Raw genomic sequence first — 72089 nt, 5'->3', positions numbered from 1 at the left:
ACTACAGAAGAAAAATATAATAAATGAAAAGGGCAAGTCTCACCTTCCCTGTGTGAAATCTCATAGCCATTTCACAGGACTGCCTCTAATGTCCCCTGGGGAGCCTGAAACAGGGAAGAAGTCCTTGCCCCTACAAAAAAATGTAACTGCCTCCCAGCTATGAAGCTACATTTTCAAAACCAGAATTTAGAACCTACAGGCTTAACTGTTGGGACAGAGTATTTGAAGTTGGAGCTGTTCTGAACCACCAGGACTTTTGACTCACACCTTGTCTGGTGATCAGAGTGCTGCCATGCAGCACTGTATATTGAGAAACCCAGTGGCTGTATTGCTCAAAACTCCTAACATAAATGGACAAAACAGTTTTTAAGTACTACTAAGTATGAGACACTGAGTAACGTGGAGTTTAGGCACCAAAATGCTAGAACTTCCAAACTGTTTTAATCGTTTGGGTGGATGATGAAACAGAGTCTTTGAACCCAGAGCTGTTTAAGGAAATCCTGGCTGAAGAGCTGCGACAGTCACAGCTAGAGCTGCAGTGTCCTGGGCTGTGAGGGGAGCAAGGAACTCAGGAGATGCTTTTTCTTTTTTTTTAATTGAAATATAGTTGATAGTACATATATGTGGGGTACAGGATTAAATATCAATACCTGTGTGCAATATGTGATGCTCAAATCAGGATAATTAGTATATTCAACATTATACAACGTGATCATTTTTCATATCCCTTTACCAATTCATCCCTTATCCCCACACCCCTTTCCCACCTCTAGTAACCTCAGTTCTGTTCTCCAGGAGATTCTCGAAATGCCTCTTTAGGGCTGAATTTCTGAGGCAACATGTATGTTGTAAACAGTATTTGTCCCACAGGCCCCCACATTTCACGTCTAGGGTCTCCCTACAAAAAGAAAAGCTATTCAAAAACAATCCTCTCCAAATCACCGTCTAAGAAGCCAATGTTAGTGTTTACTCCTCTGGCTCAGGCTTTGCTCTTTTTGTGATGTAGATCCTGTGGATAGTGCACTGTCTTAAGCAACCCCTGTGCCTTTATATATAAGTGCTGGAAGCATCCTGATTCAAGTTGTGTGAGAGAAAAAGAGGAGATGGGATGAGGATACTGGCTGCCTGAAAAGGTTGTGGGGAGAGAATCACAGGGCAAACACAAAGGGTCCTCAGGAGGCAGGTCCTGGGTGCTGGACTGAACCTCACCCATCACATTGCCCGCGACTGGCTTTCCCCACCCACCACCCACCACCCACCCCCCATCTCCAGCATAGAAAGGGTGCTGGGGCTGGGGTCAATTGCCCGTCTCCTCCAAGACTCTGTGTTGCTCCCTCAAACTCCAGAACATCTATCTCCAGAGCAAAGTAAATAGTGGACAATTAAGAAAAACTTTAAGACAATGATTCTGGAGTGGGTTGGTGAAAGTTATGAGGATCCCCACTCCCAAAGGACAGAGCAGGATAAGACTAGATGGTGGGACCACAGCCTTTCCTGAGGTCCTACATCATAGGCCCACATGACCTCAGTCAAATATGGGGACATGTGTAAACCATGAGCTCCAAGAGGGCAGGCTCACCTCTGTGCACTCACCACTGTCTCCCCAGCACAAGGCTTGGTATTGATAGGAGCCCTCCACCTACTATTGTATTGGAGAATCAACCCTGTTGATCTTCAGTGTTGACTGAGGCTTCCCTATGGTCCCTGCACATCTCTGGAAGCTGCTGGTGTTGGAGAAAATAAATGATCTTTGCAGAACACCAGGCTGCTTTTTTCCTCCCAAGGAGAGACCAAGTCTTCTTTTTGGGATCACAGAAACTCAGCCACTGGAATGTGGAGTTACAGGGTCAGGCAGGCAGTGCAGACCTCACCCAAAGCCCCAGCCGCAGAACATGTCTCTCTCACTCTGCACTACTCTCATCCAGATGTCTGCAGGATGGGATGCATAGCCTTCAGAAGACAGAAGTGGCCCCACCTCTCAAGGTTGTCCCAGGAATGTCCCCGAGGCTCTGGTCTCCTGCTCTCTCTAGGCTCATCTCTGCAGCCATCGACCAGCACCCTATCGCTCCGCAAAGTTTACTTGACAAAACTTTGCTTTTTCTGTGTTCACAATTTTCTATAATAAGCTTGCACTGGTTTTATAATGGGAAGAGCCCACCCTATTTTAAATTGTTCAGAATAAATTGGAGTTTTCTAAGGTGAAAGAGAAACTTTGCTCCAGCCTTACTGCTCATGGCTTCAAATCCAGGCAGTTTATTTTGGCATCATGAACACCCACTCCAGAGTCCCATATGGCCTGTGCATAAGTAAATGCATTCTCCTTTTTTAAAGGACCATACACAGTTTCACTGCACTTCAAATAGGAATCTAAACTTGTCAGTTTTTTGGAGGAAAAAAAACCTACCTCAGATCCATAGACCTAACCCTTCCTCTCCCCGCCATTCTTCATCCCTGGGGCATGGAAACGATTTTTTAAGGAATTGGCCACTGACTCTCTGAACTACCTCAGTCTTCCCACACAGAGCCACTCTGAACAAATTTTGCCTGAGGTTTGCTCTCAACCTCCCCTTCTACACCCGTCTCCCTTGATGCCCCCTTCATGCTCACGCTCACTCAACCGTGCCTATTTGCCAGGCACTAAGCCAGGCTCTAGGGATACAGCAAGGAATAAACAAACCAAAAACACCCTTGCCCCGATGAAGCCCAAGTCAGAAACAAAGGGAATTCCCCAGGGGTATATCCCCAGAGATAGTCAAATAGGACAGCAAGTAGCTGGGCAAGATCCAGGTCTCGCCAAGGGCGACAATGAGAATCATCATCCGAAATGCTGAGTCCTCAGGGAAGGAATTTCAGGGCCAAGAGCTTCCACCAGGGCAGGTGTTGGGGACAGTGGGCCTTGCACGCAGCACTTGGCCACCCTCCAAGCCAGCCAGGCTTAAGGCTCCTGCAAAGCAAGGGAACCAAAACTTCACTTTTGAAAAAATTCCCAATTCCTATTTCAAAAGAAGCATCAAAGCATTGTGGGAAAAGAACTTTATAACTTAGTTTTTTCCTTTTTAAAAAAATCACACAGGGGTAGAGGAGGAACAATAAACATTTCCGTTCTTAGGGCTCTCAAAACTACTCCTGATGTGGCCTTGGCTTCATATCACCCTGGGTGGGTGTCCCCACTGCTCTTAAATGTACAGTTGATATCCCCAGCCACTGACACCAAACGTGTCACCCTTCCCTCTCACCCCTCAAAGTCCCCTCCCAACTTAAGCTGTGCCCTGCTCCTGGCTTGGGAGGCTGTGTGTCTGCCGGCCTGAAAGAGGACCGTAAACCCTTCTTCCTCTCAAAGTCCCTCCTCTAGGCAGCTCATATCCTGGTTGTTTTCATTTGCATGCAAATCTTAAAGAGCTTGCTTAGAATAAATTTGACCTTTAAAATATAGACATATTCACACACTTTCTCTCAGGCTCCCGGCCTCACTCCCTCTTCCTCCACCAAACACCTTTCTCTGCGTCTCCTCGTCCTCACACGCACAGGTGTCTCCACCCGCTACCACGCTTGCCCCTGAGGCACCGCACTGAGACTCCAAACTGAAGTCAGCTCCCATTCTAAGTCAGACTGGAGCCTTGCTACCTGGCCCATTGCTCTCAGTGGATAAATAGAAGTCACTCTGAACTCTTCCATCTCATTCAGCCCTGACATTCAGCCACCAGGACGCTTTATATCTTTTTTCGTAAAGTCAGTCCCCCTCTGTCTCTCCACCTTGTGGATACACACTGCCCTGGCCATCTTCACCCCCACCTGGACTGTGCCTGGGTCTCCATAGGCCTGTCTCTCCTTAGCCCAAATCCAGCCCCCGCACACTGCCACACAACTAGTCTTAGTAAAACATAAGGTTCTTACCTTGCAGCTTTTCTAGGCCATAACCATTAACTACAGGTTCAAGTTCAAAATCCTCAGCTTGGCCATGAAGTGACTCCAATATGTTGGTCCACCTTACCTTACCTGCCCACCTGGGCCCCCACTACTCCTCAGAATGCCCCCTCTGCCCCTCGTGCTGTCCCTCATTCTCTGCCAGGAAGCCCTCTCCCACCAATACAAGACTGTGCTAGGGAGAGGGTAAGAGCAGGGGCAGAGCCTGACATCCAAAAAATACGTCTACCTCATCCATGAGGACTGCTGTCTACTCTGGACCTCCCTGATCCTCCTGCCCTCTGACCTTGGGGAATGTTTAGTGCCTAAAATCACTCATTTTGCCATTCGGTTTACACAGTCTCACATCATTAATTACCTGGGCCACAGTCACAAGCCTTATCTCTCCAGACAGACTGTGACTCATTGTTTTCTCAACATATTATCAGCATCTTGAACAAAAGAACGACGCAGACAGCAGGTGGTCAATGTCAAATGAAATGAAAATGAAATAGTCCATTCCTAGTCTGTCCCTCACCCTATTCTTTCTCATTTAAGACTGTGAAATAAGTAAGTGGATGCATATGCATCAGGTCCAGGCATGGACAACTGTGTATCTGAAAAATGTATCAAGTGTTTCATTGGAGGTGTTAGGTTGATAATAAAGGATACTTTGGAAAGATGCATAATATAGGGGGGTTTTTTTAACCACTTTATAATATCTAGGGCAAAATAGTTATCACTGTGAACGAAAATTCACCAGCAGGCACAGATAACCATAAATGAGGAAACTTCAGCAAGCTGTGTTGTAGGTAAGAATCCTCAAAGGCAGTTTTGGCCAAATCTCTCATTTCCAGAAGGTTGGTTACCAAGAATTGGCTGAAAGCAACCAGGTGAAAATTAGTAATAGTTTATTCAACAGCAGAAAAGAAATATTTTCCATCTGGTCAGGCCTCCCAGTAAAAGGGACAAGTGAGATTTCAGCTAAAGGCCAGAAAGCCAGAAGAGGAAAGTAACTGGGCTAAAAAAGAAGTTGCTGATATCACACACATCATAGGTGTTCAATAAATGATAAATGGTTAATTGAGTGACTGATTTCCTCTATTGATGGTCCAGAACATAATTTATAAGTAGTGGCTAAGAGGTCCCAAAACAAAGAGTCCTTTCATTAAAAAAAAAAAAAAAAAAAGGTGACCACTGCATGACAAAATGGACTGCGGGACCATTCTGTTCTCAGGATATGAACTTTTAGGTATTTGTGAGAATCCTCTCACCCAAAAGAGAATGGGCCTGTACTTCAAAGTATAGTCATCCGGGCCTGCCAAACAGACTTTATATTTTAAACCATGACTCTCAAATGTGGCTTATTGATATTCGCTTTGCAGTTGGTATGTTATTTCTGAAATACCATCTCTCACAGGACACAGAATACGCAACAAAGATTTTCATCATAGCAACAGACGTAGTTCCTCCAAGCAGACACTGAAAACGAAAGAGTAATAAGAACCTCGTGTCTAGCCAATAAATCCAAGCTTTGGTGCCACCAAATGGGATAATCCAGCAGTTTTCAAAGTGTGGTCCCCAGAGCAGCAGCAGCAGCAACACCCCTTCCCTACAGGGTGGGTCCCAACAATCTATGTTTTAAAAAGCCCTTGAGGTGATTCTGATGTACTCAAAAGTTTGAAAACCACTGGGAAAGCAATGTCACAATAAGTCAGTTATAAACCTACTTGTTCTTTCTAATTATAGGTGGGGTACAGCAAGCAATTCTTCCCCAAGCTCTCAAAACGCCTGGGGAGAAACTCCATTTAACCTTCTCATCAGGAGACCTCTTTCCTTGTGACCTGTGCTGCAGCAACAGGACCTTTGTACAAGCTCTCTTCTGCTTGAAATTCCTCCCCCTTATCACCCCACTCCATCCCTACCTTTGCCTAGCTAACTCCTGCTTAAACATTACGTTTTGTTTCAGACTTTATGTCTTGGTGTTTATCTACAGTTCCTAGCATACTGGGGTGTACTGGAGCTATTTGACATGAGTTTGCATAAGCTCATTTCTAGCATCTCTTCCCAACTTTGTTCACTGTCACAATGTTGATAGCTTGAAATTAGCCATGGTGGGAGTGTTTACACCACAGAAATTGGTAAATGCTCCAAATCATGGCTATTTTATTTGGAAAGCTGGTTTAAACAATTACAAACACAGTGCTGCCAGCTTAATACCTGGCTCATCATGGGTGCTCCATAATAATGACTGAATGAATGATTAGAAAATAGAATGAATGCACAAATGATGAGTGAGGAATGCCCTTCCACAGCAGGGGCAACACCTCCAAGGAGCTTTATTCCCACTAGTGTTTCAGTGCACTTGTTTCTTTTGAAAGCAATTATTTTCATCAAAAGATCAAACTGTCAAAAATCCAAGTCCTCGATTCTATACACAAGTACATGTTAAGTCACAACCCAGTTGAAACACAGTTTCCTGGCATCATTGTGGAATAGGCATTCTAGATTGTTTTGAATAGTCCTTTGGACACTGACAGTGTATCCCTGGGTGAAATACTGCGGGAAGACAGGTGAATAATGCAAATGTGTGGGGTGGCCCGCAGAAAGGTCCCCTGGGCCACACATGGCCTACATACAGATGTTCAAAGTGAGCTTAGTGTTCTTCAATTAATCACTGCACTGGCCAAAAAAAGAAAGTTCATTTTCAAGCCAGTCAACATCCTCTGTAGCCATGGAGACTACCGCAGTCTTTTTGCATAGCCGTCTCATTCTCCTTCAAAGCCCTGTTCTTTCTCAGCCATCTTAGCACTAGGGGCTTGCCACATCTAACCCCAGGGCTTTTCTTCATTCCTCTTTCTTCCACTTTTCTCCCTCTCCTTTTCTCTTTTGTCTCCCTTTGTCCCTCTGACATTCCCCAGAACTCAAGAAACTGAAGGCAGATGGTCATGGCTGGCCACAGAGCTCTCCTCACAGGTTGGAGGCCAACCCATCACAGTGTTGGGTCCACACTGTCGAACCACTGGTTCACCCCTTGCTGCTCTCAGATTCTTCTTCTGCAATTGGATACTTCTTAATATTTACATTCCTTTAGGGTTATCAGAAAACCAGTCCACAGATGGCCAAGGTTTTACATTGCAATTACTTCACCACACATCTTGTTCATGTTATAATGGACTTTTGAATACTTTGCAATAAATTCAATTTCTAGGCCTAGTTAGCAGGGGTTTCAGACTTGAAGAAAAGAGGTTAAATTAAATAATGAAGAGTAGCATGCATGTCACTATCCCCTCTTTAAGCTGTAATACTTTTGTGTTCCCAAAAAGTGAAAAAGCTAGCAGCCAAATAGTTAGCAAAAAATATAGAAGATACAGATGTAGAAATACTATAGCTCATTGGGCTGGCTGGTTAGCTCAGTTGGTTAGAATGTGGTGCTGATAACACCAAAGCCCAGGGTTCAATCCCTACTCTGGCCAGCTGCCAAAAGAAAAAAATTACTACATCCACAGATATAGATATGTAGAAAAGTTGAACAATAATATTTTTTAATTGATCAAATGAATATAGTCCCTACTCACAACACCTAGAGAATACACACTACTTTCCATCTCATGTGCAAATCTTTTAGAAGAGAACATAAATAACTCTATGACTTTGCGATATGAAAAGACATCTTAAATAAGACATTAAAAAGTCAAAACACAAAAGAAAAATTAATATTTATAAGTGACATTAAAATTAAAACTTCTATATATCAAAAAACCCCACAAAGTGAAAAAGATTAAAATATTTGTCCACATAAAAATGTAAAACTTTCATAAAGTCAAAAAATTCTCTATTGATAATAGTTGAAATCGAGTGATATATTCATGAAATTCATTGCATTATTCTATTTTTATGTGGGTTTTTTTAAATTTTCTATAACAAAATGTTTTTTAAATGCCATATAGAAAATTAAAGGGCAAATTACAAATGAAAAATATTGCTACATATGAGAGGTACAAATTACTTATAATGTCTAAGGATTTCTTACATTTCAACTTTAAAAAGATGTCTGTCAATAAAAGATGGACAAAGGGCATGATATAGCAATTAAATGACAATAAACACATGAGAAATCTTCCTATTACTAATAAATAAATTCAAATTAAAATGATAAGATCCCATGTTTTGCTTACCAAATGCATTTTTTTAGAAGATAACATCTTTTCTTCTGAGTCTGGGAACAAGCCATCCACATTTCTATTTATCATTGCACTGGAGATTTTAACTAGCTTAATAAGAGAAACAAATAGAAGGCATAAGTATTAAAAAGAAAGAAAGAAAATTGTCAATGTTCACAAATGATATGATTGCATACATGAAAAATTCAAAATAATCTACAAACTTTAGAATTAATAAATGAATTTAGTAAGATTACTAGATTAAAGATCAATACTCAAAAATTAATTACACTTTTTACTGGAAACAAACAATTAGAAAAAAAAATTTTTAAGATACCATTTTCAATAGCACTAGAAAATATTAGATACCTAGGAATAAATCTAAAGAGATATATGTTAGACCTTTAACAGAATAGTAGAAAACATTATTGAGAGAAATTAACAGAAAGGCTAAATAATTGGATGCATATTCCATGTTCATGGATTGGAAGTTTCAGTACTGTAAAGATCCCAATTTTCCCCAAAATTATCTATGGATCTAGCACAATCCTTATCAAAATCTCAGTGTATGTGTGTGTGTGTGTGCGTGTGTGTGTCTGAAAATTGACAAACTGATTCTAAAATTTATGTGGGTTTGAAACAGACACCATGCTCCAAAATTCATTCTGAGTCCAGCATCATCCTGATACCAAAACCAGACACAGTTACAACAACAAAAAAGAAAAAGACAGGCCAATATCCTTGATGAACATAGATGCAAAAATTTTTGACAAAATGTAAGCAAACAGAATTCAATACCACATCAAAAAGTTTATACATCATAATCAGGTGGGATTCATTCCAGAGATGCAGGGATTGTTCAACATACACAAATCAATAAATGTGATGCACCACATTGAAAACATCAAGGACAAAGATCATATAATCACCTCAACAGATACAGGAAATGCATTTGACAAAATTCAGCATCCCTTAATGATAAAGACTCTCAACAAATTAGTTACAGAAGGAAAATATCTCAACACAATAAAAGCCATATATGACAAACCCACTGCCAACATCATCCTGGCCAGCTATTCCTTTTAGAACAGGAAAAAACCAAGGATGCTCATTATCACCACTCCTATTTAAAATAATATTGGAAGTACTAGCCAGAGCAATCAGGCAAGAGAAATAAATAAAAGCATCCAAGTTGGAAAAGTTAAATTCGGATTGTCCCTGTTTGCAGATGACATGATTCTATATATATGAAAAAACCTAACGACTCAACCAAAAAACTCTTAGAGCTGATAAATGAATTCAGTAAAGTTGCAGGATATAAAATCAATATACAAAAATCAGTAGCATTTTTATACACCAGCAATGAACTAGCAGAAAAAGAAATTAAGAAAACAAGCCCATTTACAATAGCTACCCCCAAAATTAAATACCTACAAATAAATTTAATGAAGGAGGTGAAAGAACTCTACAATGAAAATTACAAATCACTGCTGAAAGAAATTAAAGAGGACATAAAAAGATAGAAAGATATTCCACATTCATGGATTGGAAGAATTAACATTGTAAAAATGTCCATATTACCCAAAGCAATGTACAAGTTCAATGCAATCCTCATCAAAATACCAAAGACATTCTTCACAGAAATAGTGAAAACAATTCTAACATTCATATGGAACAACAGAAGACTTCAAATAGCCAAAGCAATTCTGAGCAAAAAAAATAAATAAAGCCAGGGGCATTACACTACCTGACTTCAAATTATACTACAAAGATATAGTAACCAAAATAGCATGGAACTGCATAATAACAGACACTCAGACCAGTGGAACAGACTAGAGAACCCAAAAATCAATCCATGTACTTATAGCCAACTAATCTACAACAAAGTCACCAAGAACATAAATTGGGGAAAGATCAGCCTCTAAATGATGCTGGGAAACCTGGATATGCATATGTAGAAGAGTGAAACTAGACCCATACCTTTCACCACATACCAAAATCAATTCAAAATGGATTAAAGACTTAAATATAAAATTTGAAACTATAAATCTCCTAGAGGAAAACATAGGAAGAACACTCTAGGATGTAGAACTTTATGAATAAGACCCCAAAAGCACAGACAACAAAAGAAAAAATAAACAAATGGGATTATATCAAACTAAAAAGCTTCTGCACAGCAAAGAAAACAATCAACAGCGTGAAAAGACAGCCTACAGAATGGGAGAAAATATTTGCAAGCTACATATCTGACAAGAGATTAATATACAGAATATACAAGGAACTCAAACAACTTAACACTAAAAAAAAATAATCCAATTTAAAAATGGGAAATGGAGCTGAATAGATATTTCTCAAAGGAGGATATACAATTGGACAACAGGTACAAGAAAAAATTTTCAATGTCACTAAGCATCAGGGAAATGCAAATCAAAACCACATTGAGATCTCATCTCAACGCAGTTGAATTGGCCATTATCAAAAGACAGAGAATAACAAATATTGTCTGAGATGTGGAACCCTTCTACATTGTTGGTGGGACAGTAAATTAGTACAGCCATGATGGAAAACAGTATGGGGGCTTCTCAAATAACTACAAACAGAACTACCATACAGTCCAGCAATCCCACTTATAGGTATACACACGAAGGAATGGAAATCATCATGTTGAAGGGATACCTGCACTCCCATGTTCATCACAGCTCTATTTACAATAGCCAAGATATGGAACCAACCTAAATGTCCATCAGTGGACAACTGGATAATGAAAATGTGGTATATATACACAATGGAATACTACTCATCCATATGAAAGGAATGAAATTCTGCCATTTGCAGCTTGGAGAAAATTACGTTAAGTCCAATAAGCCAAGCACAGAAAGAGAAATACCACGTCCTCCTCGTAAGTGGGAGCTATAAAGAAAGAAAGAAAGAGATAGAAAAAAAGAAAGAAAGAAAGATATTATCGTGATACTATGTTAAACTTTCAAAAGGAGAGAACAGGACTGTGGTTACTAGAGGTGGGAAAGGGATGGAGGGTTAGTGAGAAATTAGTTAATGGGCACAAAGAACGACTACATTTTTGCAGTGATGAATATGCTAACTGTCCTGATTTGATCATCACATATTGTACACAAATACTGATAACCAACTGTGTACCCCACAAATGTGTATAATCAATTATATTTCAATTAAAAAATATTATGTACCATATTTCTTCATTTTAAAGGTCCTTCACCATAATGATGTAATAGAATCGAAAGGTTTGTCCGCCTCTCTAAAAAGCAGCCCCCAACAGTTGTGGGGGTTTTTTGTTGTCGTTGTTGTTTTAATTTGTTCTTTCCTGTACACAAAAGTTACTAGAATTCTCAGGGAACTTGTAGAACAACAAAAAGAATTTGGGAATCATAGTTGTGTATAGTATAACCTCCTACACAGGAACAAAATACACTGGAGTGAAACTAATGATTTCTTCTAGAAGTCACTTAGATATTTCAACCAAGACTACAATGTTCCACCAGGGAACAGTTTTCAAGTTCATATATTTTATGCATGCTTATTAAACATATTTTATTCATGTACATATATATAAGTAACCATATTCAGTACAACAGTACAAACATGTAATCAATATAAAAGCAAAAGGAATAAACAGAAAATCAATCTTTTGTGCTAGACCATAGGCAAAATAACCACTGATAAGATTCTGGAAGAAAGAGGAATGATTGGGTTCAAAATATGCTTTGCTGCTATAGAAATATCATTAAATTTGGCATCCATAAGAAAATACCCATTCCACATAGATGATGTTGGAGAAAATCATATTAAGTGAAATAAGCCAAGCACAGAAAGAGAAATACTACGTGTCCTCACTCTTAAGTAGGAACAAAAGAGAGAGAGAGAGAAAGAGAGGGAGGGAGGGAGGGAGGGAGGGAGGGAGGGAGGGAGGGAGGGAGGGAGGGAGGGAGGGAGAGAGAGAGAGAGAGAGAGAAAGAAAGAAAGAGAGAGAGAGAGAGAGAGAGAGAGAGAAAGAAAGAAAGAAAGAAAGAAAGAAAGAAAGAAAGAAAGAAAGAAAGAAAGAAAGAAAGAAAGAAAGAAAGAAAGAAAGAAAGAAAGAGAGAGAAAGAAAGAAAGAGAGAGAAAGAAATGTTGAAATTTCAGGAGAGAATAGAACTGTTCTCCACAGTTACTAGAGGTGAAAAAGTGGGGAAGGGGAAGGGGAAGGGGTTTTGTGAGAAATTGTGTAAGGGGCACAAGTAATGATTGAGTTTTGTAATGATGAATATGTTAATTATCCTGATTTGATCATCACATATTGTACACAAGTATTGATAGTCAATCTGTACTCCATAAATATACATCATCAATTATGTTTCAATAGAAAGGTAATAGTAATAATTTTTTTAAAAGAAAATACCTATTCCAGTCTCAAGGCTGGAATAATCTTTGTTTTTTGAAGAAATTATGCCTAAAAGTAAGATTAGCAGGCCCAGCACCAGATCAATACAAACATTCTAGAGAAGACTCTTCACTCTTTTTCATCCTGGGTCACACCATCACCATTTTTGATAAATACGCTCTTATTGATGGTAAAAGAAAAAGGCAACGTATGAATTTTAAATCTGAAAAGGATGAGGTCTGCTTAGAGAAGTAGCTGACTTCTGAACGCAAACACTATTAGGAGAATGTTTTCTAGAAGGAAGATAACTGACCCAGAGGCAACAGCAAACAGTAATACTTGCATGCTGACCTCCAACACAATGCCCAAAGAACCCAAAATAAGTTTCTGGGAAAGACTTTAAAGTCACCTACATTACTCAGAACTAAGTACTTGCTTAAATTCCTTGTACTGGCCTCCTGACCCAGAGTGGAGCATTCACTGCCTCCCAGGTCAATCCCTCTTTGCAAGCGTGAATTAAAATGATGGTGTGGTGGGAAATTGCAATAATGGCCCAGGTTGTTCATGTATCTCTCTGTTACTGCCCTCCCAAGCTGGTTCTGGGCTTAGCCTTGTGACCTGCTTCAGCAAATGAGACAGAAGCAAATGCGATGCAAGCAGAGACTTGACAAGCACATGCACACTGGAGCTCGTTCTCTTGCTGCTCTTGGGCTCCTGCCACTGTGAGAGCAAGCCAGGCTCTACTAGAGGATGGAAGACATTCCACCTGGTCAACTCCAGTGCCCCAGCCAATGGCTGGCCATGGCCAGGTATGTGAGTGAAGCCATCTGGAAACAGCCAGGCCTCAGTTGACCCACCAGCTGACCACAAACACATGAGCAAACTCAGCCAAGCCCAGCCTAAGTCAGAAGAACCATCCCCACAAAACTGTGAGCTAAATGAACCACTGTTATTTTAAGCTAATATATGTTGGCGTAGTTTGTTATGCAGCAAAGGGTTACTGATACGGATGATTAAGTTTTGTCATACGCCATCCATGAAGGGACAGCCCTACTCCATTGCCTAGGCAACTGAACAGAGCCAGAATAGAGGTCTGCTCAGGCATGTATTGTGGGTGAAGAGCCCTGGGGTGGTTTCTCCACAAGCCCAGTTGTGTCGGAGCTCACTGCTCTCAGACACAGCTGCTCATCCATGGTCCCTGGAGGAGGAGCTGGACCAAGCAGTCATTTTAACCTTTTTAGCCACACCAAGGATCTCCAGGTGGTATCTTCATGTCCTCCACACTGACTGGAGCTAATAGCAGTCTTTTTTAGTTTCCAGGAGAACTTCATCTTCCAACCATCCCTGGACTACAAGCCCCCAAGAGCTGGAGTGGTTCTGGCTGAATTAATTAGGGTGAAGGTACCAGCTCAGGGTCAAGGGTATTAAGTCAACCACCAAGCAAAGAGAATGATCAGGAGTCAAGGTCAAACTGGGGTCAGGCAGAGGAGCTCAGGGGTAAAGAAAGGGGGCTTGGCAAACAGGACTCAATTCAGGAAGGCTCTGAATTGGGAAAGGATACAATTTAAAGTCTGTGATGAAAGAGGATACTGATTGTGGGTTCTTGGTCAGGACTAATTTTGGAGGATGTCATTCTAACATCTGGTGCACATGACACAGATGGAATCGTGGGAAGAAAGAGTAGTCAGATCAGTGGCAGGAGGATACCTGGGGGACCCACTGCCAGTGAGGAGGCTAAGTTGAGGCCAAAACTTGAGAGGACCATCACAGTTGTAGTGGGCCAGCAAGGGCCAAATACAGTCTGCAAAGAAGCAATCTGAGTCAGAGCCCATCAGACACATGAACAGGAGGACTCCTGTGTGTGCCTGGCGAATGAGACAAACCTGTAGTCACACTTAGTGTGACCACTGAACTTCCTGCAGTGATTGGGGGATGTGCCAGCCGGCCCCACTATGCTCTAACCCCCAGGTCCCCTAAGGATCCCCATGTGAGGCTACTAAAGCCAAAGGCAACTTACTCCAGGCCCTCTATCTGGCTGCCTCAAGGGCATCCTGACACCCATTAAGACACACCCAAACTCCCAGGCAGACCTGCCCTAAACCTCCACTGTGGTGACCTTCTTTGGAGTACCACAGGCCACAGGCCAGATCCTGGCAGCCCTTAGTCTAGTTATTTAACAAGTTATTTAACCTCCGTTTCTTCATTCTGGAGATGGGGTACATGATACCTATCTTGGAGCATTGTCGCAAGAATTATTCATTCAGAGAGGACTTGAGGTGGCAGTTGTGAAGACCAAAGGGGCCTATCGTGTCTGGAGTACTTGTCTGCAGAGTAGACACAAAGGTTGACACGTTCCTTCTTCCCACTTCTCTTAACATGGGAGCTGCAGGATTTAAACTCTTCTGTTAACGTATTGACACTGTTGATTTATCAAATTAGCATAGAGGTTAATGGCATAAACTCTGAGGATAGACAGGTTTAGGTTTCAAATCCTAGCACTGCAAATTAGGTATCTGACCTTGGAAAAATTACTTAATCTCTCTCCTTAGTTTTCTCACTTATAAAATCAACTTGATGACAGTTTCTACGTTTTGAGAAGTTAATGAGTTAAACACCACACAGCAATTTCCACAACACAAGGCATATGGTAAGGATTCATTTTATAGAAGTTTGCTATTTCCTTTTCATTGCTGTTATTATTCTCTTTTATTATTTCAATTATTAGCAGGACCACGAAGAGATAAAGCACAGAATGAGCAATTTAGAAAAGATGAAAGAGGAAGGGGAATCCACATACCCAAGCTATGCCACTTTACCTTTGTCCCCAAGGACTGCTGTGAAGACAACAAAAGCTTCTCAGCAAAGGCCCACACGTTCTTGCTGGACAAAGGGTACAGAAGCAATTTCTGGTAATGGGTATGTCCCCAATATGAATCTGGCCGCCACATCATGGGCAGGAGGGGTGACAATCAGCTTTGTGTCTCATGAATATTCAAAATAAATAAATAAATAAATAAAGATTGAGCAGCAGCCAGAATCTCCCAGAGCAGTGACCTCAAATCCTGCTCTGGGAACAAAGACTAGGTACAGGCTATTCCAATCACATCACTCCCCTGCTTAGAACACTCTGATTGCTGTTCATTGCCATTAGGATAAAATCCAAAGCCCCAACCCTGGCCCATTACCCTGCTTTATTTTCTTCACTGGCCTTAACACTGTCTAAAATTATTAATTTGTTTCCCTATTTAGGATCTGTCCCTCCCCACTAGAATGCAAGTTCTATGAGGGCAGAGATCTTCGTGCCTTATTCATGGCTATATTCCAGCACTGAGAATAGAGTTGACTCAGCAGGTAGTCAATACATAAATGTTGAATGAGTGGATGAATATTAATTAATATAAACAGAAATACATTACAAGCTTTTTAAATTTAGAGTTTACAGGCAATTTTGTGTGGGTTATCTCAAAAGAACTTAGTATTATCCCATTTTACTTAATAAATGTTTGCTGCATGAATTAAATAAATGAATGAATTTGCATTATCTACACATAAAAGGAAATTGTCAAAGCCAATGTCTGAATGGCTTCTTCTGCTAGGTGCTCAGTTTCATCCCCTCTGTAATAAAGGACCCAAGAATTTCTGGCCAGGATGAACAACCCAGTGGTAGTCTGGATCCATGTCCTCAGCAAACAGTACTGAAAGAGAGTCTGAGAGCTGAGTCCTGGTTCAAGATTGGCCCCAGCTAACTTAGAAACCTTGGATAAGTTGCGCCTTTCTGTGATTTCCATTCCTCCTCCAAAAACAAGGGCATTTGAACTAGATTATTTCTAAATTTCTGTCCACCGCTGAAAAGAAGGTGATTCCAACCACTCATAAAATCCCATACCTTGATAGAAAGCTACTCACTGTTTGCTGAAGAAACCCCACACTCAGCAACCTGCCCCTCCCATGGCTGGAGCCTTGGAGCCCCGGCTCATGCCCACCATTGCAGCAGGGGCTCTCCAGGTGTGCAGAGCCCCCCACTCAGAAGTGTAGATCCTGCCATCTGAGCTCCATTGCATCAAAAGACACTTAAGTGTTTGTTTGGCTTTTTATTTCCTTTGTGCGACTCTAAATAGCTAGCACTTAAAAGAAAAAAACCAAACTCAGTGACAAAGTTTTCTTTCTCTCTAGTGGAGTAAGCTGTCTCCCTGTTTTTCAGCTGACCCAGAATTGCTAATTTTGCTGATTTCCTCCTGTAACTGCCTCCTCATTTACCACACAGTGGAGGTCTGATTCCTTCCTACTGAGACAAGTAGTTTTGCCTACTCCTTTGGGCTTTTAGTATTCTTCCAAATTATTCTGATTGATATAGACCTCCATCCATGCTAATTATGCATAGCTTCTCTTATAAAGTGTGGTTTCCATGGCAACAGCGAGGGGGGAACAGGTGTGTGGAAAGCTGTGATATATTAAATGACAGTTACCCTCTGCCTCTTCTATGCAGATTGCTTTTCTCTGCGTTTATTTATAGCAGGCAGTAATTAATCTGTGTGAATCTCATCGCTGGGGGGTGGGAATAGAGAGAGGGATGCAGAATGATTAACAAGAGTCCTAATTATCCTCATACCTTTGAATCTGAGAATTTCGTCACCAACAAATAATTCCAAAGTAGAATTGTTGAACTTTCACTTGTACAGAGATACCATTGCATAAAATTCAAGGCTACCATTTGTAAAAGGAAGCATTCTTCTGGCTGCTGCAGTGCTGATGTGGGCACCTGTGTCACCCCATTTTGTGGAGGACTCCGAAAGTTTGCCCCAGGGCTCTCTCAAATGACCTGTCAAGATATAAAATTAGAGCAGGCCAATGACCCAAACTCCAGGGACAGCCCAGCCCCATACACGCTATAGCAGAAATGCTACCACAAAGCATAGAGGAAAAGCAGAGCAGCATCACTCCAGGAAGCCTCATGTAGAGCCCGGGACACTATTGAACAGAGAAAAGTGTTGTTAAAAATTATAGGAGGGGCCGAGCCTGTGGCGCACTCGGGAGGGTGCTGCGCTGGGAGCGCGGTGACGCTCCCAGCGGCCGCGGGTTCGGCTCCTATATAGGAATGGCCGGTACACTCACTGGCTGAGTGCCGGTCACGAAAAAGAAAAAAATAAAAAATAAATAAAAAATAAAAATAAATAAAAAATTATAGGAGGCCATTGTTTTGGACTAAACTCCTGCACTAGGTCCCAAGAGACCAGACTAATTATCAAAATGGAGTCACCCATGCTAAAGTTACACATCACCAAACCCAAACTAAGTTGTTGTCTGAGCTTCTGAGAAATCAGGAGAGAGAGATAACAGCCAATTTCCCAAACAGGTCAGTTTAAATCTTTAATGGCGTGATAATGAAGTTCCTTCTCCTTCAATCCTTACACAAACAAGGTAGCCTGAAGTTACCTGATGTTGACCAGTTATTTTTCTATTGTTCTGTCTCCCTGTCCCTGTCTTACAAGAAAAAGTAACTCTGAAAGATAACTAATGCATTCTTTGTTCCTTGCTTCTGCTCTCTTGAGCCCTTCTCTGTCTATAAAGCCAACCTCTTCTGCTCAGCTCATTGGAACATTTATTCTATTTTATGGAATGAAGTGTTGCCCAATTCTAGAATTGATAAAGCCAATTGAGATCTTTAAACTATACCTGTTGTAAATTTCTCCTCTGACAGTGCTCAAGGAGACAACAAACCTGGGCTCCAGCCCAGTGCCAATAATGACCCTCTGCATGACTTGGAAGGGCCATTTTGCCTCTCTGAGCCTCAGTTTCTCTATCTGTAAAATGATGGTGTTAAAACAGAAAATCTCTCTGGTTTTCTTTAGCTCCCAGAAGGTGCAAACTATATGTCAGACTGAGCAAAGGTTTGTTGCTGTAACAGATAAACCCAAAATTTCAATGGCTTAAAATAACAAAAGTTTTGTTTTTTTCTCATTCCCACTTCATGTCCATCATGGGTCACCTGGGGGCTCCTCTGTGTCATTATCTCACTCAAGGGCCAAGGTTGATGAAATAGCCACTTTCTGAAAGAGTGCTCTGGGGGATCTCAAACCAGCAATTAACTGATCATCAGCCAGAACTGGTCACATAGCCTCGCTTAAATAGGGGCTAAGAGGTACAATCCTGCCATGTGCCAGGGAGGCAGAGAGCTAGAAATATGTGGTGAGCAACATTAATGACTATGATGTAGCCCTTTGCATCAGTGCTGAGAAACTGTGCTGTGTGGACCACTGGGGTGACAATGACAACTTTGTAAGCCACCCACAAAAATGTGAGTGGGGAAACTAATGAGAGAACACACCAAAGTCATTGGAACACTGTGCTGGAGTGGTGGATTTATGAGTGATTTTTTTTCTTCGTTGTTTTCTAAATTCATGACAATGCTTTCAGAGTATGCCTGTAATTCAAAAGATTAATTTAGTTTGACTCAACATATATATATAGAAGGCCTATTTAATGTGGTGCTGTGCTAGTCACTATGGGAAATATGGAAATGATTAAGTCCGGTTCCCCAATGGCTATGGCCAGTGGCATGAGTGTGTGGTGCTGGTGGAAGGTTGGACAGAAGTTAGAACACTGACAGCAGCAGTCAGGGTGAAAGTTAGTGGGAAAAGAACTAACTAGGCTGAGGCAGACCGAGAGCAAAAGCATAAAAGATGACCATTTGAGAAGGAAATAACAGAAATAAAACCTTCCAGAAGGAGAAGGTGATTCAAGAAAGATGGCAGCCTTGGTTTGGGTCATACTGATGCATAAAGGCCAAAGGGAAATTCCAGGCCTGGAGAGGCTGTCAGAGTGGGACATGTAGACGTGTGAATCACCTGTTCATGGATGGTGGGCAATCCCACGGACGGGAGGGCGTAAGGTCCCCAGGGGAGAGGGCAGGACTTACAGCAATATGAATATTTCGCAGCAGGGCAGGGAGAATAGGCAGTTAAGGGGCCAGGAGAGTTTTCTGTCATGAAATCAAGGAAGGTGCAGGTTTCCAAAAGGGGTCACCACAGTGTTTTCATGATGTGGGAAGGTCAATGACAATGAAGAACAGGGACAGCCTTTAGCTGCTTAAAACCAACAGAAGTGGCTTCAGGAGAGTGGAGAGAGGATGGTCAGACGGTAAAGGACCGAAGCATGAGCGGGGTGTGGACATGGAAGCAGTGAGTGTAGACAACGTTTTCAAGAAGTTTAGGCCTCAAAGGAGGCAGAGCCAGAATAAGGGAAGGATGTGTTTAAGAGAGGCCCTTGGTGTGTGTGTATAAGCAGAAGGGAAGCAGGAGAGGAACAGAATGAAAATGCGCCCAGGAAACAAAAAAATATGCATTTGAGATGCTGGAATTGAAGCGATTTGGTCTTATAAAAACAGCAGTTTTGTATCATTCAGTCTAATAATAAAGCAATGAAAGCTATTTGCTGGGGGAAGCACACATAGTACAGGTTTGTTTTGGGCTGGTGACATGCCAAACATCTATCAAAGATCTTCTCTATGCTGGGCTCTGGAGGTGCTAGAAGAATTGTATCCTGTCCTTGTTCTAGAGACGTTTAGGAAACACACATGGATTCACCACAGTAAATGCCCACCCACTGTGTGTCACTTTAGTCTGAGAGTAAGGACTTCCAGGGAACCAAGAAAACCCTAGGAGAATGTCAAGAGAGTGCCCGTCTGGTCCAGGCAGGAGGGACAGAGAACATCACCATATGAAAGGTGGTGAAGGAAGCCAACACCCCAGACAGCAGGAGAGCATGGTGTATGGAGGGAAGCACAAATTTTTGATGTTGCTGAAATAAGAAGTGCAAGGGGCAGGTGTTAAGAAATTAAGCTGGAGATCAGACAGCGTCAGAACCTGGAGTTCCTACTGATAAAGCAAAGGAATGCTGCCTATTCACCCTCCAATACAGTACCCTCGGCAAGGCGCACAGATGCTACTGTCAAATCTCCGGTGGCATTCATGACCCACCGCAATTGCAGCTCTGATCAAACCACCTGAAAGGGGCTAAAACTAGGAGCAGGAATGTGGACTAGCTGGAAGTGTTTTTATCCCTGTGATCTGGGTCAGACACGACGGCCACATGTGTTTGTGGAGATAGCACAGCACAGTGTTGAAGAGACTCTGGAGTCTAGCAGGATCACTTTAAATCACATGCCTACCACTTACCATCTGGGTAAGGAAGGGAAAAAGAAGCCTATTGCCTCAATTTCCCCATTGGCCAAATGAGGGTAACAACCACCTACAGCAAAGGGTTGTTTTTAACACGGAGTGAAATGGTAATGGAGGGGTACATTGCCTGGCACCTAGTGGTACTTAATAAATGTTGGTTACCAGTGATAGGCAAGGAGTAGCAGTAGCAAGGGCAAGAGCACATGGCATTATGCCTCCTGCACTTTTGGCACAAGTGCTGACTTCCCTTCATAACAGTAACACCTGGACAAGCCAAGACACTGCAGGCATCAATTATGTGAGGAGGGTGTGAGGTCCAGTCACAGAAAGCATGTCCTGCCCACACTCATCTTTCAGAATTCTCCCAATGTCTGTGTCAGTGGTGCTGCTCCTTCTCCAAACAACTAAAAGAAACTATAATTCATTGCTTGATTCCCCCATTCCATACCTCTTAGACTCCATTTGCCACTCATGTTTTAGATGGGGACAAAAAAGGAGACTAAAGTGTGAAGAGTTGTTCCACTCCAAAATGCACAGAAAACACCCCTAGATGGGGTGACGCCACTGTGCCTCTAATACACAAGTCAGAGAATTCGGACCTGAAGAGAAATTACTTACTACTACATCCGACAAGCGCACTCAGACCCACCTAACAGGGAAAGACCAGAATTTAAAGGCTGCCAAGATTGAAAAACTACTTTGACCTCTGCTCTCTCACCTCTCTCCACCCTGGATCTCCTGCTGGTTCCGTAAGATCAGATTCTATCAGTCATCACAGCCATGCTTTGTAACTAAAAATCATGATAAGCAAAAGCTGGGCAAGACCTCAACAGTTCCCAGTCTGGGATCCTAATACCTAAAGGTTCATCAAAGGAATCAGTGAGGCTGGTGGAGGAGAGGGCATGGGTTATTTTCAATTTTTCTATAATTTTCCACTCCACCACACTGCTTCCCTTGGAGATGAAGTTGGAGCTCACATGGCACAATAGCAGAACTGCTTGCAATTCTTCTGTTACTCTCAAGCTTCTGGGAGTCAACGCAATAGAATTGGAAAGGTTTTGATGACCCAGTAATCAAATAACAGGTAAAAAACACAAACAACTTGCTACAGCCACAAGAGCAATTCTCAAGGGGAGACAACACTCAGATTGTTTGAATCTCTGACTCTGGTGGTTTTCTTCCGCCACATCTTTTTTATTTCTAAAATGACTTGGAAAAAAATAATGAAGAACACTGTAACAATAAAATACAGAAGGAGAAAAGAAAGAACCAACATACGCACCCCCCCAAAAAGGAAGTTAGTCTGCTTTGTTCTTAAAAAAGAGAGAGAAAATAAAATCCATGTATAGTCTTAATACAAGAGTTTTAGCTCAGAATGGGGAAACAGTGAAAAAATATATATCATTCTCAGTGGATTTCTCAAGCACCACAAGAAACATCAAAAAATTATTAAATTCCCAATTACTGCCATCTGTACATATGTTTTTCACAGCTGGAAAACAAAGTTGAAAATCAACCAGGACAAGCGAGCAGAATATAGATGCTCTTGGAGCCTTTACCAGCCCCCACAGGGGTCGAGCAATTCAAAAGTTGAGCTAACAAGAGAAGATTTCCCACGGGGAAGTGCCTGCCTGGGAGTTCAAGAAACATTGTTTGTCTGCCATTACTCAGAGCTCCCTCAGTGAAACAGTGGTCCAGGGAGCCGGGCTCCAGGCTGACCTGAACAGCAAGCAAAAGCCAGGGTATTTTAAACAAGATGACCCTTTATTGCCAAAAGTGGCTGGCACTGACATCTCTCGCTCCCCAAATCACTGATACGTGCAGCTACAGAAACACAGGGATCACCCTTTTTTCTATCTGTGGCTCTTGTGCCCAGAATAGAACAGGCTTAATAAAGGTTTTTGGAATCTTAGTACAAAAAACTGACCTTCCAACAGGTTAAGTATTATGTCCAAGGCCACACAGCTGGTAAGTTTTGACTCCTTGTCCAGTGTTCTCGCTACTGCTCAGGATTGCCTCTCCTCCTGGCTAACGTCACAAATGGGCAGATCATACCCAAATCACCACATTACGTTAATTGCTTATTTTCCTTGAAAATCCCCAAATGAAAACCAGCCCAGTGTAGATTGCTTATCATAAGTCTCCTTCCTCTTTCCTTGTCCCCTCATATTGCTATTTTGTAGCTCCTCCCATCGTGCTGGCCCTGTGACTTGTTTTGGTCATGGAATGTTGCAGAAGAGCAATTGAGACTGGGCCTCGAGAGACCTAGGCTGCTTCCACACCCTGTCCTGATATCCTGTGCCCACTGTGTGAACAAGCCCAGGTGAGCCTCAATGCCTACCACTTCCACCAAACTCATAGTCATTCCAGAGTCAGAGAGGTTAGGTGACTTGCCCAAAGGCACACCGCAAGGATAAAGGCAAAATTCAGCACAGAAAGGTTGGTTTGACTACACTTCAGTGCTTCTTCCACCACAACCTGTAAAAATTGCCATTTAATGAGGTCAAACAAAGGGTGTCAGATAAATGAAGGAAGCCCCTGAATGGGAGACTCTCACGATTAAATCTCTACTCCACATTTGTCACCCGAGTGCCAGGCCCACATCTTCAGGAGTTTACTGAATACAACTGCTGTAATCTCCATTCCTCAAATCCAAGTCAAATATTAAATCCAAAATCAAGCACCAGACTACTTGGTTTGTTTCTGTTGTTGTGTTGCTGTTGTTGTTTTTCATTTTATTTTTATTCTCTATCATGTATGGTGACAGAAAGACCAGGGTTTAAATCCCAACTCAGGCACTTAATAGACTGTTGTAACATTCTTAAACCAAGGGCAGAGTTTACTGCAAAGACATACAAATCTCTTTGACCTGAACTTCCCTACAATTAATTTGCTGCCTAAAAATACTTTTCCACTAAAGAAGAAAAAAAAAGAGGAGGAGGTGTTAGCCTAACCAGCATCTCTGGAGAAACAGCCAAGGAAACTTCAGGGAGACAGTTCCTAAAAATGTATCTGCAAGTTACAGGATGTGGCTTTTTCGGATGTGACATGCCACAGGAAAAGCACTGAGAGCCGTTGTGTTTCTGCAACTTATTATACTTGTTTAATTAGAATTTGTCTGTCAAAGAAGCAGCTTAAGCAGCAGTTATCAAAAGTGCATAAATATCTCAGCATCAACACTTCTGCCCCAGAATTTAAATAGAACCAAAAAAAAAAAAGGCACAAGAGAATGCCGTGGTGCCGTGGCTACCTTATCATATGAGCTGTGATGTGCATGAACAGCCACCAAGCTCACAAACCAGCCCATATTGGGGGCATGTTGGCAGGTGTCTGTCTGGGAAGCTTCACCTCCTCTCAATAGCTGGTTAGTTTACTGTTTCACTCTATTGTTCCCTACTTTTCCTTAAAATGCACTACCTATTATATTCAAATTTGCTGTATCTTCTCTGGCCAAGAAAATTCACAGGGGACAATAACAGATGAACTTTTGCCTATGACAACTTTTTACCTTTAGTAACTATAGCAACAATTAAACAACAGAGCCAGATATGATTTGTTGATGCTGTATTGTCATTGCTGCTGCTTAATCGGAGAAGTGGGTCTTCTTTGTTTCACAGTGCATCACTGCAGGGGCTGTCTAACAACACCTTGTTTTTTAGTAACTTCTCAAAAGCTGCCACTTTTCTGAGTTTGCATATAGCTGGACCACGAGACCAAGTTTAAATAAAAAGCCTGGGACATTCTAGGTAGGAAGCAGCCAAGACCCCCAACCCTGGATCCTCCAGATTCAGAGATAGGGCAATTCATTAGGATGTCTTCAGGGGCTCTAACCAAGGCCCCTAGCAGAGCAAGTCAATGAGACCTGAGATAAAATTTCCCGTGAAAAGAGAGAGGCCAGGCCAATGTAGCACAAGAGCCAGAATGCTCCTGGGGACACACCAGTCCCAGCACAGGTTGACCCAATAAAGGTCCTCCCCACACAGAGCCACGCTCATTCATTTGTGTGTTGTAGATGGATGCTTTTGTACTACCAAGGCAGAGTTGGATAGTCACAACAGAGACCATATGGTGAAAACTAAAATATTTACTACCTGGTCCTTTCCAGGAAAAGTGTGTTGACTCCTGTCATAGGGAACAGTGGTTAAGCCTATGATATGATTGGGAAAGCTGTAACTTTGGAGGCTAATCCTGGAGCATCACTGGGCACACACTGGTGTCTGACCTCACAGCTGGTCAATGGCTAAGCTGAGATTCAAATCCATATCCTTGTGATTCCACAGCTGTAAACCAAATGGATATAAACCACCTTTCAGCAGGAAGGAGTAAGATCGAATGACTGCTACCACCTTAAGCTTGCACTTCAGGTCTTCTTCCTGAGAAACCAAATGTTTTACTTCTTTGAATATGGAGCTACACCTTATCAAAAGCTATTTGTTGAGGGATGAATGAATGAATGAACAAATAAACTCAACTATGACAGAAATAAAATGCAATAAAGAATTAAATGGGCAACTTAAAAAACAGGCCAGTCTGACACAGAAACTCAAGAAATTTTGTTGACATAACAAAACAATCGATGCAATATTAAGGCCATTTCTAAAAATCAGTGTTTTTTCTAAGTGCATATAAGCTATGCCTGTCCATACTAGAATATCTATTTCAATTCTCTTCAAATCTATTCCCTCATGTCACCAAGCAACCCATACACCATAATAAATAATGGAGGTTTTATTAAAAGACTTATAAAAAGAAAGCTTATGATGTTTTTCTTCAATACCCATATTTTCCATTATGAAAATCTGGCATTTCATAATGTACAACTCCATGAATTAGGCCACATGAGTTCTAGATGCATCCAAGAGTCCAATGTTTTGGTTCTGGAATATGCAACTTTAATTCAATTGCTACTTCCCCCAACATCGAGCAACTGTAAATCCAAAGACTCAACTACAAGAAGGCTACATAGCAAATAAGGGGTAGAAAGGAAGGCATCTTGCGTTTGCCATGACCTAATTACAACCCTCAGGGGCTACTATTATACCCTACTCCTTCCAGGTTTTACATGTCAAGACATAGAGCTGTCATCAGCTAACCAGCCAAATTTCCCATTTGCATTAAGATCACATTGGTAACAGGTATTTTAATTTTCTCCCCTTGCAGTGAAGCAATGAGTAATCAGAAAGACAGAGAATAATAAATGCTGGAGAGGATGTGGAGAGGATGTGGAGAACTCTCCTACACTGTTGGTGGAATGGTAATTCAGTACAGCCACTGTCGAAAACAGTATGGAGATTTCTCAAATAACTACAGATAGAACTACCACATGATCCACACTCCCACTCCTAGGTATATACCCAAAGGAATGGAAATCATCATGTCAAAGGGATACCTGCACTCCTATGCTCATAATAGCCAAGATATGGAACCAACCTAAATGTCCATTGATGGACAACTGGATAAGGAAAATATGATATATATACACAATGGAATACTACTCAACCACGAAAAAGAATGAAATTCTGCCTTTCACAGCAACATGGATGAGCTTGGAGAAAATTGTGCTGAGTGAAATAAGCCAGGCACAGAGGGAAAAACACTGCATGTCTTCACTCATAAGTGGGAGCTAAGAAAGAAAGAAGGAAGGAAACAAAGACCACAGCGGTGTGCTGGACTTGCAGAGGGAGAGAACAGAACTAAGGTTGCTGGGTGGGGCAGGGGGGAGGGAAAGAAAGGAGAGAAGGAGAGAGGTTTGTTAAGGGACACGGGGAATAATTGCAATTTGAGGTGGTGGGCAGGCTGATAGTGTTGAGCTGAGCATCACATCTTGGGCACAGGTGCTGATGGTCAGCTTGGTACCCCATGAGTACGTATAATCAATGTAAATAAATAAATAAATAAACGAAGCAATGAAGACATTGGTTGGCCTCTTACTTGATCTTAGGAACTATACTTGGTATTTTACATGATTACTTCTAATCTTCACAATAGTTCTTCAAAATAGGTGTCACTATCTCCATCACACAAGTGGGAAAACAGAGACTAAGAGAGGTTAAATAACCTTCCTGTTGGGAGACAAATCTAGAGAGCTCAGAAGGCTTGTTTTCCCTCCCATTTTCGGTAGCTTAGCAAACAGCAAGGTCAGCAGGTCTGAGTTATCTCAACAGAAGAATAGGTGGATACCAGCCCAATTCCTGGGCTCCATAGGTCCCTCCTTCCTAATGATGCCAAGGAGTTCCCGTTGCCATGTAGCTGCATAGACAGTCTTCCTTCCCCAAACCTATGCAAGGAGGAGCCTCAGGGAGGTGGAGCCACTCTCTTCTGTAACTTTGGCCATGGGGTGCATACCACTAGACCTGGCCCAAGCTTCAGGAATATGAGAGTTCAGAGGGTTGCTTGCACTCTATCACTCTGCCTATCAATTTTCGCCCGATAAACCCTGGTGGTGCTAGTGGTGTGTGAGACATTTACCTGACATTTCCCAAAATCCCAGGATTAGAATGCAGTTTTACTGTCCTTTGAGCTCATCTTCTTTCCACAGTGCTGTGTGCGTGTGTGAGAGATCCCTACCACTTGCATGTCTTTGTTCTAAATAAGGCAAGTAATGGCATTCTTAAAGGTCTCTGCTTAGCCATGGGCTAGAAACATGGTAGAAGGTAACACCTGTACCCAACGTTTTCACTGCTGCTCTTGATGACACTCTTACTCAATGCTTTTTCTATCTACATTCTGCAATCCATCCCCTAGTCACTATTTTTATTAATCCATTCTACCAACAAAATCTAATCTTCTAAATGCGCAAAATATTTACACACTTCACAAAAATAAAAGATATGTAAATGTAAAAAAGTAAAGTGCTCAGCATCATTATTTATCAGGAAAACGAAAGTTAAAACTAAATTGATATATCACTAGACACCCTCCAGAAGGGCTGAAATTTAAAAAGACTAAAAATATTAAGTGTTGGAATTGTTTGACAGTTTCTGATCCAAGCTGAACATGTACCTATTCTGTGACTCTACAATCTCATTTCTAGATATTTACTCAAGAAATGACAACATAGGTCTACAAAAAGATGTATACAAGAACAGGTATAGCAGCTTTATTCATAATAGCCAAAGTCTGGAAACATCCCAGGTGTCCGTCAACAGGAGAAAGAATAAACACATTGTGGTACAGTCACACAACGAGACACTACTCAGCAATAAACTGACACAGACAACACCGTGGATTAAACTTGAAGGCATTTTGCTGAGCAGGAGATTCAGACTCAAAAGAGTCCATGCCATTTCCTGATTCCTCTTGCATGAATTCCTAGAACAGAAGAAACGAATCCATGGTGTCAGAAGTCAGAATAGCGAGTACTTGGAGGCATTATTGACTGGGAAGGGGACAAGGAAACCTTCTGAGATGCTGAAAATGTTCCACGTCATAATCTGCATGGTGCTCACTTGAAGTATGTATTTGTAAAATTTCATCCAGCTGGACATTTAAAATAATATATTTTACTTTAAAAATTATACCTCAATAAAAATAAAAACAAAAAAGTATAAATAAATGTATAAGCACAAATTATGGAAAGGTTTATGAAAAGCAGGTAAAAAAAAAATAAAGCCCACAGCAAGAGATGAGACAGAAGCCCAAGTCTTCTGAAACACTCTCTCCCTCTGTGCCAAACTTCTTCTGCAACAGAAGGTAGGGCCTTCTCACCACACAAAGCAAGGCAAGGTTTTCTCCTTACTGGAGTCCAGAGCCCCTGCTCAACAAGCTATGTGGAACTTGGGGTGTTCATTTGGACAGTGAATCACAGCTCTTGGGAATGAGAGTCCTTCAGCAGCTCAGGATTTAAATAATGATGTGTCAACATCTGCCTCCAATGACTCAGATTTAATCTTAACAGTGACCTTGTAAGCTTGCAGGATTATTAGAGCCAGCCACACAGACACAAAGAATATTAAAGTTGTTTGTCAAAAACCTCTCTGCTTCTGTCAAGAAAAACTTCCAGAACAGAAGAACACACATGCTCAAAACAGAAGAACCTCCAACTGGAATCAGAAGGAATAAGGTGCCATTTAAGTCTATTTTTGCCAAGAATGATCAGTTAGAAGGAGTAAACTTCTGGTGTTTGCAGCCTTAAAGGAATTTGAAATTTCTCATGTTGTTCAAGTCATCATGTTGCAATGCTTTCAGGTTAAAATTATATGTCTGGATACTTTTCATATTTTCTCTACCTTGTGCTGATGTCAAAAATCCTAAGTGATTGCTTCAAATCTTATTGAACTTGATGACCAGGAACCTGATTTCTTATCCTAGTTCCGTCATTACTAGCGTAGGTCCTTCAGCAAGACACATCAGCTTCTCCAAGGCTCAGTTTTCTCATCTGTGAAATGGAGATAAGCATTAAGGTAGTAATATTAGAAGTTACAGAGAGGCTCGGCACGTGTAATGAGTACTCAGCAGTCATGAGCTACACATCCAAAGCCTCCATACTATGCAGACCTACGCAGGCCTCTCCCCTTCTCATCCCAAAAGCAGGCATCAGAATGTATCAAGCTCAAGTGCTGCTGGCAACTAACCTCACCAGGGCTGTGGAGTTGACCAGTAGATGTCCCACAGAGCCTCAGAGGGTTCTTTTATTCACAGCTTATACCTGCCACTGAACTGACGGCCAGACATGCCGCAAGTCACTTTTAATTGGATTGGCTTCTTGCAGCCTCACCTCCCCACTAGGAAGCCTTATAAGGCCCTGTAGTAGATTTAAAAAGCTGCGGTTCAAAGTGCTATGTGAACACACAGCTGATAGGTGACTGAATCGAGATTTGAACACCAGACCATCCAGGCTGGTAAAGTCTGCTTCTCTCTATTCAACACAGTTAGCAAGGCCTTGGAAAAAAGACACACGGACATGGAAGAGGAGAAAAGGATGGTTTAGTTTTCTATTGCTGTGTAACCAGCTACCCCCAAAACTTAGTGTATTAACACAATCTTTTTTTCTTTTTTTTTTTTTTTTTTGGTAACAATTCGATGGGGATGGGTTGGGAGTTCAGGATTTCAGTTAGGAATTCAGGAAGCTGGGGCTGGAAAATCTACTTCCAAGCTGGCTCTTTCACTCAAGGTCTAATGAATCATTTTGCTCCTTGGCCTTTCTTTCTCTCCACGTGGCATATCATCTGGTAGTCTCAGGAGAGTCACACTTCTCCCATGGCAGCTATCTCCAAGAAGCAGGAAGCAGAAATTGCCAGGCTGGCTAAGGGCTACACCCCAGAACTGGCACAGGGTCACTCTGTCATATTCTGTTGGTCAAAGCAGTCACAAGGTTAACCCAGAGTCAGAAGATGAAGTAAGAGAATACTTCAAAAAGTTGGCAGAAAAAATAGTTAAATGATAATATGAACCCATCCATGAACTTTTTGAAGTATGCTCATCAACTACACCTCTTAAGAAGGGAGTGGCAAGGTCACACTGAAGAAACACACGTGAGACCGAAGATGCAATTGTAGCCATCTTTAGAAAATATAATCTGCCACAACTTTCCTAAGGGTTCTATATTTGCAGAAGTGAGAACCACGGACCTTGTTACTGCTATAATCCAATAATAATAAATTCAGCTGCTTAGTGATCATAAAATACTCTTTATGATGTGCATGTCATTAAATGCTCATAAAACCCTGTGAGATCAGCATAGTTTACAAAGGAAGAGAGAAGGGGCTTGTCTAAAGACCTACAGACAGAAAGTGCTCACTGGCCAGCCACCAAAAGAAAGAAAGAAAGAAAGAGGTCAAAGTCCTTGGGGCTCCCTTTCCTGCTCAGTCTGGTGTGATGGGACTGTGGGGAGTAGACATGAGAATGGGATTTTAGAGGCCTTCCATTTGATATTACAGGGTCTTTGGGAAGAGCTGTGTCAGTCTCCTGTATGTACAGGGTAAATCATTATGCCACAGACACTGAAGAATCAATAATGTTTGTGGCTCTTTCTACCTTACCTCTGACATAAAGTATCAGAATCCTATCCCAGCTGGTGTCAGACTCAGGTTTCTAGGTAAGGACTGGAGCCATTGGGCATATAAAAAAACCACTAAAATCCATGAGAATAAGAGTCCCAACTGTGGCTGCAATTCACTGTACTCCCCCCATCTGGTCTTTGGTTTTCCAACACAGTCTTGAGGGGTTTTCTTGGTGATAAGAAAGACTTATCAATGAGAGTAAGATTAACTTGAGATCTTATGTTTCCCACAGTAAGCCGCCTCCTCTTGAGAATGAATGAAGAAAGAAAGACACATTCCCCTGGTTATACACACACATGCACAGTTATTCTAATACCTAAATGTGCATTTCCACAGCTCAAGGTTGAACACATTCATGAAACTTAAGCCAGTGAGGAAAGATATCCATGTGGACTACACCACTAAGAATCCTTCTGTATCATCATATTTTTATTTTATTAACTTCTTTGCTTAATATCTCTCCCCACTCGGATTACAACCTGCACAAAAACAATTTGTTATTCTCTGTAGTTCATCCCTGTATTACCAGTGCTTAGCACAGAGACGATGAAATATCAGGCACTCTATCAATGTTTATTGAACAAATGAATGAATGCAACTTCTCAGCTCCTACCATATCTGTACTGGATAGATATGGACGATATTTGTCATGTTTATCTCTAATCCCAGCTGATACATAATAGATGCTCAATAAATGCGTGATGAACAAATGAGGAATAGAGGAAGAGAGAGACTGAGGGAAGGAGGAGGGGGAGAGGAGCGAAAGAACCTGGACTAAGAAGCAAGCATTGCTGCCACCTGTGCAGCAATAAGGTCTTGCTGAAGTCATTCACTCCCACTCTTGAATTTCCTAGATTTTGAGGAACCCAACAGCCACTACCACCCCTCTGAGCAAGCTGCCAATTTGTTACCTTGAGTGAAAATATGATCACAGCAACTGAGAAATAATCATTATTGGAGAATTTAATCTCATTTGCAAAATCTCACAGCAAGGACAAATATAACCAATGAAAGAAATTAGAACCAGAAGTTTGCGGGTTTCAAATAAAATGTGGTTTTAAGAAAAAGCCACAAAACTATTTGTGTGTTTAGACTTTAATAATTACATCTCTGCCTCTCTGTCCCTCCCCAGGGTTTCATCTCACTCCTCTCTCTTCTCTGTCCTCCTCCAGTGCCACCCCAACAAGTCCAGGGAAATCTGGGGATTTTCCCATCATAATTCATCTAGGAGCTTCCCTCCTTGCCATTTCTATAGAATCAGGGCAGCCCGTCCATGTCACTCACCTCCCACCCTTGTCAGCTGGGGAACATGCAGTGATGCAGCTACAGCTTCCTGCTCTGCTTAGCACAGGGTCAGGGCATTCTGTGCAGTGAAGCCTGTTCTGAGTCACACCGTTCCCCGAGACCCTCCCCCATGCCTGAGAAAGCCGATGCTGCCCTAGCACTGAGCATCTAGCTCACCCACCTCCCGACACGGAGATGGAGCCACCAGGCCAGCACACAGTGGGCATTCACTGCCCGGGTGCTGATGGACATCAGGGTGGATAGGTCCACGTGAAGCAGCCCAGTGGGGACACCACCCAGAACTTGGAGAGCTTCGGGTAGACTTGCAATTCTAGATACTGAACCTCTGTCTTGGTGAATACATTTTACATCTACTAAGGTCACTCTCCAAGTTCAGGGGGAAACGGGGCAGATCAGAGAAGCTATGAGTCTCCACTAACTTAGGTCAGAAGCCATTAGAGTTCCTGTCACCATTGCCCAGACCGGTGCCTTCCCAGGAGGTTAGGAAGTCATCTCTGGGTGAGGGGGGGTGCCCCATGGAGTCACACTAAAGCTGGGGCACCAAATGCCAGGGGGAAACAAAGCAGAATGAACCCAGCTGACCTAGTCATTTGCCCACAGTTATTGGGACGTACAAAGTACCGGGGCATACAGAAGGCCCTGGACACACAACAGGGAATGAGGGGGTCCAGATCACACCTTCATAGTCTAGCACAGGGGGTGCAAAAATAAACATACGAACTCTGCACAGGAATCCCAGGAGAGCCAGCAGGGCCACCTGCTTTGATATTAGGAGGCCAGGAAACCTTCCTGGCATGAGAAGAATGCTGAGCTACTTAGTTTAAAAATAGACCATTGCCCTCCATGTAACAGAAGACTTTATGGGGTAAGGAGTGAGGTCCCGACTGTACCCCCTGGAGCCAGGAGTTACTTCACAAGCACATGCTCTGCTCTCGTGAAAGGTGGCAGCTGGGCCAATGCAGGAACACAGAACAGAGAGCTGACCTCCAGCACTGCCACTCACGGGCTGTGTGTTCCTGGGCAAGTCACTTCAGCTCTCTGGGTCTCCTTTGCCCTGTCTGTTCAACAGCATGGGCCCTGTAGGTCCCTCCCGCCAGAGAATTCAGGCATCTAGGACCACTGAAAATTACCAAAAGGAGGCTGGCTTTTCCACAACTAGGTCTCCCTGACCCCAGATCCCAGGTTGTGGCTGCTCTAGAAAAGAAGCGGGTCATTCTCACCTCTCTTTTCAAACCCCACAGCATTCCACCCGTGCGATGGACAATCATGGAGCCTCTATCATGTCCCAGGCGCTTTACCCACATGATATCTCATTTAATCTTCACCACAATCCAGTAAGGCAGGCATAGCTGCCCCCATTTTATAAACAAGGAAACTGAGGCTGAGAGGCTAACAGACATGTCCAGAAACACAGAACTTGAAAGTAGCAGAGCCTGAGTTGAAATCAGCACTTTGAGTCTCCAAAGCATACACCACCCACCCCCTGCAATTATGAGGCACAGCCCAAAGCCCTAAAGCAGGGGCTCAGAGTCAGCTCTAGACAAGAACAGAGAACTGTGGCTGCCTACTGGTAGGTCGCTAAGGGTCACCTTGCTGCAGAGGATCCAAACCTGCAGGTTCCCCTGGGCAATGGATTGCATACCTCTCAAAGCCCCCACAAGTCTCTCTCCTACCCCACTTTTAAACTCCAGCACTGGTGGAGGAAACTTGCTTCCTCTTGGGGTGGTGTGGTGTCTTCCTCTCCTCTCTCTGCACTCTTCAACTTATAGGAGCCCGACAGGCGGGGAGGGCTGTGCTGACGGATCCTCTAATTTCCTTTCTGATGAAACATACGGACTCCTCTGTGACTGCTCTGTAAGGACACTGGGTCTTTCTTCTTTTAACATCTTGACCTCAAAGGAAGAAAAATTTCAAAACCAGAAGACCCTACTTCTCCCACTCAGTCATTCAGAAGATTTTGGAGGAGCACCCATTGAAAAAGTGAGAAATCTAAAAGTCTCAGGCTCTGCCATAGGTTCAAAGAGTTTCCTGCCAGGTTGGTTAGTCAGAGCTGGTTAACTGAGAGGAAGGTGACATCTCCTTCTCCTGTCACCTGAGAGCCCCTAGACATCAGGCACCGGTTCTGATTCTTCCCGCTTCCCCAGGGCCCAGCACACAGCCAGAACTCCATGCACACCTGTGGACTCAACCAAACATCCTTCCTACAGAAGGTCACACAAAATAAGTGTCACAGCATGTAAGAAACAGAAGTTTACCCTAAGAGGTGGCAGAACATCTGCAGAGTTTTTAAAGGAGATGTCCCCACCCCTCAAAAAATTAAAAGACCCTTAAATACATATAAAATGGCTGGGAATTAACTACAGCAAGAATATTTTTGAGGATACCTTCAGAGAAAACTGTGCTATGACTTACTGAGGTGTGCCCTCCACAGCTGGGGGTCACAGTGGGCTGCTGTCTGACTCCTCCTTGAACAATCCCAAGACAAGGAATAGGCTCTCTAACCACTGATAGCCAAGCCAGAAGAGAGGGGGCTGGGTAGTGTGGACTGCACTCCCAGAGATGCCAGGATAGAGAAGCTGTGGTATGTCCTGGGACCTAGTGGAAACCTTGCAAGAAAGAGAGAACAAGCATAAGGTCATTTGATCTTGTCCAGGAGAGACAATTGAAAGGAGAAAGTAGATCTCAGCAGAGAGAAGCTGGAGGTTGTCAGATGCCTGGGTGTGGAGGGTACTGACATTAATAAATCACATGTAATTTACAGGGCCTAACTTTTTAGAATTACACATAGAAATGTTAAGCTTGCAAAAGACAGAAAACTTTCACCAGGCTAAAGTCTCTGTTGTAGCTAAAGAATTGTAACACACCAAAATTGCTGGCTCTAAAGGCAGATGTCCTTGGTGCAGCTAAACCTAATGATTGTTGCCATGACAGTTATCTTACTGTTCTTTTTGTAACAACCTATAGTCCTTTTCTGTAACTTTCTGGCCTGGAGAATAAATATTGAGAGAGAGCCCTAGTTCGGTATTATTTTCCAAGAAGGAATGCCTCTCTCTTGAGGGTTCCTGGAAATTAACCCCTTCAGGGCTTCTCACTGCTCAGAAGAAATGGGCTTTGAGTAATCCTTTGCGTCTCCATCACCCTGGGAGAGGTGACATCTGGGGGCTGAGGAAGGAGATCACTAAGAGTTGGGTAAGTGTCTATCGCCTGCATCAAGGGAATACAAGTGAGAGGGCCTCAGAGATGGGGGAGGGTATGGGAGACACCATCAGCACACCACAGTATTCCTTGGTTCCCTTTCACCACTTTTGTCCACTCCTTTCCCAGCTTCTGTGTACTTTTGCTTCTAACAATCTGCACCTGCAACTCTCTTGGGAGGCCTTCCCTGCACTGGAGATGCTTTGCCTGCAACTGCTGCAAGTCCCTGGGAGTCTATGTCCCTGCACACCCTACTGCCATGATGGCTCCTAGCCAATGTCTGATGTGACAGATGGAGGCATATGAAAGCCCAGACTTCCTGCCTTATGTCAGGACAAAGTCAGGTGTAATTTACACTCCAGACTGCCCCTTCATAATCAACTCGAGTGACTGTCCATGGCATTTTGCCTGAAATCACACCCTCGCTTGGTTGCCTCTCTTTGCCCATCCAGCTTCCCCTACTACTTTGCACTCAGCCTAAGACAGAGTGTCTCTGCAGAATCTCGAAAGAGTCAGAAAGAACACTAGTTACCATCAAGTAAAAATGTTCCTGTGTCCACTACCTCTTCCCCTTCTTTAAACCCTAGACATGCAGAGACTGTGATTAACAAGTTGGCGGGTAGGAGGGGCAGACACTGAAGTCTCAGGAAGTGAAAACACGTTCCTTTTCCTGACTGCAGGCTTGCTTTTCTGAAGCAGCCCTGAGCTGGAAAACGCAAAATGGGAACTACATCACATTAAATCAAGTTCAAAGTTTTGACTCCTACATAGGAAATGGACATTGAATTACTAACCAGAGGACCTTGTACTACCCAAGTGACCAGAGAAGTTATGGAGGAAGTCCCACCAAATGTGTCAACCAAGTGTGGAGGAAGTCCCACCAAATATACTTAACAAAACAGTGAGAGATTTAAAAATAATTTAATTTCTTTATGATTATACCCCACAGGACATGCTGATTCAACACAGCAGTTTTGTAAGGAAGATCCTCATGGACATGAGGCACGACTTTGGAAGGGGAAGCCCTATTTTAGAACACGGCACTATTGTTTCCACCTTCTACACTGTTTCCATTATCAGACATCCCCAAAAGAAGACTACATGTTAGCTCACCAATGACTTCCCACATCCCAGCTACCAACAGCACACCGCAATCTGGGCTTAGTTTACCATTCCAGACTTTTCTCCCATACACCCTCCTCCAGCCAGACCACACTATACTCCAACACCCCTTTAGTTCTCCTGCCTCTCAGTCTTTGCTGCCGCAATCTCCGCCACCTCCTCTCCTGAAGATTCCTCAAGAATCCTGCCAGATTCTTGACCAAGTTCCACAGGGCCTTCTTGGAGGTCCTGGTCTGCATGGAGTCACAATACACATGACATCATTGACAATTGAAGAGGCTCAACTCGGTTCTTCTGGACACTAGGAAATGAAAAGCTAGTAGGAAAGGAACATTTGGGGCAAGGCCAACCCAGGCTGCTGGTAATCTCATGTCTTCTCCACGCTCCTACTGTTCTGCTGCTCTTGGCTTATGTCTAGTTGTTTTCAAACATCACTGAACATCAGAATAACCTAGGGAACTGGTTAAAGATGCAAATATCCCGACCTCAGAGACTTAGAAAGGCTAGAGCTAAGGCACGTCGTGGTAGGTGGATTGCATTAATAGCCCCAGTTCCTCACCCCTTCCTGCTCCCCTTCCCCTCCCAAATGTGAGCTCAGCCATATGTCTTTCTTTGGCCAATCAAATGGACAAAAGAGAGGATGTGCTACTTCTGAACCTAGGCCTTGGGAGACTTTGCAGATGTCCCTCTCATTCTTGCACCTGTGCAATATCTGAAGAATGGCACACCAAAGTTAGCCACCTGGAGGACGAGAGAGTGGGGCAGAGCTCAGTCCCTCCAGCCATCCCTTCCAAGGACAGCCTACGTCTGCCAAAAGCCACTGAACCCCAAACGTGTGAGCACACCCAGCTGAGGGCAGAGAAATGACCCAGCTGAGCCAGGTCTGAATCACCAACCTGCAGCCACTTAGACTAAATACATTCTTATTGTTTTAAGCCATTGAGTTTTAGGTTGTTTTATCACATGGCATTATCATGGCAATAAACATCTGATGCACAGAAGAATCTATATTTATATGAATGACCCCATAACTTTCTTTGTGGCTCATGGCGAACATCACAGCCTTGCCCTCACCAAGCTTTTCACATTCTCCTGTGGTGGGAAAGGGAACTGGTCTCTACCCTTCCCACACAGATAGGGAGCCCCTGGAGGGTAGAGATCCACCTGGTGTATTTACTTGTGAATCCTCCACAGCTTTGCCCAGTGAGTGCTGAGGTGCCATTTGCTAGCTTGTGGGGAGAGCGTTGGTCTCTCACAGCCTGCAATGAGTGTGGAGAGAGAACAGAAGTGCTTACTTTTACTGACCCCTGAGTAGTTAGCAACTCTGAACAAGCCACTAGAGAAAAGGGAAGAAGGGGCCATAGACAGAGAGAAATTAAAATGGAAATTTAAAAGGGAAAATTTTTTCCCTTTTATTGGCAGCGTAATTAGCCAGAGGAGCCCCAACTGATGCTGTTATGACTACTGTAATATGAAACTGAAATAAGATGGGGGAGAATCAGATGGAAAACAATAACACTTAGCATTTATATGACTTTTTACATGCAGCTCTTTTTGCTCCTTTCGTATCTCACAAACATTAACTAATTAATTGCCATAGCACCCCAGAGTAGACAGTAGGTTTTCCTCTCTATATTTTACAAGGAACAAAAATAAGCATTTTCTAAGCAAGATATAAATAAGTTCAAAACTTTAGGAATTTTTTTTTCAGGTCTTTCACATCCTGCCACATCCCTCAGGGCTCACACTTTTTTACAACATTGAACCCAGAGTTCTAGAAATTCCCACTAATAGACTTAAAATATTAGTATATTTGAGCTGGAAGAGATATTAGAGAAGCGCTGATCCAAATCTCTCATTTTACAGATATTGAAAAGAGGCTTATTTCAACCAAAGACTGTCTAAACAATTAAGGGAAGAAGCAAGATTAGACCTATTTTGCTCAGCCTAGGACAACCCTCACATCTCCAAATTCCAGAAAATACAGTCATTAATGTTAGACCCCCAAAATGACTTGCCCCCAGCCTGTGTTCTCAAACGATTTTGTGAGTACTGGTCATTCACTTATCAAACCTTTATTCAGCATGTGCCATTGAATTCCTGGAGCACTAGGGATTGAGGAATGAACAAGGCTTGTGTCAAGCCAAGTGTGCTGGGGAGTTAGTCCTGTCAATGATCAGAACACAGTGAAGCTCTGTCCCGACACAGCAAAGAGCACACTCCTCCCTGATATCATGGTGTCCCATGCCCACATCTACTCTTAACATGTCTGTCTCCCCTATAAAACTGTGATCTCTAAATTTCCAGCAATTAGACAAGAGCCTTGCACATGGAGATGCTTAAAACATTTGAATTTCATTTTTAAATTGAACCCTATTATAAAAAACTCCTTAAGATGGATACACCGAGTATAGACAGAAGACACCTGTAGGCATTGACAAAGGAAGGAAAAGGACACAGGGAAATCCAGAAGCTCCTGGAAAACTCACTTTACCTCCTTAACTTACCCCAAAGTATCAGTTACATAAGACGAATGACACATGGCCCCCTAGATTCCCCAGACCCTCATTTGGCCGTCTGATGGGTGTGCTCTCTCACTGACCACTTTGCAGCTGCAAAGCCTTAAGAGGCAGCCAGGAAGAGTTAATGTGGCTCCCTAAGTTGCTTTTCTTACAGGCAAAGAGAGATCTTCACCTGAGGAGGCTGTGACTCAATCGCCCACTCATTCCAGGAAGTGATACAGTGTGTCACCAAAAGACTGAAGCATTTTGGGTCTTGCCAGCTTCTCAATAGCTCAGAAGCCTAGTAGGAGGACAAGGGTGTCAGGCTGTGAGTGTCCCTGGGCTCCCAAGCAGTTGCCAGTAAACACCAAAATCTCTCTCTTAAATATCACTCATTCACCAGCCTCCTGAGTCTGTCACTTCTTTCCTTTCTCTCCATTGACTTCTATTTCATTCCCTAACTTCAGAATGATTCTCTCAGCACTGAATACATGGAAATAGCATTTAAAGGAAATTAAACAGTCAGGCTCTCCCAGTACCTATTCAGTTTAGGCACAGAGTTCTGATTTCCTGCTGATGTAAATAATTACTCAGCTTTAAAATCTCCTCGTTTTTTCTCTCTCCAAGAGGGACACAGCAAATTTGTCTTCCACTATGCCATTTGGGAGGTAGAGAGAAGAAACTTAACATACAATTTGTTTTAAATAACTTTTTAAAGGCATATATAACCAAAAAACAAGATTTAAGCCTCTCAATTCAACTCATATAACCAAAAAACAATGTTGAAGATTCCCAATTCAGCTGCTTGTTGCCTGATTTTCAAATATGGCTCCTCAAAGTCTCCCATGGTCAAGATTTAGTCAATGGCCTTGACTTGGGTCTGAGGGATGAGCAAAGGGCAGTGGGGAGGGCATAGAGAACAGGGATCACAGAGGCAGGGGACCTATGACATGAGGAATGTTGTGTTTGTCTGCTCTGTGTCAAGGATGATGCTAGCCTCTGGGGCTGAGAGGAGCAAAGAGGTGGGCAAGGCCAGCTTCTGCCCTCAAGGAGCTCTGCCGGAGGGAGACAGGCAAGTAGAGTTGATGACAATAGGATGACAATGGGATGGCCAAGGGAGGAGTGGGGCGGGATAGAGAATGGGAGTGGCCAGCTCAAGCTGGCAAAATTGATTTTGAGGGACATCCCTTGCAGGGACAGGAGCTCTCATGGACGTGTTGGTGCTTGCCCTGATCCTTCTTTCCATAACAGTATACTCACACCCCTGATGCTGTGAGTATTGGCTGCTAACAGCTCACAGCTGCCTCTTCTCCAGCGAATTGCTCTGGGCCAAAGGCAGAGGGTCACACTCCTTACCTCCCATACCAGAGACTACAGACAGCCAGTGACTGATGACGGAGGGGTACAAAATGCTGCCCCCTTGCCTCAAGATTGAAATCAACTCTGCAGTGCAATTCAGAGCTCCCCGTAGGATCTAGTTGAAGCAGACTTTAGCTGAGACCCCATCCATGTTCAGTTCCTCCCAATGCCCCGTCCTGCTTCCCTCACTCCCCTCCTCCTACAAGAATCCCCCTCCCCACCTCCACTCCCACTAAAATAAGTGGACAAGTATCCCTGTCTCTAGGAAATCACACATAAGACAGGGACTTTTACATGACCTGCATTCCTGATGACCGGCTTTCCTGATGACCAGCAAACTCTTGCTCCTAGGCTCTGGCCTTTTGGCTGTAGAATAAGCTGGCCTTTCCTGGCAGGGAGTGGGTAAGAGTGGCCCCACAACGTATGAGTCCTGGACCCTCCCTGCCTGTTCTCATGGCAACCACTTGGCCCTCTGCCCCTATCGGCTCTCTCTGGGACTCAATCTCCCCCCTTGCAGTTTCTGCTCACAACAATCCATGACACATTCATCTACCAGAGTAACCTCCTGACAGGCCTGACAATGTGACTCAGAAGCCCTCAAAGTCCCCCATTGCCAATGGTAGCAAGTCCAAACTGCTCATCCGGGCACTCAAGTCCTTTCATGAGTTGCCCCACCCCTGTGTTTTAGTTATCCTAACACATGCCCCTGGGCATGGTGGCCTAGTCAAACAGAGCTCTTTGGCTCTCCCCAGACACAGCCTGAACTCTTTCCACTTCCACGCTTTGCTTTCTTGCCTTGCTGTCACCTGTTTGGAATGTCCCTCCTCCTCCACACACTTCCTACATCCACCCCACAGCAACGAATCTTTCTCTACCCATGTCCACATGGGGTTTGCTTGCTGTGGTGTCCCAGATTTCCACATGTGGCCCTGTCTCTCCTGAGCTGTGGGATATCCTCATGTCCCCTCAATGGAGAAACGTGTGTTTGTGGATGGAACTCTGCTAAGTCACATCTTACACTTTTCTACAGGAGACAGCAAGACAAGGAAGGTTCTGATGTTTGTTGAGCATTTACCACATACTAGATAAATTATCTCTTAACATTTGGTGTATGCCATATGACTTACATACAATAATGTCCACAATTTTATATGTGTAACTACAGTGAATTTTTACACGTACCCCATATGGCCATGACTCAGATCAAGACAAAGAACATTTCAACATCTCAACAAGTTCCTTGTGCTTTGCCCAGTTTGTATGCTTTCCCTAGAGTCACCACTGCTCTGACTTCTCGCACCAAAGATTGGTATTGCCTATTCTTGAGTTTCATCTAAATGGAATACAAATAGAATCATATAAATGGAATTCCACATAAACGGGATCATATAATACATACACTTTTTGGCCTAGCTCCTTTCATTCATAATATATGTGAAATTCATCTATACATATCGGTAGTTTGTTGCTGAATAGTATTCCATTGTATAATATTCCACCACAATATATTTATTCAGTCTCCTTTTGATGAACATATAGGCTGTTTCTAATGTCTTGGCATTATAAATAGTGCTATGAATATTCTTTTATGTGTTTTCGTGAACATAAACTGTCATTTCTCTTGGGTATATGCTCAGGAGTGAAATTGCTGAGTCACAGGTATGCATATTTTCAGCTTTAGTAGATCCCGCCGAACAATTTTCCAAAGGCTTTCTACCACTTTACACTCCCAACAAGCAGCACAAGAGAGTTGTAGTTACTTTACTTCCTCGTCAACACTTGATATTGTCTTTTTTTTTTTATCTATTCTGGTAATAAGAAGTGATATTTCATTGTGGTTTTGATTTGCACTTCACTCATGACTAGTGAACTTGAGCATTTTTTCACATGCTTCCTGTCCATCTGAAGGTCTTCCTTTGCCAAGTTATGCCAGACACTTTCATACAAGGGGATATTATTTAATCTTGATGCTAGCCCTGAAAGGCAGATGTTGTTTTCCCAATTTTACAGAAGTTGAAGCTCTAAAAAACTAAGTAACTTGCCCAAGGTCATACAGCCTGTAAATGACAGAGTGGGAACTTGCACACATGGCTGTCTGGCTCCAAAACCTAGGTTCTTTCTATCATAAGGTTAAGTTCTTTCAGAATAATGTGGGTCTTATGAGTATGGGCTCTTGCATCAGTTACCAGGGTTCAAATCGTGCCACTGTGAGACCCTGGGCAAGTCCCAGGTCTTCCTTGAGCCCCCATTTCTTCATGTGTAATATGGGGGTAGTAATAGTACCTCATGCAGTCACTGTGAAGATTAACTGAAATAAAGCAAGTGCCCAGCACACAGTAAGAGCTCAGTATATAACACACCACACTTCTTTCCTATCACCTCCTCCTGGCTTGGCAGCTCCAAGGACATTTTCTCTTCTTCCCTAGGAAGATTAGCAAAATTTTCCTATGAAGAGGAAGTAAGAAAGTTTAGGAATCCCCTGCTGCTTGCTTTTGGCTTTGTTTTTCATGACGCCCCAACACAAAGTTGCCCCTAGAGCTATATCTTCCAAAATCCTGTTGGAGACAAAGCATGCACACTGTACTGTTAAAATGCCAGAAGAGGAAGCGTATGCCCTGGGTCCAGATACACTCTGAGTGTGCAGATCAACTCTCTGGAGATCAGCTCAGCCTCTCAACCACTGACCTGACCAGTTTCTAGCAAAAGTTGCCAGTTGAGCCAGAAATGTGCTCAAGTGCTCAAGTTCATTTGTCACCAGGGAAGTGTAAATTAAAACCACAATGAGATACCACTTATACCCACCAGAACAGATAAAATTTAAAAGATTGACAAAATCAGTGATTGGGTCCCTGTTTTTCCCCCCTTTGAGGGCTCTTCAGATACATTTTAACTGCAAACTTCAAAGAATGAGTACAAGTTATCAGTTTCCTGTTATTAAAAATCAGACTGAGAAATCACAAGACATTTGGTTCCATAACATGCCCAGTAAATCTGAGACAAAATACTGAATCTTTGAAGGGATCTAACATTATTAAATAAATCTCTAATGGGTTCAGTTGGAAAAGTTCAAAAATAGTTATTCTGGAGTTCTGAGAGTCAACATGATCTCTGATGTTCTGCCTGCTATTTCTCCCCTGAGTTACTAAGACTTACTAAACTCTTCTAAGAAATAAGTCCCCAGCCCTTTATAAGGCAGCCAAGGCCCTGATGAAAACTACTTTGTCACCTGAAAGCAATTGAGCAAATATGAGACTCTTTCTACTGTGCAGCCAAATACAAAATATCTAGGAATGGTTTTATATAATAACTCCAAATTTCTATATGTTATTAAACAAAAAAATTTAATTTACTTTTAAAAATTAAACAAAACAGAGAGCTGAGCAGAAGAAAATCACATGGGAAACTGACATTAAACTGGATGGAAATGCCTTGCTGAAGAAATTACATTTAAGCTGAGATTTTTTTTAAGTTACCATAATAAGCTGAGATTTAAAAGAACAGAAGTAGCTATCCAAGTAGTGAGGGATGGGGAAAGGTATCCAAAATAAGCAGTCTGCTCAAGAAACTAAAAGACCAGTACAGCTAGATGGAGGCAAGCAAGGACGAGGGGCATATACAATTAGGCCGATGAAAATGGCAGGGACCAGATCATGCATGTTCTTATTGGTCATGGAAAGGGGTCTGGGTTTTATTATAAAGACAAGAAGCAATTGAAGGATTTAAAACAGGGAGAGCAACACAATCAAAATTGTGATTGTTTTAGAGGAACATTCTGACTGCTGGAAGAGAGCAACAGCAGAAATAGAGCAAGTTCAATGGAAGCAGGACCGGCTGGGAGGCTGTTGCAATAATGCAGGCAGGAAATGTTAGTGACATGGGTCAAAACGATGATATTGCACAAGAAGAGAAGAGTAAATTCCAGTTATATTTTGCAGATTGAATCAATAAAACTTCCTAGTGGATTAGAAACAGGAAGTGAGGGCAAGAGGGGAAATCAAGGGTGATGCTTGGGTGACTGGCTTGAGCAATTGGGTGGAGGGTGGTTCTGTGAACTCATACAGAGAAAGCTGAGGGAAGGGAGCAGGGCAGGTAGAGAGCAGGTCAAGACATCTGCTTTGAGCAGGTTAAATTTGACGTGTCTAGGAAATCTTCAGCTGGAGATGTCAGATGAGCAGCTGGATATGTGAATGTGGGGAGAGAGAGAGAGAGATCTAGGCTGGAAATACAAATCTGGAGCAATATTAGTATTAAAATGACATTTTGATACATAGGAATGGATGACATGAAGGAAAATAATATAGAGAGGAGAAGAAAGCCCGGACTAACCTGAGAAGAACCCCAACAATTGTGGTTTGGTACAGAAGGAAGATAAAGGAAACTAAAGAAAAGACAAAGAGGAACAACAGCAAGAGAAGTGGAATGCCAGAAGACACTCCAATCTAGTTTCTGCCACCACCAACCACGGAAAATGACCTGTCAAAGCCACCTATGTCCTCCATGTAGCCAAATCCTGGGACAACCATCAGTCATCAAAATCTACAAAGGAAGTCTTCACTCCTGGCTTTTTGAAACACTATCCTCTCTTGGCTTCCATAATGTTTTCAGCCACAATTAACAACCATCTCAACCAAACAAGAAAAATGTATTATCTCATATAACAGGAAGAATCTCCAGCCCCTTCAGGGCTGGTTGGCTCATCACTTTAACAATGTCTTCAGGGACACAGGCTCTGTTTGTCTCTCAGCTTTGCTACCTATGGTATCAGGAACCTCTGAAAGGAAGAGATAAAACAGAAAAGAAAAGCAAAGGAATTTCATGATCAAAAAGAAGTTAAACCCTTGGATCCCTCCCCAACTTTATCTAGCCATGTGACAATCGTCCGCCCTCATAGAACACTGGAGGTTTATTTTCTATTGCATCAGTTCTCAAACTTTTAGACTCAGACTGACTTCATGGCCTTCAAAATTATTGAGGACCCAGAGAGCTTTTGTATATGAGGATTACATATATTGATATTTGTCACGTGAGAAAGTAAAACTGTCATTTTTATTTATTCATTCATTTCAAAAATAACTGTAATAAACCCATTCTACATTAACATAAATAACATATTTCATAAAAGATAACTATATCTTCCAAGTCAAAAAAACTTTGATAAGAAGAGTAACACTGTTTTATATTTTTCAAATCTCTTTAATATCTGGCTTAATAGAAGACAGATGATCTACTATCTGCTTCTGCATTTATTCTCTTACAATATCACATATCATGAAGCCTCTGAAAAACTTCACGGCACACTCATGAAAGAATGAGAGCAAGGGACGGCCCGTGGCTCACTCGGGAGAGTGCGGTGCTGATAACACCAAGGCCATGGGTTCGGATCCCATATAGGGATGGCCGGTTAGCTCACTGGCTGAGTGTGGTGCTGACAACACCAAGCCAAGGGTTAAGATCCCCTTACTGATCATCGAGAGAGAGAGAGAGAAAGAGAGCAAAATAGACAATAAAGTCTTGGTATATTATGAAAACAGTTTTGATCTTGTTGAGTCCCCCAAAAAAGGGTCTCAAAGTATGGGGAGCCTAGGGGTCCACAGACCATACTTTGAGAACCAATGCTCTAAAGATGATAAAAGTGGGAATCTCTTGATCGGGGCACACTTGGGACAACTGAGGGACAAACTTACCATATCAGAAACATAGGTATCAACTAAAAGATCCACAATGAATGTTGAAACTCCACTCTTCTCTGGACTTCCCAGCCCACCTCAGATTCCCAGGACACTGTCAGTCAAGCTGAATCCTCCAACCAGGAAACCTAAACACCTTCCCTAAGAAATCTATCTAGCCTAACATGAAGAGAACACCTAAAGGTACCCATATCAGAAGTTCCCCAGTGAAATGGCACAATTTTCACCCATGGTAACAACCATGAATGGAAACACAGAGCTTCAGATGAACTTTTTGGTGTTCTTCTTAGTTAGCAGCAGACAAGCAAGGGTAACAGACATTTGGGGAGAGTTTCCGTAACATGAATAATAAAAGGGACAACAAACATACGGGGGGGGGGGGGAGAGAAAGCAGAGACTATTAAAGAATGTAAAAACTTTTTTTAAAAAAATACTATCATGAGGCGGCAATGTGGGGAGGGAAAGCAGGGGACGTTCTGTAATGTTAAGAGTTGGGATCCCGGGATAGAGTTTCAAGATGGCAGCGGCTGCGGCGGCTGGCGCGGAGTAGCTGAGGTGGAAAAGGCAGCCACTGGGCCTCAGGCAGCCGGGAAACTTGTGGACCTTCCTCTCGCCATCTCTTAAGGGAGGACTGCAGCTGCTGGCCGGTCGTGGGGGCTGAACGCCACTTTGCCCCCGGCAGGAGAGGCTGCCTCATTTACAGGCAACAGCTTTGAAGTGTGGAGCAGGAAAAGAACTGTTTCTTAGCTGCAAAAGTGAGTCTCGAAACAGGGAACACGGTGCCAGGGCTGCTGTGGATGCAGACAGGATCCCGGAGGCCGGGGCCGCGCTGAAGGCGGCCAGCTGCCCTATTCAGGATTCGAGGTTTCAGGCCGGCATTAAAGAAGATTCCTGGGAGCGCCCGAGCCGCGCTGCGACTGAACAGCCCAAGGCGGCAGCGGCCGAGAACACGGAAGGCGACAAACCAGAGACAGAGAGCGAGCACCCGACCTGGCACAACCCTGTGAGTGACCCTTGGCCCAGTTCTGTTCGGGGGGCGGATGCCCACCTGGCTCCCGCCTGCATCACCAGGCCACTCACCGCCCCGGTGCTGCCTCCATTTTCCCAGGTGCGGGCAGCTCCGCCCTGCTCGGCCATCACTGAGCCCTCCCACTTGCTTGGCCCGGCGCGGGGCTTTCCGGAGCCTGCGGGCCGACCTCCCCTCCCACTCCCTCTGTGGTTCTCTGGTGGGTTGGTGGCGGGGGGCATCCCCGGCCAGTGTTGAGAGGGCAAGGAAGTACGGGCGGGCCGACTGTCACTCCACCACACCCTGGACTCCGGCCCCCGGTAAACTTCCTGTTACTGGGAGACAGATACCATCTCTGCAGCCACCAGTTCAGAAAAAAGCCTAACGAATTTCTGGTTGGGAATAGTGTGGTAGGAGAGTTCCTAGGTCCGCTTGAACCTGCCGGAGAGCAGGCTGCAGGCGGGCGCTAGACTCAGTTTATACCGGGGAGATACAAAGGTGAACAAGACCCGAGAAAGATCTACACAGTGCTACAAAGGCACCCAGAGAGACCGGTCGTCTGTGCCTAGCAGAAACCTGGTACACTTCCTGGGCGAGGCGGTGCCGAGCAGGGTCTTGAAGGCCCAGCTGATAGACGAGGGGTGCAGAAGACACACCCCAGCCCAGTACAGTGCGCACAGAGGGGGGAGACGTGCGGCCAGGGAGGCGGAGACTCGACAGAAACCACACATCCGGTGGGGTCGCCACTGCATGATCTAACAGCCTGGGCCAGAGCACACGGAACGGGAAAAGTCCTGCACAGGAAGTCAAAGCTCAACAGAGATCACACACCCTGTGGTACGTGATCCACCAGCCCAACAGAGTCCAAGCTGACCAGAAAGGTGGCTCCCCGGAGAAGACCAAGACCCGAGGTAACCACACACACAAGGCACTAGAGGCCAACTGAGCAGTCACGGAGGGAGCCATACCAAATTGGCAACCACTGCAACATCCTAGTTAGTCATTAGGCTCAAACCGGTGGACTGTGAAACCCCCTGCCACAATGAATGAACACCAAAAAAAAGATACCAGAAATACAAAAAATCAAGAAAGTACACCACCAAAAGTTAATAAATCTCAAACTCTAGATCCTATAGAACAAGAAGCCCTTGAAATAACTGACAAGGAATTTCGAGTGATAATTCTAAGGAAACTGAATGAGATACAAGAAAACTCAGCTAGACATCATGATGAAAAGAGGAAAAGTATGCAGGATCTGAAAGAGGAAATGTACAAGGAAATCAATGTCCTGAAAAAAAATGTAGCAGAACTTGCTGAACTGAAGAAGTTATTCAGCGAAATAAAAAACACAACGGAGAGTTTAACCAGCAGGCTTGTCGAAGTTGAAGAGAGAACCTCTGAACTTGAAGATGGGCTGTTTGAAATAACACAAGCAGACAAGAAGAAAGAAAAAAGAATCAAGGACATGGAAGAAAATCTGAGAGAGATATCAGACAACCTCAAGCGCTCAAATATCCGAGTCATGGGTATTCCAGAAGGGGAGGAAAATGGAGATTCCATTGAAAACATATTCAACAAAATAGTGGCAGAAAACTTCCCAGGTATAGGAAAAATCACAGATCTTCAGATCCAGGAAGCTCAACGATCTCCAAACGTATTCAACCCAAAAAGGCCTTCTCCAAGACATGTCATAGTCAAATTGGCAAAACTCAGAGATAAAGAGAGAATCTTAAAAGCTGCAAGAGAGAAGTGTCAAATCACCTATAAGGGAGCCCCAATCAGGTTAACATCAGACTTTTCATCACAAACCCTAAAAACTAGAAAGGAATGGGATGATATTTTCAAAATACTAAAAGACAAAGATTGCCAGCCAAGAATACTCTACCCTGCAAGGCTATCCTTCCGAAATGAGGGGCAAATAGTATATTTCTCAGACAAACAAAAACTGCGGGAGTTGACTACCACACGACCACCCTTACAAGAAATCCTCAAGGGAGTACTGGGTTTGGTTCCTGAAAAATAACTACCACTGCCATAAAAACCCAAGAAAAATCTAAACCCGCTAGTACAATAAAAATGGCATTCATGAAGAGAAAACAAGCTAACAAAAACACTATCTACAACCTAAGGAACCAACAAACACAGAAACCAAACAGTAAATCAGAAAGCAAGGAACAAAAGACACCTAAGACAACCAAACAACCAATAAAATGCTAGGAATAAATCAACACCTTTCAATAACAACTCTTAACGTAAAAGGCTTAAATTCCCCAATTAAAAGACACAGACTGGCTGACTGGATCAAAAAGCAGAACCCAACTATATGCTGCCTACAAGAGACCCACCTCACCCATTAAGATTCACACAGACTAAGAGTGAAAGGATGGAAAAAGATTTACCATGCAAACAGAAAAGAAAAACGAGCTGGAGTAGCTATTCTTATATCTGACAAAATAGACTTTAAACTAAAAACCATAAAAAGAGACAATGAGGGACACTACTTAATGATAAAAGGACTGATCCATCAAGAAGACATAACAATCATAAATATGTACACACCCAATGTTGGAGCAGCCAGATTTATAAAACAAACTCTATTAGACCTAAAGAAGGAAATAGACACTAATACCATAATAGCAGGGGACCTGAACACCCCACTGTCAATATTAGACAGATCATCTAGGCAAAGAATCAGTAGAGAAACACAAGATCTAAACAAGACTCTAGACCAATTGGAATTGGCAGATATCTACAGAACATTCCACCCAACCATCTCAGAATATTCATTCTTCTCATCAGCACATGGATCATTCTCCAGGATAGATCACATATTAGGTCACAAATCAAGTCTCAATAAATTCAAAAAAATTGGAATTATCCCATGTATCTTCTCAGACCACAATGGATTAACACTAGAAATTAATAACAAACGAAACTCTGGAAACTATACAAACGCATGGAAATTAAACAGCATTCTACTGAATGACATATGGGTCCAAGAAGAAATCAAGCAGGAAATCAAAAAATTTATTGAAACTAATGAAAACAATGATACATCATACCAAAACCTGTGGGATACTGCAAAAGCAGTATTGAGGGGAAAATTTATTGCATTAAACGCTCACTTCAGAAGAATAGAAAGATGGCAAGTGAAAAACCTAACACTTCACCTTAAAGAACTAGAAAAACAAGAACAATCCAAACCTAAAGTTAGCAGACGGAAAGAAATCATTAAGATCAGAGCAGAACTGAATGAAATTGAAAACCAAAAAACAATTCAAAAGATCAACGAATCAAAAAGTTGGTTTTTTGAAAAGATAAATAAAATTGACAAACCATTAGCATGGCTAACAAAAAAAAGAAGAGAGAAGACTCAAATAACAAAAATTAGAAATGAAAAAGGCGATATTACAACTGATTCATCTGAAATACAAGGAATCATTCGAGACTACTATAAACAACTATACGCCAACAAATTTGAAAATCTGGAGGAAATGGATAAATTTCTGGACACACAAAAGCTCCCAAAACTGAACTGTGAAGACGTAGAAAATTTGAACAGACCAATAACAATAAAGGAGATTGAAGCTGTTATCAGAAGGCTCCCAACAAAGAAAAGCCCAGGCCCAGATGGATTCACAGCAGAATTTTACCAAACATTCAAACAGGAATTGACACCGATTCTTTACAAACTATTCCAAAAGATTGAAATGGACGCAAATCTCCCAAACTCATTCTATGAAGCAAACATCATCCTGATACCAAAACCAGGTAAAGATATAACCAAAAAAGAAAACTACAGGCCAATATCCTTGATGAATATGGATGCAAAAATCCTCACTAAAATACTAGCAAACAGAATACAGCAACACATACGAAAAATTATTCATCACGATCAAATGGGATTCATCCCAGGGATGCAAGGTTGGTTCAACATACGCAAATCAATAAATGTGATACACCATATTAATAAACTCAAACACAAGGACCATATGATCATCTCTATAGATGCTGAAAAAGCATTTGATAAAGTTCAGCACTCATTCATGACAAAGACCCTCTATAAGTTAGGTATAGAGGGAAAGTATCTCAACATAATTAAAGCCATATATGACAAACCCACTGCCAATATCATCCTGAATGGGGAAAAGCTGAAAGCTTTTCCTTTAAGAACAGGAACTAGACAAGGATGCCCACTCTCACCACTCCTATTCAACATAGTGTTGGAAGTACTAGCCAGAACAATCAGAGAAGAGAAGGAAATAAAGGGCATTCAGATTGGAAAAGATGAAGTCAAAGTGTCCCTGTTTGCAGATGACATGATCCTATATATCGAACAGCCTAAAACCTCTACAAAAAAACTGCTGGAATTGATAAATGATTTCAGCACAGTAGCAGGATACAAAATCAACACACAAAAATCAGTAGCATTTCTTTTCTCCAATAGTGAACATGCAGAACGAGAAATCAAGAAAGCCTGCCCATTTACAATAGCCACCAAAAAAATAAAATACTTAGGAATTGAGTTAACCAAGGAGGTGAAAAATCTCTATAATGAGAACTACAAACCACTGCTGAGAGAAATTAGAAACGATACAATAAGATGGAAAGATATTCCATGCTCTTGGATTGGAAGAATCAACATAGTGAAAATGTCCATACTACCCAAAGTGATATACAAATTCAATGCAATCCCCATCAAAATTCCAAAGACATTTTTCTCAGAAATGGAAAAAACTATTCAGACATTTATATGGAACAATAAAAGACCATGCATAGCCAAAGCAATGCTCAGCAAAAAAAATAAAGCTGGAGGCATAACACTACCTGACTTTAAGCTATACTACAAAGCTATAATAACCAAAACAGTATGGTACTGGCATAAAAACAGACACACTGACCAATGGAATAGAATAGAGAATCCAGAAATCAACCCACACACTTACTGCCAGCTGATCTTTGACAAAGGCACCAAGCCTATTCACTGGGGAAGGGACTGCCTCTTCAGCAAATGGTGCTGGGATAACTGGATATCCATATGCAGGAGAATGAAACTAGATCCATACCTCTCACCGTATACTAAAATCAACTCAAAATGGATTAAGGATTTAAATATACACCCTGAAACAATAAAACTTCTTAAAGAAAACATAGGAGAAACACTTCAGGAAATAGGACTGGACAAAGACTTCATGAATACGACCCCAAAAGCACGGGCAACCAAAGGAAAAATAAACAAATGGGATTATATCAAACTAAAAAGCTTCTGCACAGCAAAAGAAACAATTAAAAGAGTTAAAAGACAACCAACAGAGTGGGAGAAAATATTTGCAAAATATACATCTGACAAAGGATTAATATCCAGAATATATAAGGAACTCAAACAACTGTACAAGAAGAAAACAAGCAACCCAATTAAAAAATGGGCAAAAGAGCTAAGTAGGCATTTCTCTAAGGAAGATATACAAATGGCCAACAGACATATGAAAAAATGCTCAACATCACTCAGCATCCGGGAAATGCAAATCAAAACCACATTAAGATACCATCTAACCCCAGTTAGGATGGCTAAAATCCAAAAGACTATGAACAATAAATGCTGGCGAGGCTGCGGAGAAAAAGAAACTCTCATACATTGTTGGTGGGACTGCAAAATGGTGCAGCCTCTTTGGAAAATGGTATGGAGGTTCCTCAAACAATTGCAGATAGATCTACCATACGACCCAGCCATCCCACTGTTGGGAATATACCCAGAGGAATGGAAATCATCAAGTCGAAGGTATACCTGTTCCCCAATGTTCATCGCAGCACTCTTTACAATAGCCAAGAGTTGGAACCAGCCCAAATGCCCATCATCAGATGAGTGGATACGGAAAATGTGGTACATCTACACAATGGAATACTACTCAGCTATAAAAACGAATGAAATACTGCCATTTGCAACAACATGGATGGACCTTGAGAGAATTATATTAAGTGAAACAAGTCAGGCACAGAAAGAGAAATACCACATGTTCTCACTTATTGGTGGGAGCTAAAAATTAATATATAAATTCACACACACACACACACACACACACACACACACACACACAAACCGGGGGGGTGGGGGAAGAAGATATAACAACCACAATTATTTGAAGTTGATACGACAAGCAAACAGAAAGGACATTGTTGGGGGGAGGGGGGGGAGGGAGAAGGGAGGGAGGTTTTGGTGATGGGGAGCATTAATCAGCTACAATGTATATCGACAAAATAAAATTTAAAAAAAAAGAAAAAAATATACTATCATTAATACCTTCAGAGAAAACACTATATAAAACAAGACCAGAATGTATTTTAAAATATTCATAGAACACAAAAAAAGAGCCCTTTGGAAATTAAGAATATGACAACAGAAATGAAAACCAACAAAAGTATTGGCAAACGAATTTGAAGGAAGCTCCCAGAAAGTAGAGCAACAGACAAAGAGATACGAAAGATAAGAGGTCCAGCTCCAAAAGGCAGGCACTCTTTAAAGAAAGGATAGAGAGCATGGACTGGAAGAAATTATCAATAAAATAGCTCAAGAAAATGTTCCAGCACTGAAAGATCTGAGTTTCCACAAACCGAAAGTTTCACAAAGCAAACTACTAAAAGAAAAAAAATAGACTCAAACTACGACCTATCATTTTAAAATTTCACAACACAGGGGATAAAGAGAAGCTATAAATGCCTGACCAGAAAACAAAAAAAATTGTTTTTCATATACAAAGAATCAAACATCAGAATAGCACCAAACTTCTCAAAAGCAATCCTGGACACCACAATTCAGTAAACATGTGATCTGGATTGTGAGGGAAAATAATTTCCAGCCAAGAATTTTATATCCAAAGTTATAATTAAGTATGAAGGTAAAATAAAGACATTTTCAGACATGGGACACTCTCAGTAAAATATCTATCATTTCCCAGCAAGCTACAGAGGATGTCCCTCCCCAAAACAAAAGAGTATGCCAAGAAAGCAGAAGACTTAAACCTAGAAATGAAGAAATCCCCAGGGTGATGGTGAAGGGAGACCCCAAGATGGCAGCTGTGCAGCAATCCTAGGCAGCAATGAGCTCAGTTGAGAGCAGGTCAAAATTACTCAAGATACTTCTTCAGGAAGAGAGAATCGTTAGTATGACTGATGTGGTTGAACAGTCTGAGAATAAAGTTACACAACTGTGGGAGAGTTTTAAGTTGAGTTGGTTATAAATACACAGAAAACAATGCATGGCTAATGAAAGCATATACCAGTGTAGAACTCTGGAGATAAAATCTGCAGTATTTAGTAAAATTAGACAATGCTCATATTTTATTTTATGACCCAACATTCCCACTTTGGGGAACACATCCAGAGAAGATCTCACTGGGGAGCACATGTACAGTGTTGTTTATGGTGGTAAATAACTGGAAATAACTTAGGTAGCCATAAATGAGAAATGGGTAATTGAAAGGTGTGGGTACATTTGATGAAATATTATGCAGCAAGCAGGAGAAATAAACTAGGTACATATAGAAGTATGGAGAGATCTCAAAAACCTAAGTTGAATGAAAAACATAAAGAACAGAGCAAGATATATTGCACGATACCATTAATTCAAACACTTTAAAATATATCACACATGGACACTTGTAAATGAACATATGAAAGTAGAATGGAAGAACATATATTTTAAAAATACACAAAAATGAAAGCATATGTGAGGTAGGGGGATTGGACTGGAAATTGGGGAAAAAGAGAGAAATATATTTTAATTTTTTTAAAAAAACAAATACAGACCGACAATAATAGGATATCATAAACTGAGGAGAATAATCAACTCAATTTTGCACACAAGATACAAACAACCAAATAGACAAAGGCACACATATGCACCTCACAAATTCATCACCTCTAGTAGCACCCTCTCTCACTCAATATTCCCCAGACACTCAGACTGACTTTCTATTCCTTGAATTCCTTGTTTATTACCACCCCCAAAGCCTCCCAGAATCATGCCTTGCATGTGCACACACACTAAATACTGGATGGATGATGGACAGATGTGTGGATGGATGGGTGGGTGGATGGATGGATGGATGGATGGATGGATGGATGGATGGATGGATGGACGGACGGACAGATGATGGATGGATGGATGGATGGATGGGTGGATGGATGGATGGATGGATGGATGGAGACACAAATGATGGACAAAGCACCTATGTAATTTATTTACATTTTTCTTTCTTCCTTATCCCCTAGTTGTGGTTTTTTCTTTACTCTGCTTTGTTTTGGCTCTTTTTTAAAAAAAAATATGATCAACTTCTGATTACCCGTGATAATAGAAAGAACAGTTAATAGAAATAACTGAAAACAGAATACAATAGAGAATTAATTTCTATGGTCTGGGGATTTTGTTCATGCCCTTTTAGAAAGCAGATTTACCAAACTAATCATATTTTACCTCGACAAATATTAAAATTATTTTTCATTCTTTAAACACACTCCAACTAGTGGTGAGTGAGGTAAAGCTAGACACAAACTAAATGGCAGAAAAGGGAAAACTGGGACATAATATTTCAGAGCAGAAAAAATCACAAGTTTTATTACCTTCAAGTGAGTGATGAAGAGTTTATTTATTTTTTTTAAAAAAGAGTCCTTTAAATGTAATAAGAAATAATAAGTCATTTCTCTCTGGATGTTTTTCTATAGCATGATCTGTGAAGAGATATTATTCAGAATTTCTTTAGAAAGATTTTGAGTTGCCCAGTTTGTTAATAGTAAGTCCCATTCAATCTTTGAGCAAGCAAAATGGGATTATGAAAGAAGTCAAGTTGGTTCAAGCTGCCCCACAGGACCTCTGGTCATCCTAATTCAAGATAATCCCCCTGGTGACTCTTTCCATTCCTTCCCCCGTCAAAGTGTGGGTCAGAAGCCTACCAGCTTTCCTAATTGATTGGCCGGCAGATGCGGTAAGATCCCAGGAAGTAAAGACTAGAATAGCTTCCTCCTTGTGGATGAACTCTAGGTGGCTATGCAGGGGCTCTCAGGAATACTTAAGCAACGCTATAAATGAGGTGCAGTCATGGAACTGAAATACTGGACCATGGAAAATTTAACCTCTGAGAGCTGAGGAGTTATGGCTCCCTGGGAAAGCAGCAGGCGCGTTTTGTAGAGAAAGGTGGAAAAGGATCATCTGGGTTCTGACGGCTGTTATGAAGTCCCATGGGCAGTGTGATAGTTCTCCCATTGCCCACACTGCCCCAGGGAACTTCCACCGTTCCTTTCCCAGCACCTCTACTCAGGACACTGACAATCTCCACATCATTTCCCCACCGGTAGGCATGCATCCATGAATTTTCCTCAGATTCAGGGAGGAAGGGGAGGAGCTGGCCCCATTTGGAGCTTGCTTAGGTCTGGGTGCAGTGCTTGAGTGCTTGACTTCATACTTCTATACCCCTGGTACCTGCCCAGCCCAAGAGCCTCACCATGGTATAGGTTCAGTGAAGGTTTGCTAAATGTCTGTTATAAATCTGGGTCTTGGCCTTGCAGAGTTCATTTCTCCCTCTGTGGCAGTTGCTTTGAACATGCTGCACAGCAGGAATGAGCTGGCCAGGCCCAGAGCAAATATGGGATGATCCTTGTCTCTCCCTGCTCCTTGGAGGTGAGATGCCACCTGAGACACTCACTAACCCCCTTGCTCTCCTGCTAATGGGAGAGGAGGAGACCTTGCCGGGACCAAGGCAGACAAAGAGAAACACATTCTGATATAACTGTAGGCTTTGGGGGCCCAAAAAGGCCATCTGCAGAGGGTTGAGGACTCCAAAAAAGCCTGGGGTGTGAATGGGAGGTGGAAAGAGACAAGAGTGTGCCAAAGGATGCTCTGTCTGAAAGGACATACGCACCCATCCTATATACATTTTTAGTCTGTTATTCAGACTTTATTTTGGGTTCAAAAATGAATCACACCATTGTAGGGGCTTCTCCTGCTGCATTTCAGACCTCTAGGGGCAGCAACTGCCTCCTGCCAAGCCCCTCACCTGCAACTGTTCTTGACAGCAGGACAACAGCCTCCGTCACCCAAGAACACATCCATCCATTGGCGGGAGAGATGCTCCAGTGAAGGAAAAGATGATGGACAACAATGTGTCCAGCCTAGCCTGGGAACGGAGCCAGAGTGCAGGGCCTGGTCATGGAACCATCCATTTTTGCCTTGTGTTTCAAGTCCCCTGTGTCACTAACTCACTCATTTTTTCCCAAAATGGGAAAAGGGACACAACAGCTCCACATGCCCACTTTGTTTGGTTCCTTTTTCCTTTAAGTTTACCTCTATTCTGTCCAGACTTCTCTCAAGCTTCCTTTTTCACCGTCGTCCAACCTCATCTCACAGCATACAGCAGCCCAGATGTGACCACAAGAAAGAGGGCAGCACCATGGAGTCTTCTCGCTGTAACTGTGGGGACCAGGTGTAGGTGCAAGGAACTCAGAATTTGGAGTCAGAAAGCTTGCATTAGAATCTCCCATTTACTGGCCATGTGGCCCTGAAAAATCCCTTGTACTGACCTCTCTAAGCCTCATTTCCTTATTTGCATACTGGAGATAATAATGCCCATGAGCAAGCAGGTGACATCCCATGGGCATCTGAAAGGCTGAGATAAATTATAAAACCAATAAATAATGGATGGGGTCAATTGTGCAAATGGCACCTCAGAGACAAAATGTTTTCTGTGACAGATGCAAAGAGAACAAGGAACTGGCTTTACTTGCTGTGTCCATGGTATTGATCAGAACAGCAACATCAACAAAAAAGGAAGCATGCACTAAACGGGGGAGGGAGCTCTACTTATTACATAAAAAAGAGACTCAGAGAACCAGCATTTGACAGCGCATATCCCAAGAAGGGGAGATCCTGGCCCTGAGAGTCTACCAACCCAGTGTGCTGCCCAACTATTAGCCTAATGTCATTAGACACTGGAATTTTGGTCTGTGCTTGCCAGGACATCTTACGATGATTTGATTACCACTTGGTTTCCTCATAGGGAAAAAAGGAGCTGGTCAAGTGGTAGCTCTGTTCAGTCTTCTTGACAATATCACTTCAGAGCTTCATTGCAAGGCACAAATATGACCCCATGAGAAAGCACTTTATAAACTGCCCAGGGCAGTACACTGCACTAACATCCTCAAATGCAAGTTTTACTGGGCCACTGTAAGGACAGTTTATCAGCTGTAGACATCTGGGTTTACCTGATCTATCCCCATAGGAGCCCAATCACCTCTGTGGGTCCTGAAAGTGGAGAAATGCAAAAGGAGCTATTAGTAAAGACCAGCTGGGTACAAAAAGAGCCCTCTCTTGGTCCATAGTCTCTGCTTGCCCATTCTTTCTTAGTCCATTCTGCCGCAAACACACATCAGTTTATCTCCAGGTCAGCTAGTAATCTGCCAACTGGCTTTAATCCTTGCTATTGTCTGAATGCTTATGTCCCCCCAAAATGTCTACACTGAAATTCTTACCCCCAAGTTGATGGCATTAGAATGTGGGGACTTTGAAAGGTGATTAGGTCATGGGGGCAGAGCCTTCATGATTGGAATTAGTGCCCTTACAAATGAGGCCCAAGAGAGACCCCTTGCCCCTTCCACCATACAAGAACACAGTGAGAAGGTACTGTCTATGAACCAGAAAGTAGGCCCTCACCAGACACCAAATCTGCCTTGATCTTGGACTTGCCAGTCTCCAGAACTATGAGAAATCAACTTCTGTCGTTCATAAACTACCCAGTTTATGGTATTTTGTTACAGCAGCCCAAATTAACTAAGACCATGCCATTGTCTTTAAGAAAAAGAAGTCTTATTAAATATCCTGCCAAGAGTTATCTACTAATTCTACCTTCCAAATACTATTGTAATATTTCTCTCAAATTTGTGGCAGTCTCTCCTACAACTCCATAATCTCTCATCCTTGATTCTGGCATTCTAATTTCTTGGCTATCCTTTTGTAGTTCTCAGTCATAATGAAGTCTGCTTCGTACCACATAAGAATATTCTACAAAACGACGCCTCCTATCTTGAGTCATGCAAATGAAATTCAGAGCTCTTTTTGCTGATTAACAATAATTCAGCTTTACATAACTACATGGTAATATATTTATTATCTAGACAAGTCAAGGTCCAGGACCAGATTTTGGGTAAAAGCAGGTAAATTATAACCCAGTTCTGCATTTATTTATTCATTCATTCATTCATTTAGCATTTACTCAGTACCTAGTGGGTTCCTGTGTCACAGAGCATGTGCTAAACTCTGAGAATGGAGAAATGAGGACCTTGTCTCCTGTCCCAAGGCTTTGGAGAGCGACAACTCAGGGATCAAATCCTGCCTCTGCCACTTGCTAGTTATTTAACCTTTCCATGCCTCTCGTTCATTATCCCTAAAATGGAGATGAAAACACTATCTATTCACTAGAATTTTTGTGAGAATTGAGTGAAATACTACATGGAAAAAAGTCTTAGCAGATTGCCTATTACATAGTACGTACTCAATAGATGTTAACCATGAATACCATTTGTGATTGGCAGCTTCTGACAAGACTCCGAGTGATCTCCACCTCCTGGTGTTCCTGCCCTCAGGTAGGTAGCTCCCTCCCCTTTGGGGTGTGCTGATCCTTGTGACTTACTTCTAACCAATAGAAACAGCAAAGGTGATGGAAGTCACATCCGTGATTAGGTTACAGAAGATTGATTCCAACTTACTGGTTCTCCCCCCCCCCATGCCCCACACCCCCCCTTGCATGTTTGCTTTGATGAGAGGGCCACTTGGCAAGGAATTGAAGAGCCCTCCAGCCAACAGCCAACAAGGAGCTGAGGCCCTCAGCTCAACAGTCCAAGAGGAACTGAATTCTACCAACAACCACAATTCTACCACATGAGTAAGCCTGGAAGCAGATCTTGCTCCAGTTGAACCTTGAGATGACACCTTGTTTGCAGCCCTGTAAGAGGACAGACCCTAAAGCAGAAAACCCAGCTAAGCCATGCCGAGATTCCTGACTGACAGAAACCAAGAAATAATACCTAAAGTTTGGGAGTAACTTGTTATGCAGCAAGAGATAATTACTATACTATTGTTACTAAAGTTTATGATGTATTTGAAGGACAAGGAGCAAACAGTGTGTGGCAGAAGTGATAAGAAGGAGTAAAAAGGAAGTACATCGGCAGCCCGACCATCAACAGCTGAGAATGTTTTGCTAAATATTTGCGGCTTTTCATGGGGACAATGAGAAGTCACCAAATAAATGTTCTTTAAGCAGAGTAGGGACTCAATTTCTTATTAATATAGAAAATATTAATAAATATTTAGAGAAATATTAAAGAAACATCATTTAACAGAAGACTTAAAGAAAACATCATTTAAGAGAAGGAGCCAAAATGACTTCTTGAACCAGTTTATCATCCAGAATATAAAACTGGAAAACTTCCACAGAACTGCGATCTCTTATTTTTCACCCCTTCAGCTGTTAGCATATCAGTTTGGGATTTATACCACCAAGTTTAATGGTGAAGAAAATAAACTAAAGTGAAGTTACTGAGATAAACAATTTCATTAAGCTCAAAATCAATGAGTTCAAAAATCAATTAAATTTGTGATACCCGTACTGGGGACACAAGTAGTAAATTAATAACAGTGAAAAATGAGTTTTTAGGAATCCAAAAGGAGTGAGACTTTTGTAAATAACTTTTGACATTACAGTTTCCTAAAACAACAAAGATACCTTTTTTATTTACTTGCACACCTCTTTTTAAATCCTGAATCAAGACTTTACATATACCTGCCCTTGGACACGTCCCATAAATCAGTTTGAATGTGATCCAGTTTTTGCACATGAGCCGTAATAGCCATGTATCTTTTCATTACAATACAAGAATGTGGTCTATCAAATAAATAAAATGAAAATATCTGTGAAGTATTTACAGCAAGATTCAGGTCCAAAGGAGAAGGCACTAGGGGATGAGGAGTTTGGCATGTGAGAAAGGCTACCAACTTAGAATCACATGGCAAATCCTAGACCTCACTACTGGAAGAGCCTGTAACAGTTATCTCATAGAACTTCACATATTTGTTTCTTTGACCAGTATTTACTGAGCACATACTAGGGACAGGCACTATGCTAGTCCCCAGACATCTGCCTACCTAACACTGGCATTACAAATCTGCAGAACTCCTTGAAGGCAGGAGTAGGCCTAGTACAGGAGGAAACTTTCCATTAGAAGTGAACAGAGTGCTAGGCTGAGCCTAACCATTAGTTTGCTAAGTTGTTGTGCATTTCACCTCTGTCGAGCTCAGAGTTCCTCATGAAAAGAATGAATATGCAATACTTAAATATCTATAAGATTGCCTCCAATTCTAAAAAAATCAGAATCAACAGCCCTCTAAATGCCCAGATTTGGTTTATTCTCAAACTGCAGGAGAGTACTACAGCAAAAGCTTATGACTGAAAAGGAAGAAGCTCTATCTCAAACTCTTGACAGCCCACTTCAGTTCCCAGCATCCCTGGGACATGCTGAGTATGTTATATCACCAATACTTGGCACTGCCCATGAAATCCCATAGGATCCTCACTCAGTATAGCTGCTGATGAAGGAAACATTTAGAAGCAGACATATAGCTAGAATTGCAGCCACCTGCTCTTTATTCTACAGATGGGTTAAGTGTGGTTCAGAGAGAGTCTGTGACCTACCTCAGGTTACAAAAGGCATCTACGTCCAGAATGTGCCATCACATCAGCATAGAGCTGGTCATGAGCTTAAACATCTCTCTAAATATTGCCACATCTGATAACCACAGTTGTAATTCCTTCAAAACATGGCACTATCCCAGAACCATGGAATACCTGGGAGCCCCAACCTACCTCTGCCCCTCCCATTTTGCAGAAAAGAAAGCCAAGGCCCAGGGACTCAAGCGATGGGTGCTTAGCAACAGATCAAGAACTAACACTCAGGTCAACATTCAGCTCAAGCCTCATTCTGCTCCCCAAACCCTCTCCCACTTGCTCATTCCATATTCATCTACTGAGTATCCCCTGTAGGCCCAGTATCATGTCCACTGCTATAACCAGAACTCAAACCAAGTTCACTGAGCTAAAGCCTCTCGTACTGTAAAACTGAGCTGGCTAAGAAAATCCAGCCTGAGCAAGGCTGACTCTAAAAGAAGTTCCAGAGGAAAATGTGAACAGAGAAAGTGACAACAACAACCAAAAAAGGCAAAACCTATTCATTTAATATCCTGCATAATTCCTTCTAAGACTTAAGGACCCCTTACTCCAGTTCTCACCTTCCTCTTTTGGGGTATTTTTCCCAGCAGCAGGTCAAATCTAATCTTTGCAGATTCCTCCAAGGGAAGTCGTTGGAGTGGAGAGTCATATTAGCTGATGAGATGGAATTAGTTAAACTGACTCTTAGGGTGTGTAATGCACTTTACTAAATCAGAGATAATGAATTCCACAGAGAGCACATGAGGGAAAGGAAAGATAAGCACATAGTCTAAATGCATTTTATTTCATGGGAAGCAAAGGGACAGTCACAGAAAGTTCACCTTCGAAAGGGCCTGGCTCCTTGCCTGGACAAGGAGAGCGCTGACCTTCATGATTTGCCTGGCTGACAGCAGTCGCTCCTAGCCATCTTCTCCACTCCAATCTTCTCTGTTCTCTCAAAAGCTGTTTGGCTTTTGAGAGCCATGCTTCGGTCTTGCAAGGTTCAACATTAGTGGTAGCCTGCATGAGGAGGGAGCTTCCTTAGAAAGGGGAACCAGGACTTGGTTACTAAGAAATCATTTGTCCATTTCATGATAGGAGTTATTTATCATCCACAATGGGGGCTGTCCCCACCTCAGAAATTACTGAAGAGAGATAATATGCTCAGTGACTTCAAGAGAATACTTTTTGAAATACAAATACCGCAGTTTTAAAAAGTCTGCACATGCTTCAGCATGACTCCCTTGAGAAGGTGAAGACTAATTCTCCTCCAGTTGAAAACAGGCCACTTGGGGTTTCACTTCTAACAGAGTGGGGCAGAAGTGATGCTATGTGACTTCAGAGGGTAGGTCATGAAAGGCATAGCTTTTATCTGATGCTTGCTTTCTTGGCGTGCTTGCTCTGGGGGAAGCCAGGGCCGTGTCACGAAGACACTCAAGCAGCCTGAGCAGAGGCCCTCACGGGATGTGGCCTTCCACCAACAGCCAGCACCAGTACATCAGCCATGTGAGAGAGCCACCTTGGAAGTGATCCTCCATCCTAGTCAAGTCTTCCCATGACCTCAGCCCCAGGTGGCATCTTGATGGCAACCTCATGAGAACTCTTGATCCAGAAATGTCCAGCTTGGCCACTCCTCATTTCCTGACCCATAGAAATTACAAAAGAGAATTAATATTGATTGTTGTTTTAAGCCAAAAAGATTTAGGATAATTTATTACACATCAATAGATAACTAATACAATAAATGAGACTGTTTCACTCTCACCTTAAGAAGATCCTATGCCTAAGATGAGGAGAGGGTCAGAAGAGATTGTGTATAGAACATGAGAATAGAAAGGAGAAAGGAGAAAAAATGGAGAGAAAGGAAGAAGCAGCCTTCTTTGCCTACTCCGACCTTCATTTCTCTCTTTCTTCTCTGAATTTCTGTCCCTCCCTTCCCAATATACTCTTTCTTGTTCTCATGTGTACTAGCTTTATCTCACCACTTGGACAGCTGTCTCCCTAAGGTGGGGATGAGGGTTTGTATTTCTTCTGTGTTGCTCATAACTCTGGAACCGTGTTCTGCATAAAGTGAACCAGGACCATGTATACCACTGGCAGGCCAATTATGACTCCGTAGCAGAAGGAACATTCTAACAAAGTTTAGCAAGGAAGTTTGTAACAGGCATGAAGTTTCAGTCGAAGGCTAAGCCACAAAAGATGTTTTGTGTACTGTGGTTGCAAAACAGGTTCTTGGAAATGGTAATAGACTGTTACTTCTCCTTTGGTGGCCCCCAATGAACCATACCTCCCAGTATTCATGTCTTTGCATAGTCCCCTACCACATTGTCTCTGAACTTGGCCATGTGACTACCTTTGTCCAATGGGACATAAGCAAGCTGATGCAAGTGGAGGCTCAATATGTACTTGCTCATTGAGGCTTGTCCACTTGGAGCACTCCTTGGAATCCAGCTACCATGTTTTGAGGAAGCCCAAGCAGCCACGTGGAGAGGCCCACATGGAGGAGCATCAAGGCCCCCAGCCAACAACCCCAGCTGAGCTCTCAATCAGCAGGAAGCACCAATTTTCAGCCATGTGAGTGATGGCATTTTGGACCTACTAGCCATCCCAGGACTGACACCACATAAAGCAAGAGACCTGTCCAGTCAGAGTCATGAGAGATAATAAATGGTAGTTATTGTTAGCCTCTAAGCTTTGGGGTGATGGCTAACAACGCAACAGATAACCAAAACAAAGTTCAATCCCAAATCTGGGGTAGGACCACTTCTCAGACCACACAACTTGCTCAGCTGTGGCTCAAAAAAGAGCCTCAAACCAGAGTATATATATATTTACAAAACATGAGTTCTTCCCAGCACTGCCTCTCAAATCATGAGAGTCAATGGATGTAAAAGAACTTTATAAACTCTAATGTATCTCGTAGAGGTTTTCACTGGTAAAGATATGAAGCGTTGTTTTTATTTTCCTTCTATTTCTATCTCTAGTTTTCTCTTTTTGTCTTGTGTTTCCTTCTGTTTCTCCATCTTTCTTGCTAAGATCTCTCACCTTCATAGTACACCTTCATTCACCATTGGGGATAGAAGGTACTGCTGACCCCGATATAGTTCGTCTCTGCCCAGGTTTGAGTTCTATATCTGAGGCCAACCATACAGCCTCGGAAAAGTTACTCTCCTAGCCTTGATTTTTCATCTATAGAGTCTGGAAATCACAGTGTGTCTCACAGTGTTCCTGAGAGGATCCAGTAAGAAAAAGAACACGAGACTCCTACCCAGAACTGAGCCTGGGTTTCTTAGAATAAAGTCTTTCCCCTTCTTCCCTTTCAGGTGCTCATCTGTAGCACATTTCCTTGTATTCTAGTCTCTACCAATGAACACAGTCAACTCATCAGTTCCTTACTGAAACCAGGGAACAAGGAAGTCACAACTCTAGATGAAATGACACATGAAGTTCTTTTGGGAATTGAGATATTGTGAATCATCCTGGACCCTCTCCCATTTCTGGATAAAATAATTATGTCTATTTTCTATGATCCCAGAGTATAAGTAAACAGAATTCTTCTTTCACTCAATAGATAGAAGATATTTTGTGACAAAACAATAATGGGAAAGGAGGAAAGAGAGAGATGCAACTAATAAGAAATAAATTCACAACGATCTTTGTTATGAATATACATGTATATTTATATCTCAGCAAGCCCTGCAGAGTTACAGATGAGCTAATTAAAATGCTTATGTTTTTAGCAATGATGTTTATTGAAATCATTTTATAACCATCCAAATTGAGGTTTGTTTTCAGCTATAATGCAATGCTACCTGGAATATTCTGACCTAAATTATTTATGTGCTTAAAAATAGATTGCCTTTTCCCATCACTGATTTTGCAGATATATCTCAGGATGTGGAAATTTTTGGTGAGCTCTTCTGGCTCCTACAGGCTTTTCCTGTATCCTCCATGCCTGCTAAGATAGGGACTAACCATACTGGGGCAGTAAGAAGCTTGTGAAGGGCCAAGGGGCTGAAATAACTCTCTGGAAAAGGCTGGGCCTGGTTAGATGCCCCTGATTATAGAAGGACTATCAGGAGCACAATTGGCATCTAAATGGATAATGGTTCTGTCTGGGCTCAGGTCATTACCGTACTTCTAATCTAGCTCTGTGTCGAGAAGAGGCTGTGACTACAAAAGAACAGCACTAGGAAGTTTTTCTGTTCTGAATACTGTGGTGGTGGTGGTTGCATGAATCTACATGTGTTAAAATTTGTAGAACTGTACACCAAAAAAAAAAAATCAATGTCATTGTACATTAATTTAAAAATAAAAAATTTCAAAGGGCAAAAAATGAATAACAGTATGTTCAGTAACAATTTTACCTCTAAATTTTACCTTGAACAGTCCATTTCCCTCCATGTTCATTACAAGCAGCATCTCTCTCCTGGACTTCTGCAGCAGCCTCCAAAGTAGTGTTCCTACTTCCATGTTTGTCCCCATCATCCATTCTCCGTGTGGCAACTAGAGAGTTCATGTCACTTCCAGGCTTCCAATTTTCAAAGACTTCCCAGTGTGCTTTACTTTAAACCCAACACCCTTCACCTGCTTGCAGGACTCTGCATGATCTGGCCTCGGCTCCCCACTCTAATCTCACCTACCCACAATCCCACTGAACTCACTACCTTCCTTCAAAGAACCAAACTCTTTGTGGTCTCAAGGCCCTCATACATGCTGTTTCCTTCACCTGGGATGGTCTTCCTGCCTCTTTTTACCTGCTTTGCTCCTCTTCATTCTTTGAGTCTGAGCTTAAATGTCACATCTTTCCTGACCAGTCACCTAAATTAACTTCACCAGTTATCACTTTCTCATGATGTCCGGTTCTTTGCCTTTATAGCACTTACTCCAGCCTGTAGTTGGGTTGACTGTGTGTTTAATGGCTGGCTCCACCCCTCTGGGCTGCAATCTTCAAACCAAGCAAGGGTATCAGTTGTGTGCAGGAGGCAGCTCACAAGACCTCATTTGTATACAAGGGGTCTTCAAAAAGTTCATGAAAAGATTCATATTATCTTTTAATTCTATTTTTCCATGAACTTTCTAAAGTACCTTCATAACTCTCTTCCTAATTTTATGGTCAGTGAGGTCATTTGCTTGAAATCAGCCATGGTGGGAGTATTTTCACCACAGAAATTGGCCAACACTACAAATCAGGGCTATTCCTTTTTGGAAAGCTGGCTTACCAGCACACCACTGTTCACTCTCTGCTGTGTTCCCAGCGCTTGACAAGGAGCCTGAAACATACACAACTCTTTGTATGTGTTAAATAAAGGACAGTTATTGCTATTGATGTTGATTTCTTATAGCAACCCTTTGATGACTAAAGAGAGAAAGATTCCAATCCCTTACAGATGACGAAGTTGAAGCTCAAGGGAGTTGTGTAGCTTGCCCCAGCCCACACTGCTTGTTAGAGAGACATAATGCTCTACCTTAGGTTCTCTGATTCCCAGACTAGTGCTCTTTGCATTTCACTCTACCAAACAAATGCATGCATATGTTGAAAATGTGTAAAGTAGGGACTGTTGGGGACTGCTGAAGCAAGTTGTGGGGAGGAAGCAGAATCCTTGAACCCAGCCCGCAGAGATGGAGATGAGTTAATTATCCTGATTCTCCTTTCCTCCATGGAAAAAACCGTCCAAGCTATGCTTGAAAGCCAGAGTACAACACAAGAAATAGAAGCCACTATAAGTATTTCAAACTGAAATATATTTAATATGTAAAGTATTAGGTGCTTACAAAACATTGGAAGGACTAGGGAAAGAGAAGATATAAGCATACCACAAGACCACTGTGTTCAATGACACACCACTAAAGCTGTGGCCTGGGGGTCAGGAAACTGCTGCACTACCCCCACTGCTCCTGACACTGCCACGAGATACCCAGAGAGCTGACAACTAGATACTGACCTGCTGAGTCCAGTTGTCATAGATGCTTCCAAGCATGCATATTTTTATGAGCTTGCTTGCAGGAGCAACAGCAGCAGGAACAAATGACTCTGAATCTCTTCTACCTTCCAGTTTTGCATGAATGCATCTAATTGGCAGAACCTAATTTATTCACAGAACTCTGACTGTAAGAAAGTCTTGGGACTGCAGTTTATTAGCTTTCCAAGCTCCACATCTAGAAGGAGGATAGAGTGGCAGATGAGAAACCAATTCATCATGTTTACCACAGTTCACCCCTTTAGCACTCATCATCCAAACACATCCTTTTACACAGTTAAATTTTCAAGCACTGACAGCAACTACGCCAAATATGATGCAACTATCTCATACAAACAAAAGTGCATTTCACCTCTCCCCAAAATGGGACATTCAAAATCCCATCAGTCGCTGACTGATTTTCGTCATTCCTTCTAGTTCTGCCATATTCCCACCTTGATATCCTATAATTTAAGGGTTAAAATGGGACCTTCATCACCAACAAGGCATCTTAAAATAGTAAAGAAAAAAGCTAAAAAGTAAATGAGTTTATACAAATGAACTTCAAAAAGTTTGTAGAAAATAAAATTAAAAGGTAAATATAAAATATATAAAATTTATCAACATAAGCTCCAAGTTCAAGACACTTTTGTAATCGATGATACCGGTCATTTAGTCCATCCTTAAAGAACAGAGAGTTCTGGGATTTAACCATGTCAATGCAGTCTTTTTTATACTGTGAGCTGAAGAAAAATGGGTGCTCTTTAAAGATTTTTTTTAAGATTATGAAACAAAAGGAAGCCAGAGGAGCAAAATCAGGTCTGCAAGATGGATGCTTAATGATTTCCCACTGAAACTCTCCGCAATTGCCCTTGTTGGATGAGTGGGATGAGCAGGAGCACTGCCGTGGTGGAGAAGGACTCTGTAGTGAAACTTTCCTCATTGTTTTTCTGCTCAAGCTTAGCTAACTTTCTCAAAACACTCTCATAATAAGCAAATGTTATCATTCTTTGGTCCTCCAGAAAGTCAAGAAGCAAAATGCCTTGAGCATCCCAAAAAACTGGTGCTATGACCTTTGTTCTTGACTGGTCTGCTTTTGCTTTGACTGGGCCACTTCTACCCGTTGGTAGCCATGGCTTTCATTGGGCTTTGTCTTCGGGATGTTACTGGTAATGTTTCATCTCCTGTCACATGTTTTTGCCATGTTTCATTGCCTGTTACAATTCTTTAAAGAAATGCTTCAGGATCTTGATCCCACTTATTTAAAATCTCCATGAAAAACTCTGCTTTTGTCTGCAGTTGATCTGAGTACAACAGTTTGGGCACCCACTAAGCAGGAGGTTTGTTCAACTGTAATTTTTCAGTCAGAGTTGTGTAAGCTGAACCAATTGAGATGCCTATGGTGTTGGCTACTGTTCCTGCTATTAATCATCAGTCTCTTCAATTAGGGCACAAACGAGATTAATTTTTTCTCACAAATTGATGTGGATAGTCTGCTGCTGTGGGCTTCATCATCTTGTCCCTTCTTAAAACAAGTTATTCATTTGCAAACTGATGATTTCTTTGGGACACTGTTCCCATAAACTTTTATGACGCATCTGTGATTTCAGCATTCTTCCACCCAAGCTTCACCATAAATTTGATGTTTCTTCTTGCTTCAATTTTAGCAGAACTCATGTTGCTCTGATAGGAGCTCTTTTCAGACTGATGTCTTATCCTTCGTAGTGCATCAAACCAGGTCCTATTCAGACATGTTACAAAAGGTTATCATGAGTTTATTTGATTGCAAAAAAATTTTGAAATCCACGCATAGTTTTTTTCTTAATACACATTTTCCATGAACTTTTTGAAGGCCCCTTGTTTATACAAATATATACATAACAGAGCAGGAAAAAATATATATGGGAAGCTGCTATAATCCTAGTTTTTCAACTGGTCATGAGGCCAGAGATAAATTTTATCTTCTTTCTAATTTTTCCCCTAACTTTCATTCAACACCTGTTGCTTTATCTGGTGAGATTGTTCTATTGCAATACCTATATTCTAAAATATAAATGAGTATAGTGTGCATGTATATATACAGTACACACATAGATATACATATACATATGCACCTATAATACTGTGTGTATACACATACACACACACAGAGCAAGGAAGAAAATATAAGAAGCTGATAGATTCACATTCACACTTTTCTCCCTGGTAAGTACATTTTTTTAAATTTTTATTTATATATATTTATGGGGTACAGAGTTGACTAGTAGCATTTGTGTACAGTACGTGGTGATCAAATCAATATTACTAGCAAGTTCATCATTACAAATCATAATTACTTCTTGTGTCCCTTACCAATTACTCCCTATCTCCCCTCCCCTTCCTCTTTTCCCACCTCTAGTAACTATAGGTCTGTTCTCTCCTAAAGCTCAGCACTTTAGTATGGTCTTTGTTTGTTTCTTAGCTCCCACTTATGAGGACATGCGATATTTCTCTTTCTGTGCCTGGCTTATTTCACTTATAATTTTCTCCAAGCTCATTCATGTTGTTGCAAATGGCAGAATTTCATTTTTTTATGGCTGAGTAGTATTTCATTATGCATAGATATATCACATTTTCCTTATCACCTGTCTTCCACTGGTGGACATTTAGGTTAGTTTCATATCTTGGTTATTGCAAATAGAGCTGCAATGAACATTGGAGTGCAGGTATCCCTTTCACATGATGATTTCCATTCCTTCAGATATATACCTAAAAGTGGGATTGCTGGATCATATGGTAGTTCGGTCTGTAGGTGTCTGAGAAACCTCCATACTGTTTTCCATAGTGGTTGTACTAATTTACAGTCCCACCAACAGTGTAGGTGTTCCCTTTTCTCCACATCCTAGCCAGCATTTGTTACTCTCAGTCTTTTTGATAATAGCCACCATAGCCAGGATGAAATGATACCTCAATGTGGTTTTGATTGGCATTTCCCTGATGACTAGAGATGTTGAGCAGTTTTTCATTGGTATGTACATATTTTAATGTGTTGGTTAACCTCCGGAGCAATGTACTACAAGGCCCCCAGAGGATGCCCTAAGTTACAGACCTGCCCTGACTGCCATCACATGGCTGTGATGCTCTTACCCCTGGATAAATTGTATCAATCATCCAGGCATCCTATCTGCTCATCATTGAAAGTTGGAGGGAAGGAGAGAGCAACCCACCCTCTCCAGGCTAAGTACTTGGGGATGAAGGAAGAGGTTGAGGGTGTCTAGAAATAGGTCCTCTGCCTAAAAAAATCTTCCCTAAAAACCTAACAATATCTGTAATTCCACCATTAGGAAGTTACTTCTTTTTTGTTCATAAACTTTCTATACAGAAACAGCTTCTAAAAAGGAGTTGTTTTGTTGTCACAGGGATCCTTTACCCCAAAAATTAAAACTAAAAAATGAGCAGGCCAAAAACTTAGAAGTAACTTTACCCTGTTAAGCAGAAGAGTAGAGAGGTGCAGCTGTGTGCCCCTTAAGGCAGGCACCCATGAGTGCAATAATAGATGTCAAGAGTATGTGAGGGCAGAAGAGAAATCCTTCCCTTTATTTCCCTGGAGACAGCAGCTCAGAAGCCCAGAATTAAAGGTGACAAGCTAGGTGTCAAATGGCAGATTAGCTTTGTTCAAGGGATCCAGCAGGACTAAGGGATTTACACAGAGTGACAGTCTGCGGTGGCTGGTAGCAAATGCCAGCTACAGCTCTTGCTATCTTAAAAGCAGACTACAGGGAGAAACCTGCAGCTGGAAGCCTGAACACCAATAATGACCACAATCATAGCTTATAGTGGGCTGGGACCTCAGTGAGCCTCTCTTGTTTGGAAAGCTTAGCATTCGTCCGGAGTTTGATCAGAAACTTCAATTCCACTGGCTAAGACTCTTCTTAAACTAGTCCTGACAACCTAGGAAGTGCATTTTCTGATTAAGACTTTGCTTGGCAGGTGCAATTCTTAGTATGGGAAAGGTGACAGTCCTGGTCAAGTAAGCCACACATCAGAAACAGGGAACTTGCACCACCAGCTTAACTTTCTCACTTGGCCCCTCGCCCAACTGTTCTACTACCAAGGGAAATGAAGACTGTTCTGCCTGTCATGGTAAGGGAAACCTCACAGCTCCTACAAAGTACTCTTATTTGGTGACCCCAGTTGGCCCGTTATTATGCTCAGCTCTCTGCCCTGAGTTAATCCTGTGACTTTAGCTTAGCAACCTCTCCTCCTGGATTATAGTATATTAAATTCAGAGCAGAGGATATACTTGATTCCCTGCAAGGGCCTAGCTATCTTCACATTTCCATAACTCTGTTTTACTGACGTATGTTCACCTCTACACCCTGGGTCCCTTCCCCAAAGCATATTCAACTGTTCTCTCTTCTAGAAATGCAAATCTGACCCTCTAAGAAACACAACATAAGAGACTTGTACCCAAATCTGGTTTGCTTCTTACTTCGGTAAAGTCAATATGAGAAACAGTCCATGGCAGCAAATTAGGCCACTACTTAATGGGCTGGAATTCCAATTAAAGGAAGGAGTCATAACAGGCTTT

This window comes from Cynocephalus volans, chromosome 11 (genome assembly GCF_027409185.1).
Source record: "Cynocephalus volans isolate mCynVol1 chromosome 11, mCynVol1.pri, whole genome shotgun sequence".
NCBI lineage: Eukaryota > Metazoa > Chordata > Mammalia > Dermoptera > Cynocephalidae > Cynocephalus > Cynocephalus volans.
The sequence above is the reverse complement of the archived record's forward strand: the minus strand, read 5'-3'. Positions refer to the sequence as shown.